This window comes from Cannabis sativa, chromosome 6 (assembly GCF_029168945.1).
Source record: "Cannabis sativa cultivar Pink pepper isolate KNU-18-1 chromosome 6, ASM2916894v1, whole genome shotgun sequence".
In the NCBI taxonomy this organism is placed as follows: Eukaryota; Viridiplantae; Streptophyta; class Magnoliopsida; order Rosales; family Cannabaceae; genus Cannabis; species Cannabis sativa.
The window spans coordinates 16,761,347-16,833,435 of NC_083606.1; the positions used below are offsets into that span (position 1 = coordinate 16,761,347).

General features: G+C 32.3%; 3 protein-coding genes and 1 long non-coding RNA gene across 5 annotated transcripts; 1 reads left to right on the forward strand and 3 right to left on the reverse strand.

Moving 5' to 3' along the window:
* Window positions 1–5,824: 5,824 nt before the first annotated feature.
* On the reverse strand, window positions 5,825–6,232 carry LOC115695009 (uncharacterized mitochondrial protein AtMg01250-like). The gene has a single exon (XM_030622107.1). The coding sequence runs from the start codon at window positions 6,230–6,232 to the stop codon at window positions 5,825–5,827; it is 408 nt and encodes a 135-aa protein (XP_030477967.1).
* Window positions 6,233–10,247: 4,015 nt separating this feature from the next.
* Window positions 10,248–13,578, forward strand: LOC115725567 (SPX domain-containing protein 2). The gene is made up of 3 exons (XM_030655136.2): window positions 10,248–10,987; window positions 12,248–12,374; window positions 12,863–13,578. Exons 1-3 carry the CDS (start codon window positions 10,679–10,681, stop codon window positions 13,345–13,347), a joined length of 921 nt encoding a protein of 306 aa, XP_030510996.1. The 5' UTR covers window positions 10,248–10,678; the 3' UTR covers window positions 13,348–13,578.
* An 11,205-nt stretch (window positions 13,579–24,783) lies between these two features.
* On the reverse strand, window positions 24,784–27,040 carry LOC115715838 (uncharacterized). Its single transcript, XR_004011452.2, has 3 exons — window positions 26,857–27,040; window positions 26,087–26,149; window positions 24,784–25,011 (listed from the first exon to the last, which is right to left on the reverse strand). It is a non-coding gene; the product is annotated as an uncharacterized LOC115715838 (long non-coding RNA).
* Window positions 27,041–27,883: 843 nt separating this feature from the next.
* LOC115725438 (pyridoxine/pyridoxamine 5'-phosphate oxidase 1, chloroplastic) lies at window positions 27,884–35,959 on the reverse strand. 2 transcript variants are annotated; one of them, XM_030654955.2, is made up of 14 exons: window positions 35,737–35,959; window positions 35,465–35,653; window positions 35,333–35,371; window positions 34,667–34,834; window positions 34,456–34,561; window positions 34,082–34,248; window positions 33,683–33,925; window positions 33,443–33,531; window positions 32,192–32,242; window positions 32,011–32,101; window positions 31,199–31,303; window positions 29,611–29,681; window positions 28,765–28,857; window positions 27,884–28,280 (listed from the first exon to the last, which is right to left on the reverse strand). In XM_030654955.2, the coding sequence occupies exons 1-14, from the start codon at window positions 35,905–35,907 to the stop codon at window positions 28,214–28,216; spliced, it is 1,650 nt and encodes a 549-aa protein (XP_030510815.2). In that variant the 5' UTR covers window positions 35,908–35,959; the 3' UTR covers window positions 27,884–28,213. The 2 variants fall into 2 exon arrangements, with proteins under 2 accessions (XP_030510815.2, XP_030510814.2); XM_030654954.2 differs by having other exon boundaries at window positions 28,765–28,860.
* Window positions 35,960–72,089: the final 36,130 nt, after the last annotated feature.

Genomic DNA, 72,089 nt, shown 5'->3' on the forward strand with positions numbered 1-72,089 from the left:
AAGTCAAAACATAAAAGTTTTAGGTCTCTCTCTTAGCTTTCTGGAACATCTTAAATCGTTCCAAACAATATGGAGAGAGCTATGGCTAAAATACTATTAGTCGTCGCAGCAAGAAATTTTTGAAAAAAAAAACCATAGAGCTACGATTTTTATCTTATTTAAGTTTAAATTTTAAATCTTTTTAGTATCTTTTAGGTATCTTTGTTAGCCTATATAAACACATTATTATTAGTATTTTTAGTACGTTTTTTAGAGCTAAAAAAAACTCAAAAGCTCTTAATTAGCCAGCAATTGAGGAGTACTACATGTTTCGAGATTGATACAACTCTGAAATTTTTCTCCGGTCGTGGGGGTAGACATTTCTTGAGATTGATACAACTCTGAAATTTCCTGATCGAAGCTAAAGAAACCGTGCTTGTTAAGGTCGCTTAGAACCTTACTCATATGAAAAACAGAAATCTAGCAGTTAGTCCCCAAACCAAACCCTAACATAAAAGGAGGGAATGGGGGTCCCCTAACCGCTGGAAAGAGGCCTCCTCCGGATGTCTGCCAGAAACGAGAAATCCAGGGATTCTCGTAAGCAAACATCGGGTGCAAATATCCCAAAGGTAGTGAAAGCAGAGAAAAGTAAAAAAAAAGAAAAAAAAAAAACAAAAAGGGACATAAGTATGAAAATCGTTTCATACTCTCGATAGTCCCTAAAGTGAAGTTTTTTGCAAATAAAACAGAAAGGAAATAACAGAACACAGATAAGAAGCTACGACATACGACAGTCTTCACCAAGACCGTTTCACCGTAGAAATCAAATACAACTAAAGGCACTGCCCTAAACCTTGCCCTAACATGCAAATGAATAACGAAAGCGAAATGTACACAGAAAACTTACACAAAGGTAATGAGCTGGAAGTTGATGATGGCTGACGGTAAAATTTTGACTGGCAACGACGGAGGAACAAGCAAGAAATCTATGGTTTCTGAAATTTTCTCAAAGGGGTTACTTGGCTTGAAATGGCAAAGTAGCGAAAGTAACCCAATGAAGGGAAAATGCTAGCTTTTATAGACCAGAAAAGGTGCAAGGCAGCTGTGATCAGACACCATCGTACGGTGGGAATCATAATCGATTCGCATTCTATGATCCAACGGATGAGATGAATGGGTGCCAGGGCGGTTAAAGACATTTGAGCACCTAGCTCTGACACTAGGATTAAATGCGTCGGTCTATCAATGGACAGAAAGCGAATCGTTGCCTGCAAAAAGAAATAAATATTAATGATGACAGTCATAAATGCAGCCCATGCGCCTAGGGCACGTGCCAATATATCAATAAGCTAACCGGAGGCCTCAAACAAGCCTCATTTACCCTTCACTAAATGAGACTTGGGGGGTAAATGTTGCCTTAGATTTTTCCCAAAATACGTGGCCGCGTGTGAGGGTGACACGTGGACCTAGGAGAATTTCCACTTATGAAGATCAATTAAGTCTTGGGCAAGGATGTGCATCTCATGGAGCGAGCCTCCCGGAGGAGAGCATAAAACACGCCTCTACTCTCCGGGAGGCTAGAATTGCAACAAGGCATCTCCGAGAAGGAAAGAGATTGTTCGAGCAGTCACTTCGCATTTAATGCCGCATGGGGGAAAACGTATTGAAACCTCCATAAAAGATGCGACAGATGGCGTAAGCCCCTTTTTACGGCGATTACATAACAATCGATGAGTCTAGTGTCGGCTACATTATAAGGAATCATATCAGTCAAGAGAGGATAAAAGATTATATCCACCTAACCCCTAAAATACCTACGGTATAGGTCATGTGTTTCCTATTTTGTATTTGCTAGGAATATGTGCCCCTAAGAAGCTAATGTTGGGTTTTATGCCCTAAATAAAACTCATTTCAATATAATCAGATTTACTTATTAATAAAGATCAAAAATAACATTTAATGTTGCATGGTTCACATGATTTATTTCATGATTATTTACATAATGTATGAATTCTATTTAAGTCCAGAACATATCAATTTGTTAATGATTATAGTGTTGTCAACACAGTGGAATATAATCTTAATTATATGTTCGAAAGTTTATTCCCTGATTTGTCAGTTCACTGGATTTAGACTGACATGATAATCAGCGATAGGTATTCTTACACCTTGGATAAGTGTTATGTCCTTTCCAGGACATTGGCAAAGTTTACCAGCATCGGATGTATGGAGTATACATCGGAAGGGATCGATATTGAACTTTGATTAGATATATTAAAATTTACCGTAATATTTATTCAATTCAATATCACCCGTTGATCCTAGATCAAATGATCTTAATCCTGATATGTTTAGGTTCGATCTCAAGAGTATTATACATGTTCTTTGATTTGTTAGTTAAGCCTACTTTTGGGTCAGGGTGATACGTACATTTTGGGAACATGATAGTATAATTGAGTGGGAGCGGTAACATAAATATGGAATCTATAACTTCTATAGGAATTTAGAAGTGAAACGATGATATCCTTCGAGCTTGGCTAAACAGAGATAAATGGTGGAGATCTCATTTCACTTTGCTGAAATATCATTTATACGGAGCTAAGTGTTTTAAGGATAAAATACATTGAAGGTGTAGCGGTAACTTAGTCCCTTTTCAATGTAGATTATCTATTAGAGGGTCATTGATCACATTAGGATTATAACAATGGATAACTAATGACGTATCTATATCGTGGAACATATAGAGCGTTCTATATACTGAGAGTGCAATTCTAAGTTCTATGCGTGGATTCAACGAAGAATTAATAAGTCAGTGAATTTAAGTTATAAATTCTTGATCTGCTTATTGGAAGCTCAGATATATAGACCCATGGTCCCCATACTAGTTGAGACCATACTGCTTGTAAGACTCAGTTAATTGATTTTGATTAATCAATTATAATTCTAAAGTTAGACTATGTCTAGTTTATGAATTTTCACTAAGCAAGGGCAAAATTGTAAAGAAAAGAGATTCTAGGTTTATTTATTAATTAAGAGACTTTATATGTCTAATTGATAAATATATTAAATGACAATATTATTTAATAATTAATTTTTAGTTATTAAATAATTAGAATTGGCATTTAAATGGTTGAATTTAAAAATTAGCGTTTTTGAGAAAATGAGATGCAGAATTGATAAAACAGCAAAATTGCATAAGTGAGGCCCATTATCCAAAGCCAAGGTCGGCCACTATTGTAGGCTTTTATCATTTATTTTTTCATTATTTTAATGTCAAATAATTCTAACCTAAACCTAGGTGGTTACCTATAAATAGATAGTGATGGCTCTCATTCACACTTAACTTTGTGAACTCTATCAGATAAAAGTTGAGCCTCCTATTCTATACATAGCCACCACTTCCCTTCTCTCTTCTTTTCTTCTTCAATTTTGAACCTTGAGTGAATGAGTGAGTGCCCACACACATCAAGTGGTATCTCAATCATAGTATGTAAGACTGTGGAAAATCAACCAACAAGAAGGAGAATCAGCATCAAAGGAAGGAGAGAAAGAGATCCAGGTTCAGATCTTGGTGATGCTCTGCTACAGAAAGGAATCAAGGGCTAGAGATCTGAACGGAAGGAGTCATTATATTTCGCTGCACCCAATGTAAGGTTTTCTTAAACTCTTATGTGTTTATTTCATTGTTTTAGAATTCATATTAGGATGTTAATGAAACATACTTGTTACTAAATCTAGATCCTGGTAAAATATATCCAACAGCTAACACAGATTGACAAGTGATCCCTTTCTAGGGATCCCCCCAAAAAAACACTATAAATACCCCACAGACAGAATGGAAAAAGGGTCGATCGATTTAATTAAGGAATCGAAGAGAGTAAAAAAGAGAGATATTCACCAAGAACATTCTCTTTAATAGACACTCTCATAAATACCAAAGACTCGTGGACTAAGGCTCATTAATTCCCCAACCACGTAAAAATCTCCTGCATTAAACTTTCTACAGCTCTTCTCATTCTATTATTTAATTGGTTGCCGAAAATCTCTGTCAACAAAAATATTATGAAAAGTAGAATTAAATAAATGGGAAGATTGTAATCCTTAAACCACCATGAGTGAATCGTTTCAATAAAATCAGTTGACAAATTGATTGATAGGAGCCATTGTAGACTAAAAGCCAGGCCTAAAGCTTCTATTTATTCATATTTAAATCTGCCCCGAAGAGGCTTGGAAAAAGCTGCAGCAATAGCACCAGCTGAGTTCCTTAAAACTGCATCAATACCAACAATACCTTTAGAATTGTCAATGGCTGCATCTGAATTTAGTTTGAGTCGTCCTGAAGGTGGAGCCAACCATCTAGGCTTCGAAGAGAACCTAGTAGAAGTATTCGGTTCCATGACAGTAGCTGTTTGTTGTGGATAAGATCTTTGAATTTTTGCACGGGCTGTTTGGAATTCAAGGAGATATGATTGTGCAAATTGAAGTATTGTAGTAGCTGTTTTTACAGCACTTCCATGGAATTTAGCGTTTCTTTCATGCCAGATGCACCAACAAAGAACAATAAAAAAATTCAAATTGCGAAGTGGAAGGAGTGCCTGAAAGCTGTAGCAAGAAATCTGGGCATTTGCTTCGACCAATTGAGGTAAAGTCAATTGGTAAATTTGAGAGACAACATACATCTTATGCTCTTTGATAGAAAAATAAGGCATGCTTTATTGTTTCATCATGTGAATTGCAGAGAGAGCAGCGAGGAGATGATGCTATATTTCATCGATGAAGTTCAGTAGCGACTGAAAGCGCCATGTGAAAAGCTTTCCACAAAAAAATTCAAATCTTTAAGGGAAGATTTAACTTCCAAAAAGTTGTTCACCAATATTCAATCGAGGAGCTACTGTTAGTATCCTCTTGTTTAGCTAGATTAACAACAAAGTGGTAACCTGATTTCATTGTGTAGATTCTTGTGAAAGAATTGTTCCAAATCATTGCATCATCTGAAGGAAAAAGGCTTAGGGAAATGCTTAGTGTGTGATCAGTGTTTGCTTGGCTGAAATTTGATTGTAAAGCCACCATATTCCATTGTCTATGCTCATTGATTAAGTCAGCCACCATCAAATTTGAGTTTGAGCCTTTGAATAAGTAAGGTGTGAGGCAAGTATGTCCTAGGATCCAAGGGTTTGATTTACAATTGATTTACTGCTTGTTCCTACCCTCCATCTCAACCCTTTTAACAACAACTTTTCCCCTAAACAATACTCCTCCATGTCAAAGATGGAGAAGTACCCAACTCAGTAGCAAGAAAATGACCATTAAAGAAGTATCTATGTTGAAGAATTCTGCTTATGAGGGAATAAATAGATTCCAATAGACACCAAACTTGCTTTACCAATAGCACTTGATTAAAATGTATAAAATTCTAAAAGCCCAAACCACTTTAAATTTTGGCTTTGCAAAGAAAATTCCAGTTTTCCTAATGGATTGAATTCCTTGATGTCGAAGAACTCCACTAGAATCTTGCCATCATGCTTTCTATTTGGCGACATAAAGTGACAGGTAATTTGAAGCAGCTCATTGCGTAGGTATGAATAGCTTGTACCACCATTTTCAAAAGAACCTCTTTACCACCAACTAAAAATAGATGTTCCTTCCAAGCACTAAGTAGCTTCCAAATCTTATCTGTGATGCCACTAAAGAGTTTCATTTTATCATGCCTAGCAAAGGAGGGGAGTCCCATGTACTGTTCATGACATGGCTAAATTGGCATACCAAAAAGATTTTGAAAGAAGATTTGATCTTGTTGTCTTGTATTATTTGAGAAAGATAGAACACATTTATGGGGATTGATCAATTATCCCGATGCTTTGCTGTACAAGTCAAGAGATCTTTTAATAGACATCGTTGATTGTTGGCTAGCTCGACAAAATAGTATGCTGTCATCTGCAAAGAAGAGATGCGAAACTGATGGAGCAGATCTAGAGACTTTCAAACCTTGCAAAGATCCAATACTTTCTTCATGTTGTAAGAGACAAGAGAGGCCCTCAACACAAATAAGAAAGAGATATAGCAAAAGAGGGTCACCTTGTCTTATACCTCGACTAGGAACCATATCACCATGAACAACTCCATTTAATAAAAATAAGTATGAAACCGACTGCAAACATCGAAGAATGAGTTGTTCCACAGTTATTATGAAGCCCATCTTCAACATTACTTGAGCCACAAAATGCCACTCTACTCTATCAAATGCCTTGCTCATATCTAATTTGAGTGCAACATAGCCTTTGGAACCTCGTTTCCTACTTTGGAGAGAGTGTAGTAGTTCAAAAGCCACAAGGACATTGATAGTTATGAGTCTCTGAGACAAAAAAGCACTCTAATATTTGGAAATGACTTTTGGTAAAAAAAAAGGGTTGTAGTCGTAGTACTATGGTCTTTGACACCAGTTTGTAGAGAACGTTACATAAACTTATAGGACTAAATTGAGTGATATGGGTTGGTTTCTTAACTTTAAGGATGAGGGTGATCAAGGTTTTATTGAATATGGCTGGATCTGCACCATTATTGAGAACATCCAAGACCAATTCAGTGACTAGGGGGCCAACAATGTGCTAGTAATTTGTGTAAAACATGACAGACATGCCAACCAAACTGAGACGTTTATCACTACTCATGGTTTTTAGAGCATTAGAAACCTTTGCTGCAGTGTAAGGAGCTGAGATTATTTTTTTAGAATCAACATCTATAGTGGTTGGGATTGTTTCCAAAATAGCATCAATAGAGGTTTGATCGACACCTTAGCTATTGAATATTTCTTGAAAATAGGCAGTGATAATATTCAACAAGGTCGAAGTGCCTATTTGGGTGTTTCCATTAGAGTCGTTCAACTTCCTAATCTGATTATTGCTCTGTCTAGCACTCGCACGCTAGTGGTAAATCTTAGTGTTTGAATCACCCAATTGCAGCCATGAAATTCTTGATCGTTGATGCCAATAGTCTTTCTCACGTTCCAATAATTCATCAAGAATAGATTCAAAGTTTTGAAGAGCAGCAAAATAGTCTTGGTCAGTCTTTGGTGAGTTTTGAAGGGCTGCAACATGTTCATGAGTTTCTTTAATTTACTTTTTCAGATGTCCAAATTTGGACTGGTGCCATGATTGGAGTAGGGTAGCTCAATTAGAGATATTACTAGTCATTTGGGAAATGCAATTAGGAGTATCTTGGTACCAATTCTTGATGATAATGTTAGCACATGTTTTCTCCTTCAACTAGATTTTTTCAAAGCAAAATCGTGATTTATAGTCACGTTCATCATGCTGATCTCCAACTTTAGTAATAAGACTTTAATAGCTTTATGGTCTGACTTATAGAAATCGAGATGGTGAACTGATGGTGTGAGGAAGGTAGAATCCTAGCAATCATTGACAAAACCATAATTAAGTCTTTCTTTAATATTCCCCAATCCTTGGCTTTTGTTACTCCAAGTAGCTCGCTCACCTTTAAAAGACAGTTGGTTAAGATGACAACCAGCCGAAGTTGATCTAAAAGCTTCAATTTGTACTACACTTCGTGTTGGACCACCGATCTTATCCTCATTCAAAACTATTTCATTAAAATCACCTAGAAAAAGCCAAGGTGACAATGGAGCCACATCAAAACATCTACTCAAAACTGTCGAAGTATGAGATCTTAGAGTAACACAAGGATGACCATAGAAACTAGTAAAGTGTAAAGAAGGACCGTCTTCACTCTCAATGAAGCAATAAATATGATTGGTTGAATAATTATTTAGTGAAACTGTGATATGAGACTTTTAAAATAGCATGAGACCACCACCTTGGCCTTATCTTAGAACTTCTAATGCATAAGGAACGTGTAACCTTTGGCGAAACTATACTACCTGCATTTAATTTAAATTACATAAGAAACAACAAATAGGGAGCTTGCTCGGAAATAAGTAAGCGTAAATGTCTGAATGCACTCAGGTTCCTCAAGCTCTGCGCATTCCAACTAATAAAATTCATAGTTGTGGGCGGTGTTGCCTAGCAACTGCTGCTAAAATATCAGAATGGTACTTAGTCGAATCTAGAGAACTAGAAACATACTGAGCATATGGATTAGTAGGCTCTAAAGTTCAAAACTAATCATTGGGGGTGTTCGATCGACAACGCTTGAGGACAATTCAAAGTGAATCAGAGTTGATTTGGCGTTTAAACATCATGTTAAGATTTGAGGTAAAAAAATAATATAAAATGTTGTTATATTAAATAAGTTATTATAACTTAAAAAATTAGTTCATAAATAGTGTTTAGCTACATGTAAAGAGACACTATTTATTAAGCTATAAATATTATATTAATTTTTTAAAATATTTTATAATATATGTGTGCGATATTAGTATTATTTTATTTATTTAAATGAATAAAATATATTATGATAAGATTATTATTATTGGACACTAATGATGCTTAACACAACTTAGAGGCGGTATCTTATAATTGGTTAACGATATTCTCTAAAAGTTATTACTTTAATTACAATAATAGTGATATATGACACTAAGAAGGGTACTAGACACCATTGGTACTTTTTAGCATTTGTCTTATGGTAAATAATTTTTAAATAATTGATAAGAGTACTTTGGACTATAAATTATTAATTATCTCGTTTTTAGATTGTGTTATTTCTTAGTATTTTTAGTGCTTTAGTTTGTTTAATGAATTTTTAGAGTTTGAGAATTAGATGGAATATTACGAAGGAAAATTTTGATGTTTATATGTTCAAGAGATGTTTGGAGGATGAAAAGACTCACCAAAATGATATTTCTTTTAGAGTTTTGAAAATTTATGGAATTCTAAAACCTTAGAGTTGGAGTTACAACAAAGGTTAGAGGTTCGCTGCAACGAACAAAGGAGAAATTTTAGAGAATATACAGGGAAGCTGATTAATGTAAATGTGTATACTAGAGTAGAGAATGTGAAATTTTAATATGGGATTTTAAAGGATAGAAGTCCTCTTTAGTGTTAGTACTAGGGTTGAGCATCCGATCTAATCGAACTTTTTCTCCTCATCTAGTCCAATCCAATTAGTAATTGGATTTAGAAAATCGTCATCCTATCTAATCCAATTAGACTTTAAAATTCAATTCAATCATCGATTTTTTAATTAGATATCCAATTACACATGTAATTTTTAATATTCTTAAAAATATAAATAAAAATACATATAAAAATTAAATATCACCATTATGTAAGTTAAATATTCCATAAAAATATCATTGTTACAAGTGTAATACAACTAAAATTTTAAAATAATTACAACAACAACATTACTAAATAATAAAATTGAACAAAATATCATAGAAGCAAATATACAAAACAACCAAATATTACAATTTTAACACAAAAAAAATTTATAAAATTATGTATTTTTTTTTTATTATATATAAATAAATATAAATAATTTTTTAATACATATAATTATATAAATGTAATTTGATTGGATCGGTTTTTAATTGTATTTTGATAATGACATTTAATAATCGATTCAATTAAATTAGAATGTAACTTTTAATATTCAATCTAATTATAATTTTTTGTGATTAAATTAGATTTGATTGATTCAATTCAATTTAATTGGATGCTGCCCACCTTAGTATGTACCTAATAAGAGTATCAGTATTGCTATTAAGCACTAATGGTATCTATCACTTTTTGGATGTGTCTTATTACAATTGATTAACCATACTCTTTAAAGAATAAAAATTATTACGATACTTAATTAAACTATAGTAATATTAACACGTAATGAAAGAGAAATGCTAATTACAACCTCTTAGTCAATCTCCATGTCCGAAATCACAAGCCGAAATATTTTTTTTCAAATTTTTTTTCATAGTGGCATTCGTTATAGTTACAGTATCATCCTGTAAATTTTTGAAAAATTCCGAATAGTTTACACTACTGAAAACAAAGTTCTTGATATTTCAATTTATAACGCACGTGTAAAAAACTCAAAAGTATTTTCGGCACTGTAAACTATTCGAAAATTTTCAAAAATTTATAGGGATGATGTTATAACCATAACGAACACCCCCGTGAAAAAAAAATTAAAAAAAAAATATACGAATATATATTTTTAAGCGTAAAAATTGACTAAAAAATTATAAAGAGAGTTCCCGGCAGGACTCCTCCTAAAGAAAAATATTAAAACACTAATAACTTTTACATTTATCTAAGAGGATATATATTTTGTTTGTTTATTAGAGAAATTTTTATTTTGAGTCAGCTGATTGGCTTCCTAAGCTTAAAAACGGAGCCTGGAGCCACAGTCCTGAAGTCTATCCACGTGTTGTTTTCAAATCTATAAAAATTAAATATAAATATATAAAGAAATCAAATAATCTTTATCAAAAGGAATAAAACCCCAAATATACTCTTCGAAAACAAAAGGATATTCCTATTATAACCCTCGAATATTCTGTCCTTTACAGTTATATCTCCCTTCCGATCTTCCCCCTCCTCTTCTCCTCCTCTCACTTTTCCCCTTCAAACATTTTCTTCCAGTTTCTCTCATTTTCCTTCTCTTTCCCACAGAAATAGAAAAATTATATTCAAAAACGTAAAACCCTTTTCTTCATTTTCTTTACCATTTTCACATTTCTAAATACAAACCCAAACATATAATCCTAATTATTATAGCTAGGATGAAGTTTGGGAAAAGCCTGAGTAACCAAATTGAAGAAACCTTGCCGGAATGGCGAGACAAGTTTTTGTCCTATAAGGATTTGAAGAAGAAATTGAAGTCTATTGAGCCTAAAACTAACGGCGTCGTCGGAGAGCGGCCGAGCAAGCGCCCGAAAGTGGAGGCTTTCGGCGGCGATGCGGTGGAAGCCGGAGATAAGGAGCACATGTCTAGGGAGGAGATCGATTTCATTTTGTTGTTGGAAGATGAGCTCGAGAAATTCAATACCTTCTTCGTTGAGAAGGAGGAAGAGTATATTATCAGATTGAAGGTAATAAGCTTCTTTTTTAAGAAATCAAATAAAATAAAATCTACTTTTATACGAATATATATATTTATTCTTACATTATATTCTCGAACTAAGATCTGTTTGGTTACCGAGAAAATTCTTCAAATCTAACGCAATCTTTATTATTCTTTGGGAAATACGATTATTTTTCTTAAAGAATATATCACAATGATACAATAAATATATAATTTCCGGGAGATAATTACGGTGAAATTGAAAAATCAGTATGTATTTTCGGAATTTTTATTTACTTTTTTTTTTTTTTGAAACATTACTCTATTTAGGTTGTGAGTTACTTTTTATTGGTAGAGTAATAACGTGCGCCGCTTCTTACTTCTCTGAAACTTATTCTAGAATGCGCTTGACTGAGTAAGGGCAGTGCGTAGTGCGCACAATGGAATCTTTTCATTTTTGTGTCTCTACTGTCTAGTGATGGGCCAGTTAAACTGTCTTTCTAAAAGTTCAGGCGCGTGACTGTCACTCACGTTTGTCAACCACGTACTGTGTTATGTTCGCATTTGTATTTTCGAAAATGCCACTGCTCCGCACAGTAGTGTACTGTTCTATCTCCTAGAGAATATTCCGTTTCATAACGTTAAGAAACGATTCGCTGCATGTAACTGTAAGACGAGTCAACTCAGTTTCTTAACTCGGCATTTTTCTTCTCTCTTTTGCCCAAAAATTTGTGCTCTTGTTGTTTTTTTCTTTGTCAATTTAGTATTATTAAGGTGTCAGTTGTGGTTTTACTTTATGAATTTTAAAATTGACTATTTTTTTTTGCTGGAATTATATTTGACTATTATAGTTGATTATAATATTAGTTTGTGATTAGTGATAGTGTGTCATACTGTCATAGTCTTATTTTTAATTCTCTTATCTCTTTTTGCAATATGATAAAGCGGGCAGGCTGTGCCTTTTTAACATCAGAGTTTATTTGCATACCCATGTTTTAGATTTTCTTTTTTCGTACGATCCTTTTAACATAGCTTGGTCTGTTAATTAAAATGATGATCGAATGGGAAATTGAATGAGTGACGTAGAAAGTAAAACTCAAAAAGGTATTTTTGTTTCATTCTTTTTCTTTTTCTGACTCTTGCATTTTTGTTCCCACTTGTTTTCCTTTTTGGGTGCTTAGAAAATCTAAGATGTATTTTTGTTTCATTTTGTACTTGTGTTAGTTGTCTCTTATATTTATTACTGGTTTGGAGCTTGACAATTCTATGGTTTGGTTTTGGAATTCAGGAGCTGCAAGACATGATGGCAAAAGCTAAGCCTCACAGTGATGAGATGCTGAAGATACGCAAGGAGATTGTGGACTTCCATGGAGAGATGGTTTTGTTGGAGAATTACAGTGCTCTTAACTATACTGGTATGAGCTTCTTCCATTTGTTTTACTTTTTGCTCTCTAAATATGGCATTTAGATGTCACTTTGGTCATTTTCTTTTGTTTACTGAACAGTTTTTAAGAAAATAATCATTACATAATATAGGATTTTATGAAGTTGTTATAATAGTTTTGGTACTATTTGATGCATGTTTAACTCAAAAGTGTAAGATCAAGTAAAAGGGTATTGTTATCTAGCGTTTTTATATATGAATATGATCATTGTATTGTAATGAGCAATAAATGACAATGGAGCATATGGAGACTAAATGAGAAATTTTTCTTGTGTGTTTCCCGAGTCTGAGTTGAAGTTCTCCCCGCTCACAATCTCTGACCATTATGATCTATAATAATGCTAATTGTTTTTATAGCAATGGTTATGAATGTGTGCAATCAATAGGAGTTTTGAAAGCGTCCAATTAGATTGTTTAACAACTTTTCTATGAGCTTACCTCTTTTTTATTCCTTAACAGGACTGGTGAAGATCCTCAAAAAGTATGACAAGAGAACTGGCGCTCTAATGCGTTTGCCCTTTATTCAAAAGGTCCTACATCAGCCTTTCTTCACCACAGACTTGCTCTACAAGCTGGTGAAGGAGTGCGAGACGATGCTGGATGGGCTATTCCCAACAATTGGACAGCCACCCTCTGCTGAGGCATCTACTTCTGCTTCTGCCAATGCCTCTACCACTGCTGCTGCAGACGATGAAATGTGTGATCCTACAACTTCTGCCACTGCAAAGGATGAAGAATCCCTTAGATTTCCCAAGGAACTGGCAGAGATCGAGTATATGGAGAGCTTATACATGAAGAGTACTGTATCTGCTTTAAAGGTTTTGAAGGAAATTAGGAGTGGAAGCTCGACCGTGAGCGTTTTCTCGTTGCCGCCTCTGCAAGTTAGTGGGTTGGAGGAGGATGCATGGAAAGCTGTCCCTGTTCTGGAACAAGCAGCTAAGTAGAAAGTGAAGTAAAGAATTAGGACAAAGTATATATATGTCCTTTTGCATTTCGTTATATTTATATATATTTATATTAAAAATCTTACTATATGCACTTGTTTGTGCATTCCTTAGACATACTAACACATATGGAAAGCATAAAACTTTAGATGGAGTGAATCAGTAGAATTATAACTTTTGTATAATATAATATTTGGTACAATAGAATTAATACTATTTTATTTTATCGTATTTGTGGCAAGTGTTATTTGGAGTTACTTCTTAATATTGTGATTCACGTGACGATATTGTAGCTTAAATTTTAACTTATAACATTATATTTTGTCGTAACTAAAATTCTTTTACCAAGAAAATAAAGAAGGCAAACCAGCTAAGTCTGAAATATTGCAAAATGGAATGATTTAGTGTAAATCCCTCAAATATTGATATCTAAGAAAATGATGAAAACATGTACAGCATATTTCTTAGCTCTCTGTTTTTCTTTTTACTTTTTTGACAAGATTTGTATTCCTCAATGTCAAAATATGTTTGTTCACCAAAAAAAAATAATAAAAAAAAATATATGAAAATATGTTTGGACCACACTTTTCAGATATATGGCTTATGTGCAAGTATCTGTATTCGTGGTTGGTGGTGGTCCATTACGTTTTATGAACAAATTCTTGTACATCTCAAACCATACATGGCCAAACATCAACATAGACCAATACTAACTTGAGTCATGACAGGTTTAGTAAGTAAAAAATCTTTATTACTTTGAATTCGTCCCTTAAGTAAGATTATAGCAGTTTATTTATTTATTTTAATAAATCATTCAATTTTATTATTAAAAATTTACGCGCATACTTCTTTTTTTTTTTTCTTTTTCATTTTATTTCATTTGTGTTGTTGTGCGGTAATTATTATTTTTTTTACTGTGTTTACTATTTATTTTTTTAAAATTTTGGGCAACAACCAGTACCCCTAAACGTCAAAAAAAAAAAAAAAAACCAGTACCCCTATCAATAATATATATAAATAGAAAGTAGCAATTTTTTGATTGATTGTTGTCACTTTTTTGACAGATTTTTTTTTTTTACTTAAAATATTTTTGTTTTTTATTTTTTTTAAAATTTCTTAACACTCACGTGAACTCTAATATATTATTTAGGCTAATTAGCAATTTTTTCCACCGAACTTTGACATGTATCAAATTATATCAACTGAATTTTTTTGGCCGTTAAAAATTCCCGCTGAACTATAGAGATTGTTAAATTTAAGGACTTCTGTCTAATTTCATTCAATTTTACAGTTTCAGTGATTGTTTATGTACTAAAACATGTTCCTCAGATTTTGATATTTACTAAATTATGTCCCTCAAACTTTGATATGTACTAAAGCATGCCCCCTGAACTTTCATCCATGTTAGAATTTTTTTACTGAAATTAGACAAAAGTCTTTAAATTTAACAATCTTAATAATTCAAAATGAATTTTTAACGGCCAAAAAAATTCAAGGGCATGATTTAGTACATGTCAAAGTTCGGGGTTACTAATTAGCCTATTATTTATGTATGTATATATTATTCTTAAGCAAATAATTAAAAACACTCTCCAATTTATTTTTCATTGTTTTTTGAGCTTTATTTCCCTTGTTCATCTTCTTCTTCCTTTTTTTTTCATTTTTCTTTTTCCATGTCTACAACATTAACGAAATAAAAGCTAACTCTCTCCTTTTGTATTAGGTAATCAAAAAAAAAAAAAGAGTATATGAAGTAGGAAGATGAAGAAGAAGATTTGGAAAAGATAAGAGTGTGGTTGTGTGTGTATGTGAGAGAGATGAAGAGCTTGCTATGTGATAAGCTTCTTGTAAAAATCTTTCAGATGCTCCAATTAAGTTCATGTTCTTCAGTTTTTTTGGTCTCTAAGCGTTGGCTCCATCTCTACCGTACTTCTAAGTCCACTCTCTTTCTCCAACTTACCCTTTTCTGTTACTCGTTTATTTTGTTATTGTTTTATTATTGCTTTAATATTGTTTTATTGTTGTTTCTTTCATTTCTTTATCATATTTTTTTTAAATATTATTGTACTGCTCTATTTTTAATAGTAATAGAAAAATAATGAAATTTGTGTGTAAGTTATTTTTTTCCAGTATCCTTTTCTCCAATATATGTTCAATTTTTTTTTTTGCGGTGTTAGCAGTATAAAAGAAAAAGGGGGGGGGGGGGGGGGTAGGGCAGTATTGTTGTGGTAATTTGCACAAGCAAGTGCACGTATCGTCAACAAGTAGTAAACTCACCAAGAGTGAGGTCGATCCCATGAGGATTGTAGCTAAGTACGTTAAAATTAAACTTTTACTTCTATTTGGTTAAATAAAAATTAAGAAAAGATTAAAACTAGAAAATAAATAAATAGTGAAAGAAGAAGCAATTAAACTAATATAGAAATTAACAGTTAATAAAAACTAGTGCTTTGATTTCAATTGTATCTATTGAATATGGCTTAAGATGACTATCTTCCTATTATCAATTTCTATGCAATAACAGGTTTACTAAGGTAATTTATAGTCTTCTCAGATATATAAATCTCAATCACATGCAAACTTTCTACTCTCATGATAAATTTAACATGCAACATGCATTTAACACAGAAACTCTATAAGCTATCTAAACCATACAGGTACTCTCGTCCTATATCGAAATTCAGTTCTATTTCACTATAGCATAATCGACACTCACTTCTCAGATCTCGCATCGAAATCATAAAACAGTTAATTGATGGCCAGGCAATTAAAAGTAATTAAGCACGAATAAAATAGAATACATAGAAATTAGGAAGAAAATAAATCCTATTAAAACTATAAAGCAATGTCAAACAACATCCATCTAGACCCTAAGCAAGTGTTTAGCAATGTCAAACCATAATGCTGAAAACCCTCTGCAAATTGCCTCCAGTATTGACTTCTGTCTTTGAAATTCGTACTCCTTTTTCCCTCTGAATTGCTTCCTCAAAACTATTGAAAGTCCACTTTTTATAGCCAAAAAGAATGATAAAATAAAATAAAAATCGTTGAAAAAGAAAACCTATTTTGCTTAGGATTAAAAGGGGTGGTGAGTTTTCTACTACATTGACTGATAGTATTTTGACCATAACTCTCTCGATATTACTCAGTATTGGACAATTTAAGATTTTTTAGAAAGATAAAATAGAGATCTAGAACTTTTATGTTTTGACTTTTTTCAAAATATCATCAGATTTTAGTTGAATTTAGGCTTAAAATTTCAGCTTTATTTTCTTGCACAATTTTCTCTATTTTATATATCATCTTTTTGTGAGATTTTTTTTTATCTTTTTTTCCATCTTATTCCTTTGATATTTTCTAATCTTCTATTTTAAATCTGGAAGAATAAAAGATAAAAAGCGTAAAATTTCTCCAAACAAGAGTAGAACTAAATTAAAAATATACTAAACTTAATCTAAAATTAATACTAAAAATAACCTAACAAATTCTCCCTAACTCAGCTTTTACTTGTCGTCAAGTAAAACACTAAATCGAAAAAATAAAAGTTAAACAAGTCAATCTCCAGAACACGAGTAATTTTTAAGTAAACTCAATAACAAGATTATGAAAAATTTCACTTATACATACAATCCAGAATTTCAGTTCAATTACACCCTTGACATACTTCACTTTATTTTCATTCAGCTCATGAAACCATAGAGTGCAATTAACAAACAATTGATCCCATTTATGCATGTCAATTACAATCATTAATCCACTAACCCAGAATTCCATATGCTTGCAATACTTATTATTCTCCACTAATATGAATTAATGCACAACCAAGAATTAGAATGTCTTTCTAGGCTTTTAATGTTAGGCTTAGGATAAAGGTAGTTGAAATGGTCATTTAGGCTTTCTTATACCATAAGCTTCTCCAATCATGTCACCCACAATATTTTTTACAAAATCCCAATACCCCTTTTTCTAATTACATGAGAGATATATTTTTTTCAACAAGATTGCAACAACTATATATTTATCCTTTTTTTTTTTTCTAGATTTGACACCGGTTGTCATATTTTTCTTTATTTTATTTTTTTTTCTTTTAGGTTGCTGTCAATCTAATTAATTTTTTTTTTTTTTCATATTCTCTCAATTTTCACACTTTTTCCACACACACACACAACAAACTTCCCATCCAAATTCCACCAAACTAAAGATCTACTTATGGTATAATTAGGGTTAAATTTTGGATATTCATAGGTTTATCTTTTCTAGGCTCAGAATGTGTGGAAACAAAGAATATGTTCAGGCTAAAAAAAGGTAACTAAGATAAAATTATAGGGATGGCTTGAAAGGCACAATCGATCTAAAAAAAATATCTAAATCACTTTCCTAGTCATGCATAATTTATTATTTCGCCTCAAATAGCAAGCAAACAGGTTCTAGAATTTTCCAAACAACTTTCCACCAGTCAAATTTAGCATATAGAAATCAATTCAATCACTAGAAAATTACTAATATGATTCCATGTTCTTTTAAGTATAAAATTGAAATTAGTCAAGAGTATAACATCACCAAGCACACGGCTTTTTCAAATAAACTTTTCAAATGATGTTATCTACATACTTTCAAATTAACTCATATTAAGCAAATTAACTCACATTAAAACTAAAAAATTAATTTTAGAAACTAAAAATAAAGATAAAAATTTAAGTTCACCCCCAAACTAAAGTGACACATTGTCCCCAATGTGACATCAAAGAAGAAAGAAAAGAAACTTACCTGAGCGCCACATTAACAAGCGGTTGAAGCCCATAATAAGCGTCATGCAAGACAACTTGAAAATTGTTATTGTACTTACCTTCAAGCTTGGCAAGCGATGAGTTTGAACCCGAAGTCAGCACCAACAACATAAGACTTTGGATGATGAGCTTGGGGAGAAGCCTTTCGTAGCTCGTAGAGGATATAATATGGTGTTGATGAAATATATGGATCCATTGGTGGTATATTAGTCAATATCATTGATGAAGTCAAATCAATGATGCCATACCCTTCTTCTTGTTGCTCACTCTCCACTTGGCTATTCATACCCTTGCTTGTGATTTCATATTCAATGATTTCCTGATCATGGATAAATTCATTATCTTCCATGATTTTATTCACTCTACGACATTCATTATTTATTAAGTAAGAATCTGATGTAGCCAAATTTTGAGTTAATAACACTTCAAGAGGATCTTGATCTTCAAATGTAGGCTCATTATTATCTTCCTTGTATTCAACTAATGACCATTCTTGATTGTACCAATAACTCTCATAACTTTCATTAGTGGAGTTATTACATTCTGAATCATGAGCCATTGAATTATCACATAAGGATCTCACCATGTCCGTTAAGCGATTAATCTCTCCTAGAAGTGATTGTAGAAGTGATAGTAGTTGCTCATCTTTTTCAGTTGGTTGGGGTGAGTTTGGGCAATAAGGTGGGTATTGGTGACTCCAACCCTGAAATGATGGATCCCAACGTCAGTCGTAATCAAAATCTACCATATTATTCAACAAATTTATTACATCATACCCTCTCATTAATAGAGGCGCTCCAGTTATCTATGCTCCATAATCAACCCAGCTTCTTGTTTCATCATTAAGTCTGTTATAAAAGAGCCACGTAAAAGATTCACTTGAAAAAGTGGGATAACATCTCTCTCCAAGCTCTTTAAATCTCCTCCAAGCAGAATAGAATGACTCATTGTGGTGTTGGGCAAAATCCTCAAGGTATAGCATTTGGATTTACCTTGTAGATCAAGCTCATCAATAAAACATTAGTAAAATAAAAAAATAAAAAAAAAAGAAGCTAAATTAGTACTAAAAAAATAAAATTTGAAACAACAAAATTAGTACTAAAACTAAGAAGAAAAACCAAATTAGAACAAAATTTAATTTTTAATAATATTAACTAACAATCCCCGGTAACGGCGCCAAAACTTGTTGTGGTAATTTGCACATGCAAGTGCACGTATTGTTAACAAGTAGTAAATTCACCAAGAGTGAGGTCGATCCCACGAGGATTGTAGCTAAGTACGTTAAAATTAAATTTTTACTTCTATTTGGTTGAATAAAAATTAAGAAAAGATTAAAACTAGAAAATAAATAAATAGTGAAAGAAGAAGCAATTAAACTAATAAAGAAATTAACAGTTAATAAAAACTAGGGTTTTGATTTCAATTGTATCTATTGAATATGGTTTAAGATGACTATCTTCCTATTATCAATTTCTATGCAATAGCAGATTTACTAAGGTAATTTATAGTCTTCTCAGACATATAAATCTCAATCACATGTAAACTTTCTACTCTCGCGATAAATTTAACATGCAACAGGCATTAAATACAGAAATCTTATAAGCTATTTAAACCATACAGGTACTCTCGTCCTATATCGAAATTCAGTTCTATTTCACTATAGTATAATTGATACTCACTTCTCAAATATCGCGTCGAAATCATAAAGCAGTTAATTAATGGCTAGGCAATTAAAAGTAATTAAGCACAAATGAAATAGAATACATAGAAATTAAGGGGAAAATAAATCATATTAAAATCATAAAGCAATGTCAAACAACATCCATCTAGACCCTAAGCAAGTGTTTAGCTACACATGTTCATGGAAGCAAAATCACACATATTAACATTAAGAAAGAGAAAAAGATAGAGAATATATTGAGGTTATTTGAGATGTTATAAGTTGTTCTTGTTGATTGTTGTGGTGATTGAGCAAGGTTTCAGTTTATGAACTCAAGCTTTGTTCTCTAATGGTGGATTTAGTTTCTAGTTGTTATGGTTGGTTTTATTGCATGATTTCTCTTTGTCATAATGTAATTAGGTATTCTGGAAGTTATTGTAAGGTTTGGGTTTGAATTGAGGTGTGTAGAAGGATTTGTGTGTTTCTTGCACTGAACCGGAATTCCAGTTCAGGGGGACCTGTGTTGGAAATTATTTTACCAGGATCTATTTACTATCCATGTATGTTAGATTAACAACCTAATATGAATTATAAAACAGTGAAAATAAACACATATAAAGTTAGAAAACCTTACAGTGGGTGCAGTCGAATATTATGACTCCTTCCGTTCAGATCTCTAGCCCTTGATTCCTTTCTGTAGCAGAGCATCACCAAGATCTGAACCTAGATCTTCTTTTCTCCTTCTTTGATACAGATTTTCCATAGTCTTACATACTATGATTGAGGTACCACTTGATGTGTGTGGGCACTACTCATCACTCAAGGAATTTCAAAATCTAGAGAGAAGAAGAGAGAAGGTGGCGTGTGGCCTTTTCTGAAGGAAACTGATGTTCAATGTTGTGTCTCTGTTTCTTGAAGCCAACACTTTCTATTTATAGAAAACCCTCTAGGTTTAGGTTAGAATTGTATGGCATTAAAATAATGGAAACTACAAATGGAGTTTCCTAAGCATGTGCCCGACCATACAAAGGGTATTGGGCCTCACTTTGCAACTTTCCATTTTGTTATTTTCCATTCCCATTTTCTTAAAAATACCAATTTTCCAATTTAACATTTTAAATGCCAATTTTAATTATTTAATAACTTGGAAATAATTATTAAATAATATTGTCATTTAATATATTTATTAATTTAGACATATAAAGTCTCTTAATCAATAAATAAACCTATAATCTCTTTTCTTTACAATTTCGCCCTTGCTTAGTGAAAATTCATAAAGTAGACATAGTCTAACTTTTAGAATTATAATTGATTAATCAAAATCAATTAACTGAGTCTTACAAGCAGTATGGTCTCAACTAGTATGGGGACCATGGGTCTATATAACCGAGCTTCCAATAAGTCGAACCGAATTTACCAAGTAAATTCCCTAACTTATTAATTCCTCATTGAATCCACACTTAGAACTTGGAATTGCACTCTCAGTCATATAGAACGCTCTATATTGTTCCATGATATAGACACGTCATTAGTTATCCATTGTTATAATCCTAATGTGATCAATGATCCTCTATATAGATGATTTACACTGTAAAAGGATTAAATTATCGTAACACCCTACAATGTATTTTATTTTTAAAACACTTAACCCTGTATAAATGATATTTCAGCTAAGTGAAATGAGATCTCCATCATTTATTTTCGTTTAAATAAACTCGAAAAAATCATCATTTACTTTCTATTCGCCAGATAGAAGCTATAGATTCCATATTTATGTTAGCGCTCCCACTCAATTGCACTACCGTGTTCCCAAAATGTACGTATCACCCTGACCCAAAAGTAAGCTTAACTAACAAATCAAAAAACACGGATAAAACTCTTGAGATTGAACCTAACCATATCAAGATTAAGATCATTTGATCTAGGATCAACAGGTGATATTGAATTGAATAGATATTACGGTAAGTTTTAATATATCTAATCAAAGTTCAATATCGGTCCCTTTCGATGTATACTCCATACATCCGATACTGGTAAACTTTGCCAATGTCCTGGAAAGGACATAACACTTTTCCAAGGTGTAAGAATACCTATCGCTGATTATACCATGTCAGTCTAAATCCAGTGTTCTGACAAATCAGGGAATAAACTTTTGAACATATAATTAAGATTATATTCCACTGTGCTGACAACACTATAATCTTAACAAATTCATATGTTCTGGACTTAAAAAGAATTCATACATTATATACATATAATCATGAAATAAATCATGTGAACCATGCAACATAAAATGTTATTTATGATCTTTATTAATAAGTAAATCTGATTATATGAAATGAGTTTTATTTAGGGCATAAAACCCAACAACCTGTAGGAACCGGTCGATCCGTTGGTCCCCAAGAAACCCCATAGAACCAGAATTCTTGTTGGGGAATCGATCTACCAGTTGGGGCATTTTAGGGAACCCTAGTTTTTCCCGTTTTTGTAATTTTTAAGGTATTGGCATGTTATTCATCGATAGGGAAACTTCTCCGAAAAGTGATTTAGCGTGTCACTCACCACTTTTATGAATAATGTGATTTAGGGGTCTGTAAATCGTCGAGTAGTTGTTCCACTCAGGTTGGCCGGCACACCTGAATTCGGAAGTGAGGTAAGATTAGTATAATGGTTGCATTTATGTATACATGTTTAGCGTACATGTTAGTTGCCGTCAAAATAACATATTAGGGTATCAGTGAGGTGTACATAGAGTTGCACCGAGATACCAACATATATATGTTAGGCAAATCTATAGCCATCAGATTAACATATCAGGGCATCAATGAGGTGTACATAGAGTTGCACAGAGATGTCATCATATATATGTTAGGCTATCAGATAGTATGAATTAACTGCTACCACATCAGTACGACTAGAGTACTGAGTATAGGCTGAATTCACAATTAGTCATACTTTGTCGAGAACGTTCTCGAATCAGTTAGTAGATTGTGATTAAGTGTATGGGCACCTGGTTGCGGTCTGAATATATATATATATTTATGTTTATGATTATACTTTTCTAACTGTGTTTGTTGACTCACATTTATTACTTGCATGTGTAGGTAAGAGCAAGGCTAGGGCTGAGCAACCGTGAGAGAAAGCAGATGAAGATTGTACATGTCGCGGTTAGGCCTGGAGCGTACGGTCTTTGGGACAGCTGAGCGTATTTTGTATAGTCGCTAGGCGATAACTTTTGTATTATGCACTGTGAAACTTTTGTAAATATTTTGTAAACGGGATCTCGATTTTATATATACATTATTATTTTGGTATCCATAAGTAATTAAATAAAGTTTTAAATAATCACAATTTTTAATAAACTCGCTGATTAGAAACGAGTTGCACAATTAAGTTGAAATCACGTTAACACGCCTAAACTAGTAGAGTGTTACAATTGCACATTTCTCCTGGTGAACACCTGAATCTAATTGGATTTTTTGATGCCAACTGGGCATGCTATCTAGATAATAGAAAATCTATTGCTAGCTACTGTGTTTTTATGGGAGACTCCCTCATCTCTTGGTCCTCAAAGAAGCAAAGTGTGGTAGCCGCTCTAGTACTGAATCTGAGTACAGAGCATTGGCTCAAGTTGTTGCAGAATTATATTGGCTTTAAGGACTTCTTAAGGAAATGGCAATTCACTTGTCTGCAACTCCCATTATTTGGTGTGATAATATGAGTGCAAATGCCATGACTGACAATCTAGTATATCATGCAAGAACCAAGAACATAGAGCTTGACGTGAGACAAAGTAATGCAAAGACAGCTAGAAATTAGATATGTTCCCTCTCATGATCAAATAGCTAACTGCCTGACCAAAGGATTGTCACCAACAAGATTTCACTTTCTAAAAGACAAACTTCAAGTGAAGGAATCACCCTGCCAGTTGAGGGTAGTGTCAAGAAATAATTGGTGACTTGGCTGCTTATGTGGCATTGTAACCTGTCCTAAGTTTTGGGAGGAATACCATTAGAATATTCCCTGTGTACGAATTGTACAAATTCAGTTAGGATTTTGTTAGTATTATTTTCTGCGCTACATTCCTCTTGTAATCACCTTACACCTGTCAATTGTACAACGATCAAATTATAAATTGTAACCCTTAAATTACAATACAATAGCCTCATGCTCATTGAGCTGAGTTTTACATTTTCTCAACTCTATTTTTTTATCTTTACAAATATTGATTCCAATTATTTTTGTTATTTTGTAATATTTCTTTCTAATTTATTCTGATTTTAAATACTGCGTAGTAATCATGTCACTAGAGTTACTAGAATTATTGGCTGTATTCATCATCTCTTAATATAGGTTGGGAAATTTGATTTTTTATGCTTACATTTGGTTGAAAATTTTCCCCTAAACTCACAATAAATAATATTTGTAGGATATGACAACTTTTATGATATCCCTAAAATACCTCTCATTTACATCATTCTCATCTACACAGACCCCCCTCATCGAACACAATCGGACCCCATATCGGACCCCCCATCGGACCTACGTCTCCTACCTCGCAAACTCACAGTTTCATTTGACCCTATCGGACCCCATCGGACCTTGCCCAAATCACAAATATGAGATTCTAAAAACTAAAAAACAGAACATGAACTCACCTTTGACATTGTGTTTAATTCGGTTGGGGGTGCGTCGTGGGTATCGTGGGTCAGTGGTGGTGCTTCGGTGGTGGTGCGTCGCGGGTCGGTGGGGTGCGCCGTGGGTCGGTGGGGGAGCGCCGTGGGTCGATGGGGATGTTGAAGGGGTTTGATGGGTCCGATTTTGTGGGTCTGTAGGGTGGTTAGCGTGGGTTGGGTTAGGATGTTCAAGGAATTGTAACGCCCTAAAATAATTAGGCACGCTACCCAAAAATGCTTATGAAACCCTAATCCCCTAATCAGGATTACTAACCAAAATAGCGCAGAATTTAAACTTTTATATTAAACATAATGAAAATAAACTTGTAATATATTTAAACTTTCAAACTAGTAGGGATCCCAAAAATAATTACAAACTTATTACAAGTCTTTTCTTTCTAGCCGACCTAAGTGGCAAAACAGAATTCAAAATTTCAACACTGATAGACCCATAACCCGCTTGGTCTGAAATGGCCCGAACATGTACATTCTTCGCCCAGCTCCAGAACTCATGGCTCATCAGCTAATGCCTTACCCTTTCCTGCACAGTAGAGCACTCGTGAGCCAAGCCCAGCAAGACAGTATAAATCATAACAAATATAATATGCTCATCATGTTATTTAAACAGTAATGCCATTCATATATGTCTGTGTGTCACAGACCTGCATGTCACACTCACATGCCTATTTATGTCTACGTGGCGTAGGCCTATGTGTTGCACTCACACATCTATATATATCTACGTGGCGTAGACCTACGTGTTGCTCTCACACGTTTAATTACAATAAGGCCTTAGAATAGTTCATCTCGGTTCTAGTTACCGAGTCCAACTTGATTATGCCTTGACACATAACCCTTAATCTCAATATGTAACACATAATTATTAGTGTCACTGCACTATTTGTCTATTTGCTATAGACCTGCATGTTACGCTCACATGCCTATTTCTGTCTACGTGGCGTAGACCTACGTGTTGCTCTCACACGTCTATATACAATAAGGCCTCAGTAGGGTTTACCTCGGTTCTGATTACCGAGCCTAACCTGGTTATGCCTTGCTCGCATAACCCTATTCATGTATATACGTAATCCATGTATTACGTTCTTTCGGTGGTTTATCCGGGTGATATATACCAGGTCTAACCCAGTTATGTCTTAAACACATAACTTTTAACATACATGCGTGTATTCAATATTTACTACAACATATATAATCTTAGGGTAATAACCCTAACTTGCATACTATGTAATCACGCATATAATACATTTCTATATACTTAGATGACATTTACTAAGAGTGTCAACCCTGACTCATGCTTTCACTGGACTCATAATATTCTAGGGTAATAACCCTAGACCGCATTAAAATTAAACTCAAGGTACTAGCTTACCGAGTCTAGTTTAATTATGCCTTAAGCGCATAATTCATAATCCCAATATATAGATATATCCGACATGGCATAGTATTACACGACATATATCACTAGGGTAATAACCCTAGGCTATTAAACCGCTCATGTTAGGGTAATAACCCTAATCCTGGTTGCAATTACTCACATATATCATATTCAACATAAGCGCCACCACGCATACTCTACGTGCAAACTACTGTCTTACCTGTTGTCCCACAATAACAGAGATTCCAAACCCCTGGGTGCTCCTGATCAGGTGCCGGTAATCCTAGTCACACAATCCGGGATTTCACAAATAGGGTTAATCCCCAATTTCACTTTCACAAAATATAAACATGGCATTCAAAACACAGATAATCAAATAGAGCTCGGAACGAGCTTTCCAACGATATAAAGAACGTCCCAAACGGAGTCCCGAGTCAAAAGTTATGGCCAAAACAAAATTGAGAAAAACAGAATTTCTCACTGCCAAACCCAGTCGCGACGGCCAAAAACCCCGTCGCGACGACTGGGTTCAGAACACCCAAAAACTCCATTTTTAAGGCCTAAACATGCCAATTTTTCAATAAATTTGAACCTCAATCATACCATACCCAAAATTAACTTCTTACATATAAAAATCATCACAATAGAGAGCTAACAACAACTCTCAAAATTCAAATTACACAATCAATTCAAAATCATGCATTTAAACCAACAAAGTTCAAGCTCATGAACTTGAGCTTTAAATCCTTCAACCCCAAACATTTTCTAGCAGCAACATACCAACTTTAACATGAAATCAAACCCAGAAAATACCCTAGAATCTCATTCCATGCTCAACAAACACAAAACCCAAAAGATTCAAGTACCACATGCTCAAATTAACAAGAACTCACAATCATGCACATATCATCTTCTTCAACCTATTCATGCTTTTTTTTTTTTTTAACTAAAATTCAGCAAGAAAAAGAGAATCAAAGTTATAAAAATTACCTCAATTCCTTGCACAAGCTAACTCCAAGCCTTAACACAAATTTTTCCCCAACAATCAAACTAGTTTCTCATCAATTTCTCACCAAATCAAGTTGAAAAACAAGAGAGTAAGAGAGAGAAAGAGAGGTTCAGGTTTGAGAGAGAATAACCAGAATTTCTATTTTCTTTTTTTGTCAAAAATGCCATTTCACACATTTATCTCATAAAGCCAAATTACTAAAATGCCCTTAGGGCCATATAACTTCCACTTTAAACATACAAGGGAAAAAATGGCATTAACACACAATTTCAAACCCAATTAAATTTTAGATTATCAAATATCAATTAAAATGCCAATTAATTCAATTCAATTGTATTTCGGGCTTGAACCCAGTTCGGCCCGAAATACCCGATTGTGACTATATCGCGCCAACCTGTCAGAACACACCTAAAAAGACAACACAGGTATACTATATAATAATATAGTTCTATTAAGCACGTAATTAAATTAATTTCACCATTTTACCCCTCTCGGGTCACAATTACTAGAATGCCCCTAGCTCACCAACGGGGTCTTAACATATTAAAATTCATATAATTTCACATATATTGAACTATATAATAATATAATTCCTCAATTATACATAATTATCTAGTTAGGGTTTTGCTAATCCTTTCTCATAATTCCGGGTATTACAGATATCGAGCGAGAGAGAGAGGGGAGAGAACAAAGGTTAGAGAGAGAAGTGAGGTTTGAAAAATGAAAAGAGTATTTTTGGGTTTAATGTAAATTTAACCTATTATTAAAATTTTGAAATATATAAGTTAAAGGAATTAATTTCCCCTATGTATATCGTTGCTTCTTGGTCTTTCCTTTACACTTGTCCTTTGGTTCTGTTTTGCCCCAAAGCTCAATTCAATTCAAGAAGTGATTAAGTAGACATGACCCATTAACTACATTAAATACAGCACTTGAAGTAGGTTAAACAACTACTAAATGTTGTTATTAATAGTAATTCGATACCTCATCAGAATGATATACACTAAATTTCAACACAGCTTAGAAAAAAATAATAAATTAACTATTATTTATTAAGATACATATTATCCCATACGAACTTTTGTTTTGGTGTCAAGAATTCAAAAAATATACATTCTTCATAGACCACACAATAATATTAAAATGCTTCCAATACCTCAAAAAAAAAAAAAAAAAAACTGCTTCCAATGCCATTATGAAGTTACAAAGCAATACCTTCCATTTCGCTATACATTACTCCAACATAACGAGTAAAGTATTGCACATTATAATGTAGAGATATAAATTGTTCTACACTGCTAGTGGCAAACTTCACAACGACGAAGCCGAAAATAATAGTCAGGGAGCTAAACGTTCGATTTTCCATACTCGTCCTCCATTGGTTTCCTCGGGGGAGTAGCTCAATCTGTGTACCAGAACATAACATAAACAAATTGGGAGAGTATTGTTGTTAGTGTAAGTAAGAAAGCATCAGCCTGAACCATTTGCAACATTGCCCTAGAAGATCCTAGAATCAATTTATATGGAAAAAGTTGTAAGAATAAAAGAGATTAGAGTGTGAATTTGCATGCTGATTCATACTGTGTACTGAACCGTGTCTCTCTCAAATTACCTGGGACTATCAATTACTTCAATTCTCTATTTTGCTGCCTATTGCTATTACTTGTGTTCCTGAATTTACCAATGTAAAGGAACTTTGCACTATGTAAAAGTGAATTTTAAACAGCATAATTTGTCCTCTCATTTTACTTTTTAACAAGTGTTGATAAATTGCTTTAATCATGTCTGTCATGTGTGCCAAACTAGCCAACTTGATATACATATACCAAATTCTAGCACAGAATTTAAAAGGAACATGTCTCATAAATGGGATAGAAAGTAGAAACTACCTGTCATGCAATCGAGACTTTTGTCCTTGCCAAAACTCAAACAGCTCAGGCTTGAGCCGGTATCCTCCCCAGTATTTAGGCTTTGGAATCACACTTCTGTGCAAACAAGAATTTGTTATTATTTCAGATTCATCGAAATGAATAAATTGTTTTCCTTCATTTTTAACAAACAGAATGGAGACTAGGTATAAAAATCAAGTGTCCATGTAGAACAAAATAGGATAGTGTTTAAAGAGTGTGAGATTACCCCAAAAATAAACTTAAAGATGGACTCTACAAAAACACAAACCCTCCACTAAAGTCGTACCAAATATAGGTTTGGCTTTAAATTCCCTTTCCTAAGAACCACCCCCCAATAACAAACACCCATAAAATTGACTTTGGTTTGATAAAAAAAGTAAAACAAAATGTAGGCAACTGCATGCAGCCCACAGCATGTAAGGCAGCGAAGGACCAACAAGCTGGGACCCATTATCTATATTCTTGGACAGGAAAGTAAAAGACTGCATTGGACTGAATAAATTTTAACCATACTGAAAAAATTAAGCTAACAAGCTAACTAATTCTCCTTCCGGATAATTTAGTCCCATTGAGAAACTTGGGATAATTCTATCAAATCCAATCGTCCACCTTCATATGTGCGTGTGTGTATAAATCAATACATCTTTATCTTTCTATCCAACTTGTTTTTCATAAGTTGTTGACAAATTAATAAATTGCTCATTCTTATTAAAAAAAAAAAAAAAAAATTAATTCAATATTATCCTATCCTAATCACCAAAAGCAGCCTTAAAGAATTGTATTACTTGCTTAAGTACAGCCAAAATAAAACACCAAATGACTTACCCATCAGAGTATTTTTCCTCTAAATCTTTGTATAGTTCATATAGAACATTTCTTCCAGGAACTACTGTACTCTGAAAGAAACAAAGAACAACCCTACTGTTAGAGTTTAAATAATTATTCAAGTATCATCTTTCCAGTACCCTTTATAAAATAAATTCATTGCAAACTGAAAGAAAGAAAGCCAAACCACAATAACAAAAATAGTAATAATTTATATTTATTTAAAAGTAAACAGAACATGTTTAACTGATAGAAATGCGAACATGAACCTAAACATGGCCAAAAGACATGCATGGATACAGAAAAAGAGATCAGCAACATGATACAAGCACTTGGGTAGACCTCACTCCCAAAAGCTGGCCAAAAAGAGGAGGGTGCCCAAATAGTTACATACTGCTAATCAATCCCATACTTGGTCAATGTGGAATCCTGACGATACACCATCCTTTGGAGCCGGCGTCTACAGCGGCCCACTCTACTCTGGGCCTAATTCACAGGTCGCCCCTTCTGCAACATCGGTCCCATTTGAGGGTGCATGGCTCTAATACCACTCATACAAGCACTTGGGTAGAACTCAATACCAAAAGTTCGCTGAATTCCCTAAGTTGCTTAACCCAAAACTTAACTAATAGCCTGTTGATTCTCCATTTGATCTGCAGCAAACACACCCACCTGGAGACAAGGCTTGTCAAGGGCATCTTTTTTTGCATATTTTCGTGTAAACCTTCCCAAGAAGCCACCCAAAAACTTGTACTTCTGATTTTGATGGGGCGGAACTTCTCCATAGACCTTTCGCTCAATCATTCTCAAAATCCAAGGTATTCAAATTTAAATCTTTTAAATGCAGAAATACAAGAATCTAAGTGCTGTCTAGAATCCAAATCCGTCTACCCTTCAACAAAGTGCATGGGGAGCAATGCGGGACTTCCCTACCATTTAAATTTTTATTTCTTTTAACTGTAGACTCCAGCTGACCTTAGTTCCCACTCCACCTCGACGGAGAATTCTTTGATACATTTATTTTTTACAGAAGAAAGTAAAGTTAAATCTGGAAACATCTCTTGCAGCAAAATGTTTCCTATCCAAGAATCTTCCCAAAATCTTATCTTCTCTAAATCTCCTAACTTGAAGATAAATTAGGAACTTATACAAGGATATCATAAATTATATCAGAGAAAGATGTAGATCTAAAACAGTTGTTGGATTCTCTTTTGATCAACTATGAGGCTATCTTTAATTTTATCATATAAATCTTTTCACAAAATGTAGCACAATTTTTTTTTTTTTTTGAAAAAAGAGGAGAGATCATTGTCTTAGACTGATCACCCTCTGCAATAGATTAATGCCCTCACTTAAGACGGAGGAAAGCCGCTTAAACAAGAGACAGAAAAAATAAAAAGCAGAAAAGAATAAAACAAAGGGAAAAAAAATTAGGTTTCGTGTTTATTATGAAGGCTACAAGATAAATTGTGCTACATTTTGTAGCACAATTTATCTTGTAGCCTTCATAATAAACACGAAACCTAATTTTTTAGATTGAAGGGAATGCGCCTTACACATAAATAAAGAGGACTGAGAAAAATAGAACCTGCTTGCTAACTATTGCTCCGATTTGACTTCCTCGGGGACGGGAATGAAAGTATTGTTCAGATTCCTCTTCAGAAACTTTCTGGACAGATCCTTCCACTCTTACCTACAAATCAAAAGTTAATGTAAGTCAGTTTCTTCATTTACAAGTGTAATCAATTGCTAAGAAAATCACGTGAAATGGTAATTATTATGCTTTGATAGCAAAACACTAAGGCATGAATGTGGAAATGAAAATTAGAAAGGTATACATTTCCTAAATAGCAAAGGAGCCTTACTGTTGAAAGAAAAGAAAATAACACATTGTGGAAAAGTCATTTACACTAATAGACTTCTCTTGGGAAAATCCACTCAAATGCTTCATTGGTAATACTATTGTGCTTTAATCAATCCCAATTGGTAACACTAGGAAAGAGAATTTCAGATAAAAGATTAGAGTTCCCACAAGGCAAGATTATTGTGACCGTAAAAGTTATTAATAATATTAAATTTTAAGAGAAAAGATATTTCCATATACTATAGTATGCAATAAATCCCTGGATCTTCCATTCAAAGTTAGAAGTTAAACTTCCCATAACCCTAAAAAGAAATGTGAGATTTTGAATTACCATTCAACATTGTGCTTGAACATACATAGCTACACAAAATAAATAAAAGTGCTGGAACAATTGTCGACTGACTTACGATTCAGGATTAAGGAAGGAATGTCACATAACCAAAGCAGTTTTCCACATCCAATTTAATTATATAAGAAATTCTTTTTGACTGATAAGAATGTATGTACGAAGGCATATCTGATAGAACTTGTACTACCTGCCGATTTAATCCATCCCAATAAAAAAGAAGTGATGCATGAGGATTTTCTGATAACTCATGAGCCTTTCGACTCTCATAATTGGTGAACCTGCATATGGGAACAAGAGAACAAAATTAGGTCCATTTATACAGAAAGGCATTACAAGCACTACTGCTGAAAGTACACTACCATACTAACCAGACAAAACCATTCTCATCAAACCCTTTTAGCAATACCATTCGTGATGAGCTGTATAGAACAGTAAAACGACAGTGAATCAGCAATTCAAATTTATAAAGGAAGCAACCATATCAAAAAAGAGCAAAATGCTCAAAGCACGAAACAAATAACAGAAACTGATATGTACATTGTTCATGTTGGAGTTGTTAAAAAAACTATTGGAGAAAACTACAAAAATTTACCAATGATTTACCAAGACTGTGTAGCCAAATAAATAACAATCAACTTTTAACACAACCTTGAACAGTAAAAATTGACTAATAATAACTCAATTTGGAATTGATGGCTGTGCTCTTTTTATTAAAATCCACAAAACTGGTTCCAAAGGGCTCTAGCAGTACTCTACTTGACATAAATTAGGACGTAACTTTGATTCCCAAATAACCACTACTCAAGCAATATTATCTTCCTTAAGTAGGACTCCTACTGCTATACTCAAAAATATGTAGATTGACTTTGTTAATGAGGCTAGTGCAAAGGAAAGACCTCTATGCACATCATAGTTGATAAACTACAATGGCTCCACAAGCTAAGCACTTCAATAACATAGGTTATTTTCAAATACATGCTGACGTGTTCAGTAGGGAAAAGTGATACCAAAGCAGAGAAATGGAAACTGAAGAGAAAATGAATTTGTGTATTACTGAACCACGCTAAGCAAATAGATATAGAGCATTTGAAAGACTCCTAGAACAAAGCTCGGTTACAACTTAGATCAGTCATACCCTTCAGAGTCATGCCTCTTTTAATACACACAGAACCTTTCATAACAAACTACCTGCTCTGTGCCCAAACCTGCCAGCTAAGCTACTAAGACATCACTCATTAGTTTTCTTACAACTAGTACAAGTAATACAAAATAGAAGGGTTATCAGTGTTCAACTAATATCACGAAGCACTCAAGTTCCAACTTTACAGATCTTGCATTCTTTGAGAGTAAGAGAATAATTATATCAGATGACATCAGACACTTGCATTTTACAAAATGCATAACAAGATCAGAAAATACTTTAGACTCAATAAAACCCTTGGCTGTAATACAACCCTACAATAAATGTTATTTCAGTTTAGCACAAGAAGGAAAATTGGAATGTAGAACTCTAAGTAAATAACTGAAGTGTGAACATCTCACACAAATAAGTACTTCAGGAACATGCAAAAATACAGTACTAACAATAAAGGTAACAAAGCAGGAAAAGCAAACATTACACTTTTCCATTCTTGCCAGCAGTTGACAAGGCCATGGCATTTGGTTCTTTTAATCCAGCACCCACTGCTTCCTCAAACCATTTGCGGAACTGCAAGTTACCTATTAGTTTTATTGATATACCAGGCTAATTTTTGCAACAAGATATATAACAAATATGTATACATGATGTTGAACATAAATTATAAGTCTCGAGATTGAAAATGTAATAATCATCCGGCAGTGGTTATCAATTATTATACCTGATTTATTGGGTCAGATTCCACATCTTCCTCAAGGAACTCAGGCGAAATGTAATTCTCTCTCAGAGCTGATACATCAATTTTTGGAGGCTTTCCAATAAGAACACACATAGAAGTTCCACTATATGATGGAAGATGAAGTTTGTACTTTTCAGCAATTAAAGGAGGTACAAATCTGCCACCCAGAAAGTGGTGTGGGCCAGAAAATTGTTTTGCACACAACTTCGGAGCAGTCAAAGAAACCTAAAATCATAGTGAAACTCAATGAATAAGATAGCTCACACTTTCACTTATCTTCAAATGATTAGCTAATTCTATCACATTCTCATAAACAAATTTTGAAATAAAATCTTCTAAAATGGTATGAAAACACAATGGCAGTTTCTATCCAAAGCCTACCAACATGTCAGGTTTGATGCCTTCACCACCAATGTCTCCTTCTTCAACATGCCACCCAGATGGAATGTCCACGGAGACAATAGCAGGGGTTTTTTGACGTGTTCCATCATAATTCCGTAGAGAAACAAGCATTTGAACCAAACCATCAAAAGGAGGTCTTGGGGAACCTGATCAATATAAGATGGTAATTAATTTAAGGTGTATCCAATTGGATGCAGCATCAAAAAAAATATATATATATAATAACTTATCACCTTCATTGACAATTATGTAAAGATCTAGAATAAATTTAAAGAACTAAATTTGATGACTTTACTAGGACAAATAAAGTTCGTTTAGGAGAAAATAAAAAAATAAAAAAAGATGATAAATACCATGGTACGAGAACCCAAACATTGCATCAACAATAATGTCAAAGTCCTCTGACAAGTCTAACGGCAAATCTTCGACGGAGATGAAAGGTACTGAGAGTGATTCAAGCTACAAAATTATCAATCAGATGAGAATATAAAGCAAGAACTTATAAAAGAAACTGAGGGTTGTCAATCCCTATATATGAAAAACAATATTATGTACGGAACAAACCTGAGTAACAAGCCCATCATACAAAGGCTTGGGAGTTCTTTTTGGATAACAAATAACAGGTTTATACCCAAAGTGATGCAGATGACGAGCAGCAACAAGACCATCACCACCATTGTTCCCAGGGCCACAAATAGCAAGCACGCGATTATGCTCACTTAATTTGTAAACCTTCCAAAACAAAAAAAAAACGTAATGACTCAAAACTTGAAAGCATAGAAATTCCAAAACTGAGTTCTCAATACCTCCAAACAGAATTAAAAGACTTGAGTAGGCAGTTATGGAACCACTTGGTAGCCCCTCAATTTTATTTTATTTTTCCTTCATAATTTTCTTCTTAAGCTAAAACAAATAAAATAATGCAGTATAGGTTTTTAAAAATAGATAAGGCAATGAAGACAATAAGGAATGATAATGAATACAATCAAACCAAATCTTCCCCCAACATAATATAAACTATAAGACCATGAAAATTAACACGATTCAATTCTACGGATGATCAGAATTAAATTCTCAATTCATACAACAGAAGCGTAAGAATGCAATCTACTAAATTTGAATTTGGTTCACGTCCACAATTATCCATAAAGATGGATTTTCAATAGGAAAATCAATTCTCAAAATCCGAATTTTCCATAGTTTAATTATACTCAAACAGAAACTAAATACCTCTGCTATTGCAGCAGCCACGCTCAAACCTGCCAATTCCTACAATGGAGGGAGAAAAGAGATTAAGAACAAACACATTTCGAATAAAGAAGGCAAATGAAAAAAAAAAAAAAAATAGGAAAAAAGACTGACCATTAACTGATCGACACTAAAGCCAAGAGGGCCCATGAGGGTCTCATCGATCTGGGCAGCTTGACGCTGTGTTAGGTACGATATAGAGTCCGGATTTGACATACTTTCGGGTGACACTGTTCTCAATTCCCTTCCGGGTTTGGAACAAAATGCAAAACTTGCAGAGTTGGCAATTGGGTGGAGGAAAACCTGAAGAGATATATATAGGTAACATAAGAAATGGGCGATGAAGTTGAGAAATGGAGAAATGAGAGAGAGAGAGAGATACTTACAGAAGAGAGTTGGGGAAGATGGTTGTTGAAGGAGTGAAAGGGTTTGGAAATGAAAGTGTAAGAACTATGAGAGGCCGAGGCAGAGGCAGAGGCAGAGGCGAGGAAGAGTGATTGAGCCAAGTGAAAGCAAGTCATTGTTCGACTCCCTTTGCCAACTAACCGCCACATCATTTTTTTTTTTTTTTTCCTTTTTCTCTTTTGCCCTTTCTCTTTTTTCTTGTTGTATTTAATTGTGTGTTGTTTTCTTGTTGTGTATGTACTCAGCCTTGGAAGTTGGAACTAGGTAGCCCTCATTTTGCAAATCCTTTTTATCTTTTTGAAGAAGTTAAAATATGTCTAAACACCCTCTAAAGTATAATATCATTAATGGTGAAATTAAATATTGGATCATATATAATTTAATGTAATAATTTTTGGAATATCATTAACTAATCGCAAAATATCACCTCTAAGTAGTGCTAAGAATGACTAGTGTCTAATAACAATACTCATAAACTTATTGAAGAATTGATAAAGAAAAACTTAAGCTAAAATCTAAAACTAGTACAATCCAATTAAAAAAAAAAAACTATTTTGAGAAAATTGATTAAAACATTATAATTAATTTATTTATTATAATTTGTTATGTTTTTCGTCATTCTAACTTTACAACTGGACCTGAATGACTGTTTTTTTATTATCACAATAGTTGTAATATATATATATATATAGGTGATTATTTAATAGTTACATTTTTATTGTAATCATGATAGTTACACTTTTATGGTTACATTTTTTTTACATATAATAACAGGTTATTAATAAGTAAAAAAAAATTTTTAGAATTAAATTAATCATAATTGACAATTTTTTATAATAATTAATTTTAATTTAAATATTTGATAAGACCCTTTTTAGCAATTAATATTTATAAATGATTTTATTTTTATATTTAAGTCTCTATTATAATATTTTAAACATTTAAACCATTTAACTATAATATTTACAATAAAATTCTATTTTTCTTACAAAATTTAGACTTCCACCCCTTCTAAAATAAATTTTTAAATACTTAATTAATTTTTAAAAATTACATCTAATTATTATTTTGCAACAATCGCTTGACCCATCTTCCTAGTTTATAAAAAAAATTAAAAAATTAAGATTTTATTTTTGTTCCAACCTAATATTATGTAAATTTTCCACTTCGATACAATTTCCTACATCTATGCCATAAACTCATCTGTCTATTCAACAAGGTACAGTTAGATTTCTCTTTAGTTTTTAATAATTTTCTTGCTATTTTCCTACTGTTATGCTTATTTGTGAAAAAGAAGCAACAATTTCAATTAGTTGGTAATATACTTTGATAAATTTTTTTTTGCAATCTTTAGATTGATGAAGATGATTTCAACAAGGAGCGGAAATAGTTAACAATCATTAATTTTCTAGTTGTTATTATATTTTTTTTACTTAATTTTTCATTTTTTAAAAGAAAAAAAAATTAAATAACTTGAACCAATCTTGGACTGACACATTAATGTGGCAATTAAAAATGTTAAAAAGTAAGATTGAGCGTAAAATTACCTCTAATTAGAGATTATTCATACTATTTTTTTATTAATTAAGGTTATGTATCTAATAACGTTAAATTAGAGTTTTGTTGCAATTATTTCAATTATTTAAGTTAAAAAAATAATTGCTAAAAGATCTTTACTTATTAACAAATTACATAAAGTTAGTCAATAATTATTAGTAATTTAATTTTAAATATAATTAAGTTTTTATAAAGAAATAAAGTATCAAGTTACGAGTTATTTATTATTTATTTTTCTTTTAATTTATAAATTAATCACAACCATTCAATAATGATCTAATAGTTAAATATAAATATAACCACGATGGTCACATATTTGATGTAACTATTGAAACCTCCTCTATATATTTATATATGAAAGACCTACAAATCAACATAAGGAATCCTAATGTGCAATTGAAATAATTAAAAATGTAATTCCTCTTTTGTCTTTTTAATTGACATAGTTTAAGTCTTTTAGTAAAAACGCCAGAGGGTGGGGCAGCCGGGGCATACGCCCCAGGCCCCATAATTTTCGAGGCCCCGAAAAAATTTAAATAATATATATACATATATAAAAACTTATAATATATAAATATTTAATTCCATTAATTGTATGAGAATCTTATAGCACGACTGGTAATTTGTGTTATCTATGAGTGGAGAGGTTGTTGATTCGATCCTTCCCACCTTCATTTTCATATTTTAAAAAGTTATATATGTTATTCTTTCATTTCAAGTCATAACAAAGAAAAAACTATAAAAATAATAATAAATAAATAAATAATATTAATGTTTCAAAAAGAATTATACTGTAGTTCTTTTAGTTTTAAGATATTTACTTTTTTTAATAGTACTATAAATAATGTATATTTATTATGTATTTTTTAAAAAATTTATAAATATGTAAAAAAATTATATAATTTTTGACATATTATTTTTTTAAAAAAAAAATATGGTAAATTATATAACACTTCAATAGAGATGTTCGTAATAATTAATTAAATATTACTTTATCGAGAACTTATGTGGCAAAAATTTATTTATTACATAAAATAATTAAAATTGATATTGTGTCAAAAATGTAATTAATATTTATTTTTAATTTTTATATAAAAAAAAGGCCTATTTTTAAATTTTGCCCTAGGCCTCTTCTCACCTTGAGACGGCCCTGAGTAAAATGATGATGTATCATGAATGGTCGGGTAGCTCAATTGGTAGAGCAGAGGAGTAAAAATTTACGTGTCACCAATTTAAATTTGGTTCTTGGCACATGAAAAATTGTATGATTATCTATTTTAAAAATTATTAGTTAATATGAATTCACAAGCAGATTCTATACATAGTATAAATCATATTTATGATACATATTTATCCGTTTTAAATATCGAGAGATGTATTTTTTTAGAGTAGTAAAAGATTAGTAAAGAGAATAGTTTATAATATAGGTTTCAATGGTTACATTAAATATGTAACCATTATGGTTACATTTTTTTACCCATTAAATTACTATTGAATAGTTGTGATCAATTTAAAAATTAAATAAAAATAAATAATAATTAACTTATAATCTAATAGTCACCTAACAATTTATTTCCTTATAAAACTTGAATGAAGATTAATTATATATTATAAATAAATTAATTATAATTATTAATTAATTTTTCTTAATTTATTGTTAAATAAGGATCTTTTAATAATTTTTTTTGCCCTTAAATTATTAAAAATTTTATAGCAAAACTCTTTATAATTTAAAATTATACACATATAATTTTATAATTAAAATTTTATTATACTTATAACTTTAATTTAAAATTATTATACTTAATTGTTTAATTTTTTATTTAAATATTTAAAAAGTAAAAATTGAAATAGGTTGAATGTATTTTCTAAAAAAAAAATGGCTAAACTCCTCCATATTTTTTTTATAAGGAGTTATTTACTCAAAAAACCAAACCAGAGTCAAAAAATAAAGTCTAGCTCCCTCAGAAAACGAAGCAACCTCAAACGCAAATAGAAAAACTTATACTTAGTTCTTCTAGTTATAAAAAAATAATTTAATATCATTTAAAAATAATTAATTATTTAAAAATTTATTATACAAGAAGAGAATTCTAATTTCTGTAAAAAGAAGTCTAATTTTTGTAAAAAAAAATTAAAGTTTTATTGTAAATATTATAATTAAATGATTTAACTGTTAAAATAATTATAGTAGAGGATTTATATAAAAGAATTATTTATAATTATTAATTGCTAAAAGAGGTATTGTTAAATATTCAATTAATTATTTTAAGAAAATAATTAATTAATTCTAAAAAAAAAAGTTTTACCTATTAGTAATCTGCTATTATAGGTAAAAGAAAAATGTAATCATTGAGTAGTCACTCATAAAATACATTGTATATAAAGTATAATATGTAAATGAAAGGAAGATATGAATAATTCATAGATCAAAAAAAGATAATTTTTATGGTAGAAAGACTTAAAAGTCTCGTCTAAAAGAGTTAGAAGGGTGCAAATAGCCAAGATTCATCTTATATCAGTTAAAATAAAAATATTTAAAATAAATAATATTTAATTTTTTATTTCTATTTTTTATTTTGTTTTAAAAAATATTTTGTATTTATTACATATTTTTAGTTTCATAACTTTATGTCAACAAACCAAATGAACTTAGTATTTATTATGATTTTTTTACATGTAATAGAATAAAGTATTTTTAAATTATTTTTTTATTAAATACATTTAAATTCATATCTTGGGAAAAAAATATAGATATAAAAAAAATACTATTTTGAATTTTATATTTTACAAAAAATATAAATTGGACCATCTATTTTGTTAAATAATAATTCACACACTGTATTTTTTAAAATAATACAAAATTGACCTGAACTGAATATTCATGATTTTTTTTTATTATAACCAACCTAAATAGTATTTACCAAAACATAATTTAACATGTTCATAACAGTCTGGTCATAACATGTTCTAGGTCAAGTTATTATTAAGTTTTCATTTGATAAAAATTGAGCTCAGGTTCGATTTGGTACCATTTTAAAAAAAAATACATGGTATGAATTATCATTTAACAAAACATAAAGTCCAGTCGGTAGCTTTTGCAAAATAGATGGTCCAAAAATAGTATTTATCGTATAAAAATGAAAATAAAATTGTATAACATAATTTTGATATATTTGTGATCCTAAAAAATAATATTATAAAATTATTAATATTATAATTAGAATCTTAACTATTCACAGTATTTTAAAATTAATAATTTACCAAATATTCAACATAACTTTTTTTCACAACTCATATACAACTGGTCTTCCAGTTACAGCTGTTTTTCCTCACAATGGTGTCCAACACCAACATGAGGCAAGGTATGCTATTGAGTAGTGTCTTACGAGTATTTTATAATAATTATTAGATTATAATATGTGATATTTGATATCAAATTACACAAATAGCATATAACACTTGAAGTGATGTCAAATACCAAAGATAGATTGCCCATAGCAATTCTTTTTTATTTTTTCAGAGCATTACAATTAGACTATAATGATACCAGCACTACTAAGATGTGATATTTTATGAGAGTGATTAGCAAATTTTTATAGTAGTTATTGAATGAATGTATATAAGAGCTGATATTAAATTATACCAACAGTTGTTAACGCAAATTTTTGTTAACTAAATATATAAGTCTTTTACGTAATAAAGATATACCAGAATTAATAATAATAAATGAACACTAGATATTTTTACGTAGTTTTGTAGTTAAAATCTGCATCCTCTACGAGTCTTTATTAGGGATGATGACTTTAATACAGAGTACAATTCTCTAATAAATGTAAATTATAGTTTTTTTCTCTCAATTTTGTCGTCCCTTTTTTTCTGGATTATTTTCCTATTTATATGTGTATAGAATGACAGTGTTTTTCATTGGGGTCTAATCATTTCAATTGCTCATGAAACGTGGACATTCTTCACGTTTTATTTTTATGCACATGGGATTATATTAAATAACTACTCAACCGCTTTTTTGTCTTTATCCTTAAAAAGTTATACTGACTATGAAGGTTTTTTCTCGCTTAATGTGAGTTGTCCTTCTTCACTGTCTTTATAGGAAAAAATGTTAAGTATAAATATGATTCCTCTCGCAATGTTCTTTGTATTGTAATAATATTAGTGAGGTGGTTACTCTGTTGCGTAAATGGTGAGATGGATGAATGCAGTTATTTCTATTGGGTTTTATGCCCTAAATAAAACTCCATTTCAATGTAATCCATTTTATTCAACATCAATAAAGAAACAAAATTATTTTTCATTCATTTGTGTATGTTTTGGTTCATCTTATCAATTGCTTGTCTATTTGATTTATAAATTCATCTGAAACCCTTTTCACATACTTGATCCTGTTTATTGTGTTGTCAACACTTTGGAAAGTAAACATGACTATGTGAATAAAGTTTCCTAGATTTATCAGACACAGGGTTTTACTGATATGATAATCTACAACAGAGTTTACTTGCTTTTGGAGAAATGCTATGTTCTTTCCAGAGCATTGGTTAAAGTAAAGCTCAGGTTGGGTGCATGGAGTATGCATCGGAAGGGACCGATATTGAACTTTGACTTAGATTTATTAAACTTACCGTAATATCTGTTCAAGTCAATATCGCCTAGTTGATCCTAGATCAAATGATCTTAATCCTGTTATGATTAGGCTCAATCTCAAGAGGTTATTCGTGTTCTTTGATTCGTTAGTTAAGCCTACTTTTGGGTCAGGGTGATACGTACATTTTGGGAACACGGTAGTGCAATTGAGTGGGAGTGCTAACATAAACATGGAATCTGTAGCTTCTATCTGGCGAATAGTAAGTAAAGGATGATCTCCTTCAAGCTTGACCAAACGAAAATAAATGGTGAAGTACTCATTTCACATAAGCTGAAATATCATTTATACGGGGTTAAGTGTTTTAAGGATAAAATACATTGTAGGGTGTAACGGTAATTTAATCCCTTTACAGTGTAGATCATTCATATAGAGGATCATTGATCAAATTAGGATTATAACAATGGATAACTAATGATGTGTCTATATGGTGGAACATATAGAGCATTCTATATACTGAGAGTGCGATTCTAAGTTATATGCGTGGATTCAACGAAGAATTAATAAGTCAGTGAATTTAGGTTATAAATTCTTGATCTGCTTATTGGAAGCTCGGTTATATAGACCCATGGTCCCCCCACTAGTTGAGATAATATTGCTTGTAAGACTCATATAATTGGTTTTGATTAATCAATTATAATTCTCAAATTAGACTATGTCTATTTGTGAATTTTTCACTAAGTAAGGGCGAAATTGTAAAGAAAGAGTTTTAAAGGCATATTTGTTAATTATGATATTTTGTATGGTTCAATTAATAAATATGATAAATGACAATATTATTTAATAATTATTTATAGTTATTAAATAGTTAGAATTGGCATTTAAATGGTTGAATTTGAAAATTGGCATTTCTGAGAAAATGAGATGCAGAAATGATAAAACTGCAAAATTGCAAAAAGTTAGGCCCAAATCCATATTGCCTAGGCCGGCCACTTTTATAGGGTTTATCATCTGATATTTTCATTATTTTAATGCCAAATAATTCAAACCTAACCCTAGTGGAATGCTATAAATAGATAGTGAAGGCTTCAGGAAATTTACACTTAACTTTCTACTTTTTCCTTCAGAGAAAAACCTGAGCCTTCTCTCTCTATACCTAGCCACCACCTTCTTCTCTCTCTTCTTCCTTGAAATTTCGAACCACTTAGTGTTTAGAGTAGTGCCCACACACAGCAAGTGATACCTCAATCATAGTGAGGAAGATCGTGAAGAAAGACATTCAACAAGAAGGAGTTTCAGCACTAAAGAAGGAGAGAAAGAGATCCAGGTTCAGATCTTGATAATACTCTGCGACAGAAAGGATACAAGGGTTAGAGATCTGAACAGAAGGAGACATTTAATTCCGCTACACCCAATGTAAGGTTTTTAATACTTTATATGTGTTTATTTCATAATCGTTTTAGGAGTTCATATTTAGGGTGTTAATCAACATACTTGTGAGTAGATCTAAGATCCTGGTAAAATAATTTCCAACAATTTCTTCTAGGCACAAATATGTAGGTCAATGAGTTGCAAGCTTTTACTCCCAAGTATGTGGGTCAATGAGTTGCAAGCTCCATGATGTCTCATCTTGTACGCTTCTATTATAGACTGTTTATCCCGAGATGAACATATTGTCTCGTCCATTATATCTGTTAATAATTTATTATTCTCATCTAGCATATGCTTATGTGGCAGTGAGTTTGAATATTTCTATCAATTGTAATTAATTAAAACGAGTTGTTTAAGTTGCATTTAATAATACAATTTAATATTATAATCATTGAGCTGATTCATATTCTTTCTGAAGTACATGTGTTAACTTCTGATTGATAGCCAAATTTCAGGTGTAACAATTGACCCCTAAAAAGTGTTTTTTAATTAAAAAGAACTTTCAAATGTCTTCAAGGGTATAACCATATTTATTTTGTTTAAAAATTACATGCTTAGAATTTGGCGATTCAAAACTTCAAGGTACATCATTTCTCATTTAATGCTCTGATTGTTCCTTTCTTGTAAAGTTTCCATTCGTTAGATTAGGTTTCCCTTGATCGAACGGTGACCACCTCTCAGGTATAAATTTGAAATTGTACATTATTTTTACCATTTTTCAGCTTTCAAACCTTCAAGCTTTCGACAAAATCTCAACCACCTTTTCTTCTGAATTTGCATGCCCTCATTATCTCTCACATTCTTTTTGTGTATTTTGTCTGATTGTATCTCTCTACTTAGAAATCATCAAGACCCAGCTTTTTGACCTTTGGTATTTCAAGCGCAAAGTTCTTCCCTACCCAGAATTTCTCATCAAGACAGTAAGTGACACACTCTTTTTTATTGATTTTTCCTTTTGTTCTTACAATTTTTATTTCTTGGTATGTGTTTTCCTTGTCTGCATTGCTTTGTTGCTTGGGTATTTTGATTTTGAATGTTTGCATAAATCTAGGGTTATACAAGTTTAAGGTTATACAATTCAAAAAATTTTTGGTTTTATTTGTACCCTGTTTTCCAAAAATTAAGACATTATTATATATAACCATGTCCCAATTTATCTCAGAAATCACAATCCCAAAATTCTTAAAATTTGTTTGTCCTCAACTTTCTGCCATAAAATTTAAGCCCAAAAATCAAAGATCTCAAACCATTCTTGAAGTAAATGATGAGAAAATTAGGGATCACCTCGTTAAATTTAGTCAAGATGAAACTTTTAGTCGCTATAGGCAATTCTTGCAAGAGATTATTGAGGGTAGGCATCCCTATTTGCGAGAAGCTTCTTGGCCTAAACCTTCTAACTTAATTGATATTCTCTTAGCGAGTCCAATGTTTTTACCCTTAGTCATGATTACTTTTTCACTAGGTGACTTAAATTTTGAAATAATGGCTCAAAAAGCTCACAAATCAAAGACTCCACAAGATCCTACTGTCACTTTTGAGACTGAGTTAATTGAGTCCAAAATCAGATCCATGGGATCTTAGGTCGGGGAAGTCTTAAGGTCGTGCGACATCAAGAATGAATAAGGATGTCGCATTAGGTCTGTTGCCGAGGGGGAGTTCAACTGTTACCCTCTTGAACGTATAGCCGGAGATGAGGATTGCAGCACCAGCGAACCTTATAGGATAGGTGCTTGGAGCCTAGAGCATTCTAGAGCTGGGTCAGTTCTTCCTCTTAGGGACTATTTCAAGGACTTCTGCAACTATTTTTGCATTGCTCCATTCCAATTGGCACCCAACTCATACATGATACCAGCCTGTTTAAAGTCTTTATATCATATTTTGAAGTGGGAGTGGCCGACTCCACTTGAGATTCTTTATTTTTTATTCCGTCAAAGCCTGCTCTGCAAGGAAGCAAGGTGCATGTGGTTTCTACTACCTTGTTATCCTCCCGAGTTTAGACAGATGGTTGGACAGAAGGGTGGAGATGTCCAAGTTGAAGATGAAGCTCGTTTTTTTTTCTTTAATTTTTGAATTAATTGTTTTAGTTATCGAAAAATTTAGTTTCAAATTATTAGTATGGAAATTTTATTCCCTATTTCATATTATTGCAGACAATTCATTGTCACATTTTTTAGAGTATTAATATAATAGTTTTCTCTTTAAAAGGATTTCATTATAAATTGCTTATATGAAATTGAGCTTCAAATTATTTAACTTGTATGCCAGTACCAAATTATATTTATATGTTTATGATGTTTTATGTGTTTTGTATTTTATTAGTGATACAAAATCTATGGCATATTAATCTTTGAAAAGAGATAACACCACATAAACATTTAGAATTTAAATTCAATGTTTATGAATCAATTCTTAAGCAATTAATAAGATTTAATTTAATAAAAAGATTTTTTGATCTGATAGGGTGGAAGAAGTTATTATTATATGCAGTTCAAAGATCTTTTATATCTATTGAACTTTAGACTTTATTCGAAACTCTACAAAATCTCTATAACACTTAGGGGTGGAAGAAGTTATTGATATATGTAGTTCAAACTCTTTGAACTCTAGACTATACTCAATACACCACATAATCTCTATGACACACATATTTTAGTTAGACATGGACATAATATAATATACAAACTAGCAACCTAATAGAACTTATTCTTGATCCTGTAAATGTTCCAATATATATGTTACTATAGTAATAGTAAATAAATACCAGTGAAGTCCTTCGACATAGAATCACAGTAGCTTATCTTAGTGGGAGGATTTTAAAAGTCTAATCCATTATCATTTAGATGACACTAGTGATAGCCTACTATGATATGTTCTAGAAGGAACTTTAAAATACAACTAAAAAAAGTTAATCTAACCATTCATATGGATAGTAATAACTTGTCAATATTATGAGGATAAGATAGGAAATTTTGCAATGTCTATTCGAAAGAATCAAGCACAATTTCTGGTTCTTATGAAATGTTTTATGGTATCTATAGTAATTACTTTATCTTAAGCAAGTATTTTACATTAATGTTAATACTAGAATGCTCTGTTGATGACTTAGACTAGAAGGAACTTAATGTTCTAGACTAAGATAAAATGTCACAACAAGAGGTCCCTAAGCACCAATGGTAAGAGATTAAATGCACACTTGTGTATGCATTAAACCAGACTCCTACTGTTGAGTAGGAGCCATCAAAGATGTAATCAAACAAGGAATATTAGGGAAATAATCAAGAAAGAATCTCTAAAAGTGACCTATATGTTAGATGATAGGGGTGTATATTAGAGTCTCTATATCTACACCATCTCAGAACTTAATATCAGAGATGGTTGTTACTCTGGGGGTGGAGGAATTATTCTAGAAGGATGTAAAAACCCGTCTATAATAATTTAAGCTCCACTAGTGAAGCTAAAGAACTTAGTTGTTTTACAAGGCACTAGAAAGTTATTCAAGCTGGAGAAAGTTCTTAATTATTACATCTCTATTCATTTTTGGATAGAATTAGAGATGGGTCTTCTGTATATCCAGATGCACTTATCATAGATTAAAGAATTCAATATCCCGTTATGCGTAATGCATATAGAAAAATAATGTTGCATAATATTTTATGAAAACAAAGAAAGTAATGGCGGAGATAGCAGTTGCTTACCACAATCGTATAGTTCTTTTTATTTGGGTATAAGCAGTTATGCTACACTTGATATGGACATCAAGAAAATAGATTGATTGAAATACACTTCTAGTTTTATGTTAGTGCAAGTGGGATTTTTTTTTTTTTTTGGATTTAATGCCCTAAATAAAACTCATTTATACAATCTTGTTTATTATCAATAAAAGATTAGAAGTCATTTATATTTACATGTATTTTTCATGCTTAAGGTTTGATATACAAGTTCTATTAAATCTAGCACATATTGTAACTCACTATTGCAGTGATGTCAATACAGTAGAAAGTAATTGTGATTATATGTTTCAAAAGTTTATGTCCCATGATTTATCAGTGCACTGGATTTACACTAACGTGATAGTAACCAATAAAGTTTACTTACACCTTGGATAAGTGTTATGTCCTTTCTAGGATATTAGAAAAGTATGGTAATATCGAATGTATGGAGTATACATTGGACTGGACTGATATTGAACTTGGTGAAGATATCATAAACACACCATTATATCTTTCTAAGTCAATATCACTTGGTTGATCTTTGATCAAAAGATCTTAATCTTGATATAGTTAGGTTCAATCTCAAGAGTGTTATTTATGTTCTTAGATTTGTTCGTTAAAGCTTATCAATTGGTTCGGGCAAAAACATACATCTTGGAAACATGATAATTCAATGGAGTGGGAATGCTAATCATAGATACGAAATATATAGCTTCTATCTAGATATAGAAGTGAAATGATGATTTCCTTCGAGCTTGGCTTAATAGAGATAAACAGAAGAGCTCTTATTTCAGTAATTATATTAGTTTACTGAAATATCATTTATAGGAAGCTAATTGTTTTAAGGATAAAATACAATGAAGGCTAGAACGGTAAATTTGTCCCTACTCGAAGTAAATCATCTATAGAGGATCTTCGATTATTTGGATTAAAACGATGGATAATTCATAGTGTATCTATATCTTGGAACATATAGAGTGTTCTATATAATTAAGAGTGCAATTCTGAATCTATAGTGGCGCAAGGAGGAATTAATAAGTTAGAAAATTTACTTAGTAAATTCTAGATCTTCTTATTGGAAGCTTCATTATATAGGCCCATAGTCCCCATACTAGCTAAGATAATACTGCTTGTAGACTCAGTTAATTGGTTTTAATTAATCAATTATAATTCTAAAATTAGACTATGTCTTATTTATGATTTTTCACTAAGTAAGGGCTTAATTATGAAGAAAAGAGGTTTTAGGGTTTATTTATTAATTAAGAGACTTTATTAAGTCTAATGAATAAGTTAAATAGAAATTTTATTTGATAATTAATTTTAATTATTAAATAAATAGTTTTGACATTTAAAGTATTGAAATTGGAAAATATGGCATTAGTGAAAGAAAAGATAAATTGTTAAATAAAATGACAAAACTCTAACTACTTAGGCCCATTGTATGGTCGGCCACTTAAGGAGTTTTTTTTAGCCAATTTTATCCTTTTTAATTACATATAATTTAAATCTAACCCTAGGAGAAATCCTATATAAGGAATAAGATGGTTCTCATTCTCATCAAACCTAATAACCTAGTTTTCTAACTTTGTCAGACAACTAGAAACTTGAGAGCCTCCTTCTATAGAATTCGAATCTCCTTCTCTCTTTCTCTTCATAAATTTCGTCCCTTATAGTGAAATAGTACATGCCAACTCATAGCAAGTCAAGTACTTAATCATAGTGTGGAAGACTATATCCAACACCTGAAGGAGAATTGGGCTCAGATCTTAATAATACTCTACGACAGAAAAGAACAAGGGTTAGAGATCTGAGCAAAAGGAGACATATTATTCCACTGCTACCAATGTAAGTTTTTCTAAACTTTATGTGTGTTTAATTATATTAATTTAGAGAATTCATATTTAGTGTGTTAAATAACATACGTGTAAGTAAATCTAGATCTTGGTAAAATAATCTCAAACACCTCCTCTCGATGAAAATCCTATGAATAATGATAATTCTACTGATAAGGGTAAGGGTACTAAAAAAAAGGGGTAGACCTCCTACTATGCCTATTCCTAAGAAGAAGGGAAAGTTTGATGTTTGGCCTCATTTCCCTAAAGAAGACAATCCTCCCCGAGCTACAGAGGATGATGATGAAGAACCTCAACCTCGTGTTTCTAAGTGTATGAGCAATAATTGTGGGAGTGATTTTCATTATGACCCTAAGAAACATGGGACTAGTCATCTATGGAGTCATTTGAAAAAAGTGTGTGAGCTTAGTCTACTCAAAAATAAAGATGAAAAATAGAAGATTTTAAGTTTTAAGCCTCTTAAGGGTGGCAAGGAGGGGGAAACAAATTTAATAGTTGTGGCCTATAACAAAGAATCTTGTAGGACCACCCTCACACAATATATTGTGTTAGATGAGTAACTATTTCGACATGTTGAGGGTGAAGGTTTCAAAAGATTTGTGAAACTCTCCAACCTAGATTTGAGATCCCTTCTTGAATGACTGTTGCTCAAGATGTTTTGAAGTTGTATCAAGAAGAGAAGGTGACATTGAGAAATATTTTGAGACATAAGAGGCTAATGATTACTACCAATACATGGAATTCTATTTAAAATATGAATTACATGGTTATCACTGCTCATTGGATTGACATGCTTGGAAGTATCAAAAAAGAATTATCAATTTTTGTCAAGTCATCGATCATAAAGGAGAAACTATTGGTAAACAGATTGAGATATGTTTAAGAGAACGGGATATCTCTAAGATGTTTACCATAACAGTAGACAATGCTTCCTCTAATGATGTTGCCATTAGATACTTAAAGAGGAAGTTTAAAGAGAAAGAGAATGGACTTATTTTGGAGGGAGAGTTCTTACATATGAGATGTAGTGCCCACATAGTGAACTTAACTGTTAGTGAAGGCTTGAAGGAAACACATGAGTCCCATTGCAGCAATCAAAAATGTGATGAGATATGTTAGGTCTTCTCCAACTAGGCTTAAAGCATTTAAGGAAGTAGTGGTACAAGAAAAGATTGAATGCAACATTCTTCTTTGTTTAGATGTCCCAACAAGGTGGAACTCAACATTCTTGATGCTTAATGTAATATCCCGATAAGCCTAATGGTAAATAATTAGGGTTTATATTTATATTATGGGTTAATCAGGTAATAAGTGAGATTATGATCCTACTAATTTATTTCAGCAAAAAATTTAAATTTTACTATAAGTGTGTAAATAAGCGTAATTTATTAATTACGGAGATTTATATATCATGTGTGAATGTAATATGAGCTATACGTGGGATAAAAATATTTTCAGGTCTAGCGACCCTGAAGATCTGATAAGTGGATAAATAAGCGTAATTTGTTAATTACGAAGATTTATTTGAAATACATGGATATAATATGAGTTATTTGTGAAATAAAAATATTTTTAGGTTCGGCGACCTTGGAGACCCAATTGGAGGCTAAAAATATCACAACGATTTTAGTTAAAAATATTGATAGAATTATTGAGATAAGTTGATTTTAGAAATACCGGGATATTTTGGAATACTCGAAATTGGCCAAATACCCTACAAGTAGAAATTTTTTAGTGGCTAAAAAATAATAAGATAACTATTAATAATAAATTTTTTATTAATATTATCAATAATATTATATTATCATAATATTATTTTAATATTTTATTAAAACTTATCAGTTTGTACAGTAAATACTGATAAGTTTATGTATATATATTATATATGTTTATATCACATGAAAAACAGTACGAAATCTTCTTCCTTCTCCTTCAATGAAACTTTCCCTTTTTTTAATCATTTTCTTTGATTTTCAACCTGAAAAGCTCTAATAGTAGCGGGATAGCAAATCCTTGAAAAGGGAAAGCTTAAGGTATGGTTTAATTTTGTTTTAAGCTAAAAACGATTGGTTTTATATAGGGATTTCGTGAATTGGAATAGTTATGGAGCTTCTGACTTCGTAGAATTGTTCTTTGGTACCTATGGGACTAGTATCGATGTTTACTTGTTGAATTTGAGGTGATTTTCAGTTAGAAATCGAGTTTTGAATTTTTTAAGGCTTAGTCCAAACGTTAATGACAGTTTTCATTTAGGGGCTCGATTTTAATTTCTGTTACGCAAGGATGGTAATATTTATGGTATATATGCGCCCTGTGAAGTTGGGAGTGATTTGGATAAGTTTTGGTAGTGTTTCGGTGAGTACAAAAATTGGAATTTTCGAGTTTCATAGTTTTTAGAAATTCCTAGGAGATCAGAAATCGTATTTTTATCATAACTTTTGACTCAGGTGTCCGTTTAGACGTTCTATATACCGTTTTGAAGCTTGCGACGAGCTCTACAATATGGTGTATGTTTTAGAGCCAAAATATAAGTTTTATTTTAGTATATTTATACCACGGGATTTGGTAGAAAACCCTAGATTGTCTTATGTGAATATTGAGCAGTGTTTTAGGATAAAAACTTATTGGTTTACTGTTGTTGTGACATAGGACCGAGATTATCGGGAATATTTCTCCACTTAGATTGGCTGACATATATGAACCTGGCTTAAAGGTAAGAAAAGTATATTGTACTACATAGTACGTTGTATGTAATACAATTAGTATTGCAATGAATTGATTAATATTGAGATATAATTAATATTGTTATATAATGAAAAGATTGATTGGTTGAGTATCAATAATGTGATAATATTATGCATGTGATATATGAGCTCATCTAATTAGGTGATGCAATTTTCCTGGCGACGTACTGGGCGTAAGTACGGGCGTCAGTGATATATGATGAGTACCGAGTGTAGGTACGGACTCACCTGATTAGGTGATGCAATTTTCCTAGCGACGTATTGGGCATAAGTACGGGCGTCAGTGACATATGATAAGTACCGGGCGTAGGTACGGGCTCGTCTGATTAGACGATGCGATATATTGGTGCCAGATTGTGGCACGGGCTCACCTGATTAGGTGATGCAATTATATGATATTTGAGTGCAAGTTTTTGGCACAGGCTCACCTGATTAGGTGATGCAGTTATGTGATAAATGGGTGCTCGACTATTGCACGAGCTTGCTTGATTAGACAATGCAATACAGAATTATCAAATTAAAGCATCGAATTGCCTAATTAAGCAACGAGATGTTATGAAGATGGTTACTTTATGAGTTAACATATATATTATTTATATGATTAAATGAATATGAATTCTATTATTGGTATAATGGTTTTGTACTACCAGATATCTGTTTACTAATGCTTATTCATGATAGATACTAGTATTGATTTGGATTTCATCTTATGAACAATGTGTAATGGTTTGATTCTAATTATGTATAAATGATAACATTCGTATAATAAACTATATGATTATTATTATTACTTTTCTTACTAAGTCCTTGTGACTCAAGGGTGTTATGTAGTGCAAGTAAAGGGAAAGAAAAATTAGATCATCCATGTGGTGACAGTCTTTTCTAGTAATGTACATATCGACCTCGCCGGCATGCGTGCCGGGTTACCAAGAGTTGTTTTGGGCTGTGTCGATTGTGTATTAAGGTTTTATGTTTTTGAAGCATCATTGTATATAGTTTTTTTTGTAAAACTCTTTATAACAGGGTTCCTTCGAACACGCTTTTTATGCCGTTATAATGTCCGTTTTTAGTGATTTATTTTAGTCAAGTTTTTATTATTATCACTGTTTTTAATAATTAATTATTCTATTAGTATTAAACTAGTTTATAAAATCATACACGTGACGTCCCTATAGATTAGGGCGTTACACTTAACTATGCAATAAAATTTAAAAGGTATTTCAAGAAATGGTAGAAATTGATGCAATTTATATGAAGTATACTTTGTTGAGGTTGACAAATATGGGAAACTAAAGGTTGTTCCACCCATTAAAACTGATTGGCAGACTGCAAGTGTGGTTGTGAGATTTTTGGAGACCTTTTACAATGTAACATTGAAGTTTAGTGGGTCTACTTATGTAGCTGCAAATAAGTACTTCATTAAGATATGCAATATTCACCAAGAGTTGGTTGATTCTGTAGGTGGATGAAGATGGGGATGAGTTGTTGAGGAATATGGCACATAACATGAAATCATAGTATGACAAGTATTGGGGAAAGCTAGATGACTGTAATGAGGCACTTCTAATTGCCTTGGTTCTTGACCCTAGATACAAACTTGATTATCTCTATCATTATTTTAGCTTTACACATACGGAGATAAAATGCAAAGAGATGGTAAAAGGAGTGGAACAAACTATTCGGAGAATGTTTAATCAATATAATGATTCAGCATCAAGTATTGATCTCTCAATCACTCAATCACAAGCTCAACCTATTGATGATGGTGGTTCTTCCTCATTCATCGTTTCTAATCGACCTAAAGACAAGAAGTCTTGTAATGTCCATGATGAGTTCATGGCACAAAAAATGGAGAAAATGGCGGCAAGATGAACTGTGAACTCGATAAGTATTTTTAAGAGGAAGCTGAGCAACCAACTAAACAATTTGATGTTTTAGGATGGTGGGCTAGTAGTGAGTGCAAATACAACCAGTTACCACTGTTGCTTCTGAGGCAGCATTCTCTGTTGGGGGTCAGATTTTGGATCCTTTTAGGAGTTCACTTAGCCCAAGGATGGTCGAAGCATTAATTTGTCTCAATAATTGGTGGAGTGGATCACATCAACCCATTGTTGTGTGAGAGTACATATATGAATAAGAAATGCTTCAAACACAAGCATTGTTTGAAGATAGTAATTTTAGTTTGTTATATTTTATTTTGATTCCTATAATTTAAGTCTAATATCATAATATTTATTTAGGTATGCATATTTATTATCTAACTAGATTATACTTTTGATGTTTTATAGAGATTCTCAATGACAATACTATAAGCACTCTTTTTACTCTTTCAACCTCAACAACTCAACAACAAGACACAACCTTGGATTGAGAAGGTTTATTATTATACTTTATTATATTTAATTTATTGATTTCATTTACTACTTTGTCTTTTTTAATTTAAAATATTGAAAGATTTGCACTTGGAGGACTTTGGAGTTTGCTGAATTAGACAATGAACATTTAAAATAAAAGAATGATAGATTACACCAAGCAAAGCAAAGGATACACAAAGAGAAGAACACAATATACACAAGGGAAGGGAAGTAAATACTTTTGAATAGTTATATTTTTAAACTTTAGTTTACACTTTAGATATGAAGATGGATTATTGTGATACTTTTGGTTCTGAAGTTGGAATATTTATATTTTGGACTTTGAACTTTTGGTTTGAAGTTTGAATATTTATATTTTGGACTTTAGAACTTTTTGATATGATCCACATGGATATAGGTTAGATTTGGATGATTAATACTTTTTTGATCAATAGTTATATTTTTTATTTTGAGACTTTTTGTGATATGGTCCATATTGTATGAATTGAATATGGATTAGATTTGGATGACTAATACTTTTTTGATCAATAGCTATATTTTGGACTTTGCGACTTTTTTTGATATGATCCATAATTCCATGTTGTATAGATTGGATATGGAGTAGATTAAGATTTGAGTTATTAATATTTGTTGATTAATAGCTATATTTTGGATTTTGAGACTTTTTTTTAATATGGTCCATATTGTATATTATAGAATGGATATGGATTAGACTTTTTTTTTTTTTTCTTTTGTGGGTTTATGATTGAGTTTTGTACTAGTTTTTTTTTTTTTTTTTTTTTTTTTCATTTATATGTTTTGAGAAAAGTGAAATAGGGTACTATTTTATTTGTGTTATTGGAGTTGGTTATCTGCACTTGATTCTTTAAATCTCCGTAGGTACATATTTAAGTTATTTATAATTTAGTTTTGGTTTTAAGTTGAATTTTTTATACTTTTATTTAATTTTGGTTCTAAAACTGTTCATTTATAGTTGAATTATTATTTGTTTTAATTAAAAAATTTACAAATTAATTCAATTTAGGCCCAAAAAAATGTTAATTATAAAACTAAAATGTAATGACCGCTTTAGTAATTTGGATTAGTAAAGGCAATTAGTACTAATTTCTGTTATTTTTATAATTATTTATGAATTTAATTATCTATGGGCCCCATTGTAAGAAATGTGCACAAGAGTTATAATTTCTCAATTCCGGAGATTTTATTAAACTCTAGGGGTACTATTTGATTTATATATGAATTATGCTATTTTTGTAATTTTTGCTCGGCGACAACAGAAATTGCGATGGATGGCTAGTTTGATCACATGGGTAAGTTTAGAACCTTATTTCTTAGAGGGATATATATTGGAGAAAATTAAATACCGGAATTGTGCGGGGTTATGATTTTTGACCATTTTACCCCTAGGTTGGAAATAAGCTAGAATTAATCTTTAAGGGCATTTTAGTCTTTTGCCAAGGTTAGTGGTTTGGTGGCTGTCTAGAAATTGACACCTAGCAGCCATTATTGAGCAAGGATTTGAAATCCATTATTTTTCATTTAGAGAAAATTAGAAGAGAAAGCCAAAAATTAGAAAGATTACTCTCTCCTTTCTTCTCTCTCTCTCAAAACCAGCTGGAACCAAGGGAGATTGTTGTAATTCTTGGTGATTTTAGCAAGAAATTCAGAGAAAGATCAAGCCAAGGTAAGCCCTAGTAACACTTTTCCTTAGTTCTTGAATTTTAAGGTTGGTTGAATATGTGATTTTTAAAAGTAGGGGCTGTTAGGGTTTAGTTTTTGTGTAGTTGGAATTTTAGGGTTCATTTGAGTTGGTTTTAGTTTCTAGCAGCTGATTTTGATGTATTTGATTGATTTTGTGCAAGTTTGAGCTTTGAACTCAAAGCTTTGAACTTTACTGGCATAATATGATTTTGTGGGTTTTTCTATAAAATACTGGTTGTAAAATATTGTGTATACCCTAATTAGGTACTCTGGAAGGTTTGGTTGCATTTGGTGGAGGATTGAGCAAGAAATGGAAATTTTGGGGTGAATTGGTGTAAACCGGCTAGCCAGTTTTACCAGTACCTATAAAATGGGAGGGTCCCCGAATGCTCCATTTTCTTAATTCTTGTCCATTTTAGTGTCGTAGTTGGGTGTTTCCCTATTTCCTGAGTTAGTGTAATCCCTAGAGAGTATAACAGAACCTAGAGTGGTGGGTTCGAGTTTCCCGGATTAGGGTTTCGATCATGTGATTTACCCAGTTTCATTATGTGATTAGAGCATCCATCTAGCACGAGACTTTCCGTTCAGGTCGGCCAGCACACTTGAATTTGGAAAGAAGGTAAGAACTATGTGTTAGGCTATTTCTAGCCTATATTTTGGATCAATTTTATGTTCGCTTTTCGTTGTTTTAGGACGGAATTATGCTTGTTTTCTATGTTTTCAGGTTCCTCGGAGTAATGGAGGCCTCGAGAAGCAAAAGTGTAATAAAAGACAAGCGGAGCCAAGAAAAACGCCAAATTTCGGCTTGACGCACTTCTGGCCGCGGCTAGATCACTGCCTTGACCATAACTCGAAGACAGAAGTGAGGATTTTTTGCAGTCCTAGTCGCCGCGGCCAGATCACTGTCGAGGCACGGTTTTCAGAAGCCCATCTCGCCGCGGCGAGGAACCTTGTGGCCGCGGCGAGAGCCTGTACGACCAGGGGCAATTTCGTCCGACGAGCCCTAAAAATTAGTTATAAATAGAAAACTGCAATTGAAAATTAGGGGAAGCAATTTGGAGACCTAAAACACAGTAGAAAGCGGCAAGAATAGCAGAAAGAAGAGCAAAGTGAAGATCCAGAGTTATTCCACCAACAGTTTCTTTCTCTATTCCTTTTTAATTTCTTTATGCTGAATATTGTTTTAGGAATGGTTATGGATTTGATTATGAACTAAATTTCCTATTTAAGGAGGATGATGATTGTTGTTTAATATTTTTGCCTAGTTAATAATTGCCATTCCTCCATTCTTGATTGTGAAATTATCTATATTTGTGTTTAATTCCATGTGTAAGCTTGATCACGTTCTGCATGTTCTATGATCTCAATTAAAAATCTGAAAAGTGAGAATTGAGAATGCTAAAATTGGACAATCGATGTTCTATGTGAAACGAGAGTATTCACATGACTTATGTGACAGGTAGATTATTGCATAATGCTGATTTCATGTTAGTTTAATTAAGAGATTAATTAGAGAACATGTGATTTAGAACCTAAAAGATCTGAAAAAGAGTTAGGTTAATTTATAATCTGTCATTCGCTTTAAGAACGAAATAGCAATTAGGCATTAACAATTAGGTAAACATACAATAGGATTCTCCTTCCTATTATCTCATCTTGATCAATTTTCACTTGTGTTATTTAAGTTTCTTGAATTACTTTCATTCTTTTTGAATCATAAAAGTATTAATTTGCAAAATAGAATCATAAGTATAATTTATTAGTAGTTAATCAAATTCCCGGTGGTTCGACCTCACTTGCGTGAGTTTACTACTTGATTGCGTGCACTTGCGTAGTATTTAATAATTTTCGTAACACTGTGTATAATGTGTGATATGAATATCTGAATGTATATATGAGTTAAGTGTATATGCATGCTTATGTTTAGTTGCACTACCAACACTTGTACAGTTATGGTACAGAGTGCATTGGTATAGTGAATATTGTTTAAGACTACATGATAGTGATAACAGCACAAGTACAGGAAAGTACAGGGTGTTTGTGGTATATCACTCAGTGGTACTCAGGGTACGAAACAAATCCTACCAACACTCGTATAACAAGGTACGTAGTGTATGCGGTATAGTGGTTGTACCCTAGTATGGAACATTCTTACTCATCTGTTGAGCCTTGTAAATAGGTGTATGGGCGCCTAGATACAAGTCGTTATTATATGATATGTTATATGCTTTTCTTACTGAGTCTGTCGACTCACAGTTCTGCTTCCATGTGTAGGTAAAGGAAAGGCGAAAGCTGAACAGGAGTGAGCCTGGCTTGGATGGGATTGTACATGTCGTGGCAGCGTGACCTGGAGAGTTCGGTCTCGGGACATCTGGGATTATATTTTGTAGTCGCTGTGCGACCTGAAAGTTTATATTTTGGTACATTTTGTATAAAAGTTTAGAATTGGGATCCCGGTGTTTGTAAATAATTATATAAATTATAAAGTTTAATATTTATTATAAAAAGTTTTAAATTAACACGTTTTTCGAGAAAAATCTTTGATTAGCAAAGATAGCACTATAATTGAAAAAGCATTGTAGCGTGCCTTAGCATTAAGGCGTTACATAAAAGGCCCAAAAATGTTAAAAATAATTAAAAAAAAAAAGATGGCATTTTTAAAAATCAAATTTTATTTGAGCCCCAAAATGAAGCATTCAAACTCAGCTCAGTAAAACTTAAACCCGACCACATTAAACGCGCAAAATGCGACCCAAACTCCGTCACACCCGACCACTCAAAAATCGGATTCGTTTGCCCATTTAAAACACCCGAAATTCAAAAACCCCGAACCCGACAACCCAAAAACGTAACATGTGTGCAACCCTATCTCTAATGTCTATTGTATTGTGACTCTTTGTATTAATATGATAATATTTTATTTCAATAAATAAACAAACAAAATCAAAGTTTGGCGAATTTTTTCCTAAATAAATTCTTGATTTAGCGTACTAATTAGTAAAATTTTAATAGTTTTACCATATATATTTTTGGGGCTTTTTCATTTTTACACTTCAAAACAGCTTTTTTTTTTTTTTTTTTTTTTTTTTTTGTTTTTTTACGAAATTCTACATAGAAACCCCTGTTGCAACTAGCGCTGCAACCTAAATTGCAACAAAAAATCGTATAGAAACTTTTATTGCAACTTGCGCTGCAACCACTTTAGAAACCCAAACCGTAAATTTGAAAAAAAAAAGTTAAAAAAATAGTATATGGGGTAAAAATTTATTATAATCTAATCAAATTATTAGAAATAAACTGTTTAAATTTATCATGGTTTCAATATTTAAAATTCTTGCAAAAGTTCAGAATCTATTTACATATAATTTGCAATAGTAAATTGTGATAAAATACCATAACCAAACATCAAGACTCAATCACCATAAAAAAATAGAACATGAACCAACAAATCAAAGATTAAAAATTGAGTTAAAAATAAAGTAACTCCAAGGATTTTAAGTGGTTTAACCACATTCTTTTCAACCCAGATTTAGTCCACTATAAAACAACTTTCAAATTCACACATGCTTTGATAATCTTTGTTCAATCTTTGTAAAACCAGCACAACGTTTTTTCAAAAACTTTACAATCAAAACACTTAGGTGGCGTTTGGTTGGAGGTAATGAAATAGAATGGAATGGAAAGGAAACAATTTTCATTCCATTCTTTTGTTTGGTTGCATTTTAAAGTATTGGAATGACATTCTAATGGAATGCTCTTTCCACCATTTTGGTGGAATGGCTATTCCATTTTAAAAAGGAAGGAATGATCATTCCAATGTAACAAGAAAAAAAAATTAATTATTTTTTTATCAATTTTTTTATGCATTTTAAATTTTATTCCAATCCTATTCCCATTCCCATTCCTATTGCTATATTTTCATTCCTCCCAACCAAACGCCTCCTTAGTTCTTGGAGCTCTCAACAACTCACAAACTCTCTATGTTTTCTAATAATGGGATTAAGCCTTCACATTAGTTAAGACAAGCCTTATATAGGCCTTGGTACTGATCGTAAGAGAGAAGGAAAAACAACTAGACAACAAACTTAACTACCTTCTTATTTGAGTGTTGAGTTGGCTGCTGAGGTAGCAAGTAACTTGGTCACAATACCACAAAATCCATCTTGATCCAGTAGCTTGACACTTGAGTGATTTGAACGATAGCACCAAATTAAGTTGTTCCTGTATGTCTCGCGAAGAGGCCTAATCATCTTTTCTGATGTTCACCAAGTTTAAGCAATGCTTGAACTTAGCTTGGGTGATTGGTTTAGTGAACATGTCTGCTGGATTATGATAAGTTTTTATCTTCTTTACATTCACCTCTTGGCTATTGATCACTTCCTTAATGAAGTGAAGCATTGTTTCAATATGCTTGGATCTCTTATAGAACATGGAATTTTTTATCAAGTGCAGGGTACTTTGATTATCACAATATGTTAAAATATATTTTACCAGGACCTAGATTTACTAACAAGTATGTTTATTAATATTTAAAATATGAATTTCTAAAATCATAAAATTTAAACACATATAAAGTTTGAGTAACCTTACATTGATTGTAGCGGAATTAAATGTGTAAAGCCCGCTTAGTTAATTTGGAAATTAGCAGTTGTTTACGATTAATTATGAAATTATTTATAGCTATTTAAATAATTTATTATACTGTTATTTATGGAATTCAGAAATGCATGGTTATGTTATTCAATAGTTTTCATAGTTTGCATTTCCGGTGCCCGGTATTTTGGAACTCGGCGTTTGGCTCAGTAGAAATCACAACTTAGCATGTTATTAGTTTGGGACGGGTTTTTAGACATTCGGAATGTCGGGAATGGCCGGGAATTTAGAATTTCCCAAAAATACCCCTTTAGTGATTTTTATGTGATTTTAGTGTAGAGGGGCAAAATGGTCTTTTTGCCCCAATGACTTTTTGTCTTTTAGTGACTTGTTTATTTGAAAATAAATGTTATTTGTTTATTTTATTGGCTGAAGTAAATGATATAAGTGGCTTTATTTTTATTATCTTCATTTTACAAAAAATACTAAGTTAGGAAAAATAGAATTTTCCAAAAGCTTTTTCTCTCTTTTCTCTCTTTTTTTCGGCTGAAAGCTTGGGGTTCAAGGGCTGGATTTTTCTTCAATTTTCATGCTAGTTTCATCCAATCTAAGTGTTCTTCAAATCTTTGGTAAAGTTTCTAACCTTTTCTTGTTGTAATTTTAGAAAAAAAAATTGTGAAAAGTTGAGTAAATGCATGCTTTTTGAGTTGTTGTTGCTGCTGTGAATTGAAGTTAATTTCTGAGGGTTAAACTTGTTAGATTAGGGTTATTTAAGTTGTTTTGATGCATGATTATTAGGTTGAGCAAGCTATAGCTTTTTCTATGCAAATATGTGATTTTTGATGGAAATGTAGTGAATCTGTTTCTGTGTTGTTGTAATTGTTTTTAATTGTTTTCAGAGGCTTAGTTAAGCTTGATTAAGTAGAATTAAGCTGGATTGAATGCATGTTTGAGGGATTTGCTCAAGTTTGAGTTTAGAACTCAAAGCTTGAGCTTTAATGGCAAATTTTGTATTTGTGGTTTCTGGGTAGGTTTGATGCCTTGAAAATGTTATTTGGGATATATGGAATAGGTCTGGAAGGTTTGAATCAATTTGGGGTTGATTTGAGCAAGTTATGAAAATTTGATGTTGCTGCCTGCGAGGAACCGGAATTCCGGTTGTGCATCCGGAATTCCGGATGGGGGTCCTGAATTTCCCAGAACCTAATTCGGTTGGGCGGTCTACCGGTTGGGGAATTTTCAGAACCCGTGTTTTTCCTCGTTTTTATGTTTTAGGGGGTATTGCCATGCTTTTTATCGATAGGGAAACTTTTAGTTCCTAGTTTAAGTCCCCGGGAAGTGATTTAGCGTGTCACTTATAGTGTTGTGATTTTTATGGTTTAGGAGCCTATAATCCGCCGCTCAGCTAAAGTTCCAGTCAGGTTGACCGGCACACCTGAATTCGGAATCCGGAGTAAGATTAGTATAACGGTATGCATATGTAGATTACATGTTTAGCGTGCATGTAGGAAGTCTATTAGATTACATCGCTTATGTATGTTGGCTTCGAACCATCCAACCCCGTCACGTCGGTACAGTGGAGTATGACCGACGGCGGAGTATGACCGGCTCGACCGATCAGCCGACACTTGGTTGGTGGTTCCGTACTATTGACGTATCCCGTCGGTACAGCCGGAGTATGACCAGCGGCGGAGTATGACCGGCTCGACCGATCAGAGGATATAGTAACACGTCGGTACAGCCGGAGTATGACCGGCAGGCGGAGTATGACCGGTTCGACCGATCAGTTGTTACGTGTCAATAGTACCGTCCCTATGAACGTTCGTAACTCGGCACCATGTTGGACATGGCGGTAGTGGCTCGGCACCATGTTGGACATGGCGAGAGCGGGACTCAGTATCGTGTTGGACACGACAGTTAGAATTATGTATGAGTATTATTATGCTTTTCTTACTGAGTCTGTCGACTCACAGTTCTACGTTGATGTGTAGGTAAAGGCAAGGCTAGAGCTGATGGACCGTGAGCGAGCTTATGAAGGTTGTACATGTCGGGGCGGTTAGGCCTGGAGCGTACGATCATCTCCAAGACAATGAGGCTGATTTTGTAACTGGTCGTTAGACGACATTTATTTTATGTATCAGTTAATCAGTTAAATCTTTTGTAAATGATTTTATAATCGGGATCCCGAGTCTTTTGTAATATTATTTTATAAGTTTAATTAAAAAGCAAAATTTTAATTAATCACGTTTTTTCATAAACCTCGTTGATTAGCAACGAGCTGCACAGCATGTTTAAAAATCACGTAATACGCCTATGTTAGTTAGGGTGTTACAATTTGGTATCGTAGCCGCTGTGTTGTCTTCCGAAGATCGTCACGACATGTACAATCATCATCAACAGTTAGCTCGTTTCACGGTTCAGTAAGCCTTTATTGCTTTAGTAGTTTATTTTATTCAGTTATGAAAAAAGAAAAGCCTGTTAGGAAGCATGTTCGTAGCCTGATATTAGAATAGGCGCATGTTTCGTTTTTAATTTCCAAATTAAGCGGCATTAGTAAGGCTCTCGATGATCGTGACCTGAAGTGCCAACTCGGGATTTCGAGGCGGTTCAGACTAGATGGACGCCAGACGAAATATTAGGAGTCAGGGCATCTCAGTCGGGTCAGATCAAGGTCGAGGAGCTCAGTTCCCCTCAAGTGTTTTGGGCCGAGGTAGAGGTCCTAGGGGCAGGGTTCGCGGTTGGAGGATGTTAACTCGCCGCAGGCTGCCCAAGTCAATCAGGAAGCCCAGAATTGGGAAGTTAGGTTTGCTGAAATGCAAGCCCGGATTGAAGAGCAAGACCTCGAGATTCAGAGGTTGAGACAGTAGGGTGCTCCCGCAGTTCCTGTGCCCGTAGTTCCAAAGTGGCACACCGCCTGCTGCCCAGGCCGAGATAGTGGTGGCGGCCAATAGATTGGAACCTTTGTACGAACGGTTCCGGAAGCAGGCACCTCCGGTTTTCCTGGGAGGTCCGGACGTGATGAAAGCCGAGCAGTGGCTGACGGTGATCACCAAGATTCTAAACTTTATGGGTGTCACCGGGAACGACAGAGTGGTGAGTGCCACTTTTCAGTTTTAAGAAGACGCTCTGGTCTGGTGGGACATGGTGTCTCAGATCCATGACGTCATCACTATGACCTGGGAAAGGTTTTAGGAACTCTTCAACGTTAAATGTTATAACGAGGCGGTCAGAAGCGCCAAGAGGAAAGAGTTCGCCCACCTGACCCAGCGAGAGAATATGAGCATGACGGAATATATTACTCAGTTCAGCTGGTTGGCGAGGTTAGCCTCGGGATTTGCACCAACCGATTTCAGTAAGAAAGAAAATATCTCGATGGACTTAATGTGAAGATCAAGTATGACCTTATGATCACTACCGACGATAAGACCATCTAAGCTGAGATGGCGAAGAAAGCATGGTGAGCCGAGGGCGCAGCTAGATGTATGTGGAATCAGTTAGGACTCCGGAATGTGGCGGGGCTCCTACCCCTTCTGCGTCAGGTTTCAGCAGGGGAGGTAGTGGTTCGGCCATGGACTGGAGGAGGAATCATCCACTGCATCCGGTGGCTCGAGGCAGAACAAGAGGTTCCGAGGGAACCAGAATCAAGACGGTCGTCAGGGTAGTGTTGAGACCCGTTATTCCTACTGGAGTATCTCATTAGTAAGAGGCTGTTGGAAATTATTTTACCAGGATCTTAGATCTACTCACAAGTATGTTTATTAACATCCTAAATATGAACTTTCTAAAACGATGAAATAAACACATATAAAGTTTAAGAAACCTTACATTGGGTGCAGCGGAATATAATGACTCCTTCCGTTCAGATATCTAGCCCTTGATTCCTTTCTGTAGCAGAGCATTATCAATATCTGAACCTGGATCTCTTTCTCTGAATCTTTGATGCTGAAACTCCTTTGCTGATGATCTTTCTTCACGATCTTCCTCACTATGATTGAGGTATCACTTGATGTGTGTGGGCACTACTCTAATCACTAAGAGAGGTTCGAAATATTGAGGAAGAAAAGAGAGAGAGAGTGGCGGCTAGAGAAGAGAGTGGAGGCTCAGGTTTTTCTGATTCAGAAAGTGTGTTATTTTCCTGAAGCCTTCACTATCTATTTATAGCATTCCTCTAGGGTTTGATTTGAATTATATGGCATTAAAATAATGAAAAAATCATTTAAAAAAGCTACAAAGGTGGCCGACCATACACTTAATGGATTGGGCCTTGGGCTTTGCAATTTTGCAATTTTAACACCTTTTGTATCTGATTTTCTCAAAAATGCCAATTTCCTAATTCAATCATTTAAATGCCAATTCTAACTATTTAATAACTATAAATAATTATTAAATAATATTGTCATTTATCATATTTATTAATTGAACCATACAAAGTATCATAATTAACAAATATGCCCCTATAAACTCTTTCTTTACAATTTCGCCCTTACTTAGTGAAAATTTCACAAATAGACATAGTCTAACTTGTGAATTATAATTGATTAATCAAAACCAATTACATGAGTCTTACAAGCAATATTATCTCAACTAGTGGGGGGACCATGGGTCTATATAACCGAGCTTCCAATAAGTAGATCAAGAATTTAACACTAAAATTCACTAACTTATTAATTCTTCGTTGAATCCACGCATAGAACTTAGAATTGCACTCTCAGTATATAGAATGCTCTATATGTTCCACCATATAGACACATCATTAGTTATCCATTGTTATAATCCTAATGTGATCAATGATCCTCTATATGAATGATCTACACTGTAAAGGGATTAAATTACCGTTACACCCTACAATGTATTTATTCCTTAAAACACTTGACCCCGTATAAATGATATTTCAGCTAATGTGAAATGAGTACTCCACCATTTATGTTCGTTTGGTCAAGCTCGAAGGAGATCATCCTTTGCTTACTATTCGCCAGATAGAAGCTATAGATTCCATGTTTATGCTAGCGCTCCCACTCAATTGCACTACCGTGTTCCCAAAATGTACGTATCACCCTGACCTAAAAGTAGGCTTAACTAACAAATCAAAGAACACAAATAGCCTTTCAAGATTGAGCCTAATCATATCAGGATTAAGATCATTTGATCTAGGATCAACTTAGGCGATATTGACTTGAATAGATATTACGGTAAGTTTAATAAATCTAAGTCAAAGTTCAATATCGGTCCCTTCCGATGCATACTCCATGCATCCAACCTGAGCTTTACTTTAACCAATGTTCTGGAAAGAACATAGTATTTCTCCAAATACAAGTAAACTCTTGTTGTAGATTATCATATCGCAAAACCCCGTGTCCGATAAATCTAGGAAACTTTATTCACATAGTCATGTTTACTTTCCAATGTGTTGACGGCACAATAAACGGGATCAAGTATGTGAAAAGGGTTTCGTATGAATTTATACATTATGTACATATAATCATGAAATAAATCATGTGAACCATGCAACATTAAATGTTATTTCTGATCTATATTAATAAGTAAATCTGATTATATTGAAATGAGTTTTATTTAGGGCATAAAACCCAACAAACTCCCACTTGCACTAATATAAAACAAAAAGTGCGTTTCAAATAATCTCCACACCTTGATATACAAATCAAGTGTAGTAGTAGTAAACTCCTCGTAATAGGATCTGAAAGGTTGAATTAACCACAACCTTTTCTCCACCATTACTCTTCCTTTAATCACAAAATCATTGATAATGTGAAATTCCTCTCTATATGTCTACTCTCTTGGGATACTGGATTCTATACCTTTGGCAACTACTTTTGGTTAATCGTGAAATTAACACTAGTAGTTTAAGGCAATTTGGAATGGTGCCAAAGATGTATAGAACTTTCCTTAGACCGAATAAGTAACTTTCCCGCAGCCTTTAACATTCGGTCTCTCTCGGTAGACTTAGAGAATTCAGTATAGGTTTTTACACTTCTCCAAAATCACTATTCCACCCCCAGAGTAACCACCATCTTATCAGAAAGATTTACTAGCACATAGGCAAATTTCGAAATCTGATATGGTGTAGTCTAAGAGTTTTAAACACACCCTTATAGACTAACATATAGTTCCTCTTCTTAATCTTAAAATTTACTTGATTGTCTTCCAATGTTCTTCTCCTGGATTAATCTGATACCTACTCATTACTCCCACTCAACAGCAGATGTCTGGTCTAAGGCATACAAAAGCATATCTAAGACCTCTCACTGTTGATATAAGAAATTGTTTCATGGCTTTATCTTTTCTGGAACAGTTAAGACTTTTCCTTAGATAAATAAAATCTATACCTAAGAAGTTGTGAAGCTTCTATAGATTGCCATTAGAAAGAAAATGCTTCAGCATTTTACTAAAGTAAGTTGCTTGCATTAGAGTAAGTAATTACCAGGTATACCATAAGCCATAGGTTTAGATAAACTCAAACCTATAATGCTAGGAACAGGAAGTTTGTTAAGTCCATAGAATAGACTTATTAACTAAAATTTCCTTTTATGTCCTTGTAATAGAAAACTTTAGGTTACTCCATGTGAATGGATTAAACCATAGTTCTATTGGCTTTCTTCTTAGTTTCTTATCTTGACAATCCATTACTTGTTTAAACTCACAATGGATTTTAATCACTAGTGTCTCCCAAGTCATAAGAAGGTGAGTTCCTAGAAACTCTCCCACTACGACAAGGCACCGTGAATTATGTCTAAGAAAACTAAATGGTATTGATCTCTTCGGTTGTGACAAGACAACAGAGGCAGTGGGATCATCATATGTCATATAAGATGATAGAACACTTTTGGAATCAAGAATTAAGTATCTCCTTTATTTGCTACTTGTTTTTCCGGACTTAGTCATTTTCTTAGAAAAGTAGTATTTGTTTGAACAAACACTTTCTTATCTATTGACAATGGGATGGTCCACCCCTAATCACTTAGAATAGCTAAGAAACCATGGTTAACAGTTCTAGCTTTTCTTAAGATTTTGATTAGGTCATCCATGAATCTAGTAATGATTTACATTAAGTATAAAACCATTACATCATTCGAAATTGTATTACCATAGAAGGATTTAGGCAACGACTAGTAACTAATCATCAACATGCAACTCGAAATTTCTGGGAAGGTAAGTTTGGATATAATTCAAAAATCAATTTAATGATCTTTGAACTGCATATCTACTAACTATTTCTTCACCCCTATCGCCCGCAAGATCTTTAACCACTTACCTTAATGGTGTTTAACCATTGCTAGAAATTAATGAAATTTTTCAAACATTTCAAATTTCTTTGCATAAGGTATAATCTAGAGTTATCGTTTTAAGAATACAACGAAAAACTCATATCCACCCCTGAATGTACATTCATCTGCGAATGAGATGAACTACTTTCAGTGGATATAGGCATATTAACTCTTTGCAGAGATTGATCTTGTCAAATCCACTATGAACAAGATACAAATGCCATAGATTAAGAAAATGTGGTAGTGTCTATGATGACAGAGGTTTAGTTACATCAAAGAGTTCTTAGAATACTTCAAGTGGATCCCGGTCACAGAATCACCTAACTCACATTCCATACAGCTTTAATCCATTAATAAAAGATGGATATTAAACACTTGAGAAAGTGTAACTGTATTGTATTCTGGAATTAGAAATTTAAGAAAATTTCTATTTGGAATCTAAAATTAAAGTCAAAGACTTAAATTCAACCAAATTTAATGAGTAATTCTTTCTTGGACCACCACTACTAATACAAACTCTAAGTCAGATTTGCCCATACAAGTAGGAGATTTCTAAGATTGAGGATTTATATCAATTGGGAATAGAATTTCGGGGTTATAATCATATGCGTCATTTAATTTCTTAAGAGAAAATATAATGACATGAAATGATTCATAGACCATTCATCCAATGATATATTTGAAAGCTAATTCGAAATGAATAAGCTAAGAGGAATTAGGATAATTTCGTTTAAAATAAGAATCCAACGATGCTTCGATTAGCGAAAGTCAAAGTAATCTTATTTATATAATCTTCTTGTTTTATATCGTAAAAATACTAGTCTAAGGTGTCATCAATTGATGAACAGCTAGATGTCGCATATACAATATTTATCTTTCGAGATCTAACACTATTATGTATGTCTAATGGTGAAAATCCACTAGGGATTTATCTCATTAGATAAACAAGCCAAGTTAGACCAACAATGAAGATTCGAAATTAAACTACAACTTAATAACAGAAAATAACATGGTTCAATATAAATTCATACACAATTCAGAAATTATAAACATATAGTAAGTAGGAATGACAAGTGAAAATACTAAAACTTACAATCCTAAATAATTTCCAAGGTTTTCAACAAACTGATATCAGTGTCCCGTTTAGGCGAGAGTCAAAGCTACCATTCATTGAATAGAGTTGTCAGCTCGTCTAAAATGTTAAACATTCTAGCAACCTTTTATTCGATCAAGATTGGAATTCAGCGTTGTCCCGTTTAGGCGAGAGTCAAGGCAATTCTATCTTATGAGCTTCCACCATTGTTTCATAATTTGCAAGTCAAGTATGGTCGCCACCATTAGGGTGATCCATACCATACAAAACACTTACAAACTACTTATCATGCGAGGTTAAACGGTGCGAAATTGCTAATGAACGTTCCTCCATTAGGGAGGATTACTCACTAAAACAAACGCGGTGTAAAACCCACAATGGAGATCGAATGTCTCTTGATAATAAAGCTCATTATTTAAAAAGAGTTGTATTTTCATTTATTCTCTTTATTTATTCTATTTATTTTAAATATATATTTATTTATTTAAAATTTCCAATTTAGAATGAAAAATTCTAAATATAAATTTTAATTTAATATTTATAAATTTTACTTAGATGGATATGAAAATAACATGAATTATTTCCATCTTAGTAATAATTTCCAATAAATATTTAGAAAAAATATTTAAGTTGTTACAAAATTAATTTAAATTAATTTACAACTCAAATTTAATTTTCTATAAATATATATTGCATTTCGAAAAATTAAAGTATATAAGAATACAATTTTCGAAAAATGCATATTAAAATAAAAAATAAATCCTGGAAAAATTATTCTAATTTAATGTTGGCCCAAAATTAATTAATAAAATTAATTTACAACAAAAAATATAATTTTCCTATTTAATTAAATATATAAGAAAAATTACAAATATTTAAGTATGATGATGAAAATCAACTCAAATATTAATTTTCTATTTAATTAAATACACTAGAAAAATACTTCAAGCAAAAATATCACCTATCTAGATTTTCCTTTGACTAATTAATTCTATTTCTAATAATATACTTTAATTCAATTTATTTTAAATTAATCAATAAATGAAAAAATCATTGATTTAAGTTGATCCAAGAATTAATTAAAATAATTAATTTACAACTTAATCTATTTTTCAAGATAAAATTCGAAATTCTAGCATTTAAGAAATACAATTTCGAAAATTGATTAATAAAATAAAGAAAAAATATATTTTGAAAATTATTTAAATTTAGTTGAAAAAAATAAATTTCAACTAAAAATAATTTTCTATTTAATTAAATGTCATGAAAAAGAAATATTTAAGTATGATGATAAAAATCAACTTAGATATTTAATTTTCAAATTAATTAAATGTATTAAATTCAAGAAATAAATAATTAAGTGTAGAGAAGGCTTAATTATTAATCTCTAGTTTAATACTAGGAAAAAATATATTTAAAATAAATTGTACCAAAATTAATTAATAAATAATTAATTTCACAATTTATAATATTTTCCTATTTAATATTAGAAATAATAAGTAGTCTATAAATAACTATCTAGAAAATATCTTATTTGACTAAGTATCTTTTCCACAAAATTTGAAAAAATATCTAATTTAAGTTGTACTAGAAAAATCTAGAACTTAAATATTTTCAAATTTAAATTTAATTAAATATCAAAAATTAAGTTGTAACCACTTAATTTGAAAATATTCCATTTTAAGTTAATATTTGAAAAAGATATTAACTTAAAAAAGTATCTAAAGAATCTTAATAACCAATGCCTAAAATTCCTCAACTTAATTTTGAAATTTTGAATTCAAAAGATATTCAGATTTAAGTTGGTTAGTTGAAGATAACTAAATATCAACTTAAATAGGAATATTTAATGAAAAATTTAAATTAAGTTCCAGAAAGAATCTAGATGGTTATAATTCTATATTTAATTAAATACAAGAAAATACATATAGTTTAGCTTAGAATATAAAATTCCTTAAACTATATTTTTCTTAAATTAATTTCAAAATAAATGAAATTAATTATGTTGCTAATCAATTTTATTAGGTTAAACTAGTTTAATTAACCTAGTACAGTCATTCAAATCAGGCAAATGGGCCTTCACAATTGGGGTGGTTTGTGTGAGGGGGTGCTGGGTTCAGTATGTCGTACCCACTTCTATGGCTCCCAACTCTCACACAAGGCCCAAAAGAGAGGAATTTAACCTTAATAAGAACAACTGTTATTCATTGAATAAGCCCAATAACTAAATGGGCCTAAATAAATTCTATCAAGAACTATGATAATTTATTTTAGCAACAACAACCTATATGTATCTATAATCAAATTAAACACATAGGCTCACACAGGCACACTTTGGATGGGTCCTATCATGTTGCTAGGTCATACACAGATGAAAGAAGATTGTAAAATTTACCTGTTACAAATTATTAACTTGACCAAGGGAGCCATCAGATCATTAGATCTGGCAAAAAGTAACCATGGCTATTTGCAATCAAGTAATAATAGGTTTTGAAAACTTACAAACAAGCTAAAACACATACTCCTGCAACAAGGTTAGTTGGATAGTTGGATGTAGGATTTATTTAATTTTAAATTAAATATTTAATTTCGAAAATAATTAATTAAATAAAAAAATAATTTTTCGAAAAAATTTAAAAAAATTTGAAAAATTCGAAAATTTTTTTTTTTTTTTTAAAAAAAAATTAAAATTTAAAATTAAACCTACAATTTTTGAAAAAATTAGGTTTCAACCAACCTAAATATCATTTCAAAAAAAATTTGCTAACTACTTTTAAATTTTAAATGTTATTTTATAAATAAAAATTAAATAAAAAATTAGAAAAGATAAATAAATATCTTTTTCAAATTTTAAATTTAATTTAAATAAATAAAATAACAAAATTTAAAAAAAATTAGCAAAATATCTTATATCATTTAAAAATTACATAATTATAAATATCTTATTTTTAAATTTAAAATAAGATAAGATATAATCAAATTTTAAAATAAGATAGATTTTTAAGCAAAAAGATAAATACTAATTCTATTCGAATTCAAATTACACTAATATCTTGAATTAATTTTAAAAAAAATTAAATTAATTCAAAATGATAATTAGAATTGAATTAGGAATAGTAATAGTATATATACAAAACCATACAAAAAATTGGAAGTTAATTCCATGAAAAAGTATGAAAAATTGAAGAAAAAGGAAAAAATCCGAAACTGTACGGACAGTTCTGCGATCGCAGGAAACTATCAAGACAAAATTTCCGATTTTGTCAAATCTTCAAAAAAATCATAACTAATTCAAATAAAATCCAAATTGAGTTCTGTAAAAGGCTAACTTGCTTAATTTTTTCCATACTATCCAATAAAAATAATTCCAGAAACGAAATCACAATTATTTTTCACG

What these genes read in the sequence shown, in the direction of transcription:
- LOC115695009 (XM_030622107.1), bottom strand. Translation starts at nt 6,232, where the DNA reads ATGAGCAAGGCATTTGATAGAGTAGAGTGGCATTTTGTGGCTCAAGTA.
- LOC115725567 (XM_030655136.2), top strand. Translation starts at nt 10,679, where the DNA reads ATGAAGTTTGGGAAAAGCCTGAGTAACCAAATTGAAGAAACCTTGCCG. An exon ending in AGTATATTATCAGATTGAAG is followed by an intron (nt 10,988 to 12,247) that starts GTAATAAGCTTC and finishes TTTGGAATTCAG; the next exon opens with GAGCTGCAAGACATGATGGC. An exon ending in CAGTGCTCTTAACTATACTG is followed by an intron (nt 12,375 to 12,862) that starts GTATGAGCTTCT and finishes ATTCCTTAACAG; the next exon opens with GACTGGTGAAGATCCTCAAA.
- LOC115725438 (XM_030654954.2), bottom strand. Translation starts at nt 35,907, where the DNA reads ATGATGTGGCGGTTAGTTGGCAAAGGGAGTCGAACAATGACTTGCTTT. An exon ending in AATCTGACCCAATAAATCAG is followed by an intron (nt 33,532 to 33,682) that starts GTATAATAATTG and finishes GGTAACTTGCAG; the next exon opens with TTCCGCAAATGGTTTGAGGA. An exon ending in GGGATGGATTAAATCGGCAG is followed by an intron (nt 31,304 to 32,010) that starts GTAGTACAAGTT and finishes TTTGATTTGTAG; the next exon opens with GTAAGAGTGGAAGGATCTGT.